The 72,089-nt window shown below is 40.1% G+C and overlaps 2 protein-coding genes across 7 annotated transcripts; both read right to left on the bottom strand.

Moving 5' to 3' along the window:
- Nucleotides 1-22,189: 22,189 nt before the first annotated feature.
- gapvd1 (GTPase activating protein and VPS9 domains 1) lies at nucleotides 22,190-57,693 on the bottom strand. Of its 6 annotated transcripts, none has more exons than XM_032578463.1 (29): nucleotides 57,537-57,693; nucleotides 48,956-49,174; nucleotides 48,256-48,523; nucleotides 47,607-48,179; nucleotides 47,434-47,517; nucleotides 46,812-46,946; nucleotides 45,722-45,914; nucleotides 45,129-45,209; nucleotides 43,054-43,211; nucleotides 42,599-42,728; nucleotides 42,248-42,373; nucleotides 41,970-42,143; nucleotides 38,351-38,488; nucleotides 36,583-36,717; nucleotides 35,769-35,888; nucleotides 34,881-34,958; nucleotides 33,841-34,187; nucleotides 32,987-33,074; nucleotides 32,223-32,255; nucleotides 30,749-30,820; nucleotides 30,488-30,616; nucleotides 30,277-30,403; nucleotides 30,073-30,185; nucleotides 28,441-28,600; nucleotides 27,101-27,288; nucleotides 26,567-26,780; nucleotides 26,385-26,457; nucleotides 25,344-25,541; nucleotides 22,190-25,049 (listed from the first exon to the last, which is right to left on the bottom strand). In XM_032578463.1, exons 2-29 carry the CDS (start codon nucleotides 49,138-49,140, stop codon nucleotides 24,909-24,911), a joined length of 4,461 nt encoding a protein of 1,486 aa, XP_032434354.1. In that variant the 5' UTR covers nucleotides 49,141-49,174; nucleotides 57,537-57,693; the 3' UTR covers nucleotides 22,190-24,908. The 6 variants fall into 6 exon arrangements, with proteins under 6 accessions (XP_032434354.1, XP_032434355.1, XP_032434356.1 ...); XM_032578464.1 differs by having other exon boundaries at nucleotides 43,054-43,208; XM_032578465.1 differs by lacking the exon at nucleotides 32,223-32,255.
- Nucleotides 57,694-59,536: 1,843 nt separating this feature from the next.
- unm_hu7912 (un-named hu7912) lies at nucleotides 59,537-68,207 on the bottom strand. The gene is made up of 2 exons (XM_032578943.1): nucleotides 67,971-68,207; nucleotides 59,537-64,056 (listed from the first exon to the last, which is right to left on the bottom strand). The coding sequence occupies exon 2, from the start codon at nucleotides 64,002-64,004 to the stop codon at nucleotides 60,804-60,806; it is 3,201 nt and encodes a 1,066-aa protein (XP_032434834.1). The 5' UTR covers nucleotides 64,005-64,056; nucleotides 67,971-68,207; the 3' UTR covers nucleotides 59,537-60,803.
- Nucleotides 68,208-72,089: the final 3,882 nt, after the last annotated feature.

The raw sequence follows: 72,089 nt of genomic DNA, 5'->3' as shown, positions 1-72,089 counted from the left end.
GTTTATTATTTATGATTAGTAAAGTGACGATGACAAATAGAACGTAAAGCGCATCGTGTTCCTTGATGAGCTTGCTATGAAACAACAAAGATCATGTGGGACAAAAAAAAAAAAAAAAAGTCAGTGAGTGTGTGTGTGTAAATGTTTCCTGGGCCTGTTCCAAGCTGCTATTTGTTCCAAATGCAACAATGACTTGTATAAGAAATTCACCCTTCACAGCTCACGCCTCTGAATCATACACCTGTTTGGTTTCAGTGTGCCAGTCTTCCTCGCTCGCTCTCTGCTCAGCCATGTGAACACAGCGCAGGTTGTCCACAGTACTGCCCTCAGGCCCCGCAATGTGTTCATAGCCCCGGCTTGGCTGGCTGGCTGGCTAGGTAACATGCGCGCATGGAAAGAAGGTGGGGGGAATTAAATAAATAAAAGTATGGCCTTTCTCTGGGTGAGTAAGCAAGGACAGAGGAAGAATTTTGAGGAGGCAGACACGGTGCCCTTTTATTTTCTGTAGCTTTGAGCCCTTGCTCCTTCTTGTTAAAGGAATAGTTCAGAATTTTGGAAGTAAGGTTCTGTTAAAAGGTTACATGCTGTTATAAAGGGGTATTATCTGACTAATACCCCTGCCATGCTGTGCATCTGCTTTTCATTTCAATTGCCTAGGAAAGTACTGGCAAACATAATAAAAATTCTGCTGCTACTGCTACAACCTTTACATGACTATTGCTCATATATGGCAGCAATGACCGATGCAAAAATAATATGACCTAATCTCATACAGCGCCATGAAGCTTCACTCAATTTGAGATGATTGAAACTGAAAGCAAAACTGGCTTGATCTCAACTTTAATTGCGTCCACTAATTATGTAACATATAGTATAGTACTACATATAGTAGTGTGAATTAGAAGATCTGTTGACTCTTGAGTATAAGAAAAGAAAGTTAATAACTTCATGGTAAAAGTAGCAAAGCCAGTACTGACACTGTGATCTTAAATGTACACAGAACATTAAAATTGACTCATTGCATCAAAGGAGTGACTCAACTTGATGTTTCCCAAAATGTCCTTCATTTTATTATCCTTAGACGCATGCAATGTTTTCTTTCTAATATGCCATCATTTTACTTTTATATCGTGAGAATAAAAAGTGGAATTGGTCAAAATCAGAAACAGCAGGTTAGACCTCCAAGAAAAATGGAAATGGAGGTGTAGCACCAGAAATGATATTTTTGAATTAAATCTGTACAGAAAAACGATCATATTTAGCGTTTTTTAGTCAGAGAAACTGCATGTTTTGTCTTCTTAACAATAACTTTAGACTGGAGTTGATTTAAGGCACTCAAAGCTTCCTTTGGCCTTGTCCCCATCAGACTAGAAGTTAGCTTTACTCTCTGGGACTGGCTAATCTGAATTTGTACTGAATGAAGTCGGCTTACTGCAGAGATTAACTGCTTATAACCTTTTGAGATAGCTTCATTTTTAAAATCTTGAACTATACGCCTAACGCAAAGCCTAATAATAGTATGTTGTTGTTTTTTTTTGTTTGTTTTTTTTTTTTTTAAATAAATCTACATGAGCCACATCTCAGCTCTGTTTGTACTCTGCTGCATTCTGGTAATGAAAAGCTGTACGAGTCGTTCATGTTGAACCTACAGGGTACTGCCTGGAGAGTCTTGTGTGTAGAAGGCTAGTTTCTGTTCTCTGTCTGGTGTCTGATCTTGGGCTAACTACTGCATTCATCAAAGGCCGAGTCAGACACACAGAGACAATAGCTAATGAGTGGGAGCTCCCAGTTGGGCTGATCGGGGCTTTGGTGCTTCAGACAATGCAACAACATCTGTGCTGCTGAGTGCTGGCGTGTGCTGACAGAGGCATCCCCAGAGAGGAGGCAGAGGGGGTTGTAGATTGCTGTGTGGTGTCTTCACATGTTCTGGACATACAACCCACTCTGCTGCATCCAAGCCCCCTCCCCCGTCCTCTCCCCATCACCCATCTGTACAGGGTCTTGACATAATGACGGGATGGATGCAGTAAAACTATGATGTGTTTCTCATCCAGACACACCTCTTGCACAGAGGCCAAAGCTAATGCTAAAAAAGCATTTGAGATGTCAAGAGTTTTAACTTACCCCTGTGTTACCCACCTCCTTGTGGAAAGTTCTTCTCGGGGGAAGGGTTAGGGATGACTGGGGCTGGATGGATGGCTCCCCCGCAGGGATAGAAGTGAACATAATTCAGGGAAGATTCTGGTCTCCCTCTAATGCACGGAATTAGGTATGCCGAGCGGCAACAGGCCAAGCATGAACAATAAGACTCCTGTTCTGGATCAAGCCCCACACTGCAATGTTTCCGGGAGTATCTTATTGTTAAACAAGCAGGCTGAGATAAAGACGGCAGGTTTCGCGCACGCACTCCCACCAAAGCAGTGACCCATCAGGAGGACTAGGTGTACCTGGTAATTAAAATGCAATTTTTGCTGCTGTGCCCCCTGGAGTGGCGGCGGCAGCAGACTCGTCCAGGAGCCTGGGGGCGAGAGGTGCCACCTGCACTGCCGCGCCACCTGCGCCACCACTGCCTCCCTTCATTAAGCCTGGTATTTACACTAGCGTCTGCCCCCCTCTCCCTCCTCAACACCCCACCCCTCCATCCGCCACCTCAAGCAGCCGTGGTCTTCATGGGCCCTGGTAAGGCAGCGCTTTATTAGAATTAATGTGGCACTTCAGAGGAGAGTGTCAGTGTGGCGCGTACCGGGGTGCCAGGAGAAAGAGTCCCCAGCTCTCCTCTGTCACATTGAATAAAGGCGCGGCGGTCGGCCCGGAGCTGGGATGAGCGTGGACAGCACATGACAGAAGTGTTTTCCAGAGCCAGGGGAGTAAAAGTAAAAGTATTCTTTATTCAATCTGTTTTCATGTTTACAGGATGAGCTATTACATCGCGGACGCCGAACATGGAAGTGGTGAGGAGAACATAAACGGCGCAAGACGAAAAAAACGTGTCAGCCTCTTAACAGGAAAGTGGACGTCTGATGGGGCTCGCCCAAAAGCGCGGGCGGGAAATGAATGCAGAGGTTTACTGCGGGGCCCTGCATGTGTTGCGTTTTGAATGATGTAATTGTCATCTTTATTAGGACAGGACACGTCACATGCGTGGGCGACACCCAGCGTTCTCACTTTGACTGCCGCCGCATGCCTCAGAGGGCAGTTAGGATTACACTTCCTTGAACCGGTGATGCAAGTATCACATTATAAACCCCTAACACATCAACGTGGCAAGCAAAAACAATCTGAAATCAACATGACCTAATAGGTTCTCACTTTAGTCATAGGGCTGAGTGCTACATGTAGCAATTTTTCACTTTGTGACAGGCCAAGAAATAAAGCCAAACTGTGGCATTTAGACACGTTTACTGTAGCACCTAATATCTTCCTGTTGTGCTGCCACATGAAGAGTAGGGGAGATTGTACGCGTGTGTTTCCGTCATTCCCAGGACGGCTCGGCCACTTCTGCCAGGATAAATGGGGAAGGAGGGGTTGCAACACCGATGCTACTTGTAGTCAGGCAGCAGGGGAGGGCATTAAAACCTAGTTTGCATCACTCAGCGCCTCCAATTAAACACGAATAACCAGATACAAGTTCCTGTCTCCGAATATGCTTTATGAGCTCCTGGGCAGCGGGGGAATTCTCCAGAATATACTGTATGTCTCCCCACAGTTTGGCCATCTCGCTGCGTGCCTCAGTTCATTAGTGTTAAAAATGGTAAGCGTTTTACAGCCACGTGTACTTTTTAAGTCTTATTAGCTTCAGAGGATGTTGTTTAAGGGGCAAGTGAGGTTTCCAATTAATGTTGTTGAAGATCAAAACAGAAGTTTATCCATTCCCCCCTTCGCTCCCCCCCCCTGAGAGTTAGATGCAACTTTTTTATGAGACTGCTGCAGGTAATTCTCGCACAGCTATCTGTTAATCCTCAGTACGATATCTTAAAAACCCAAGGAATTAACATTTGATGCATGAATGTAATTCTTAAATGTACAATATATATTTCTAAATACATTTTACAATAATCCTGTGTTGGTACAACATGGTCCAACTAATACCTACAATTTTTAAGAATTGAACATTTCGTAAAGCCGTTAGCCAGAATTTTCATGGAAATTAAACATGCAGTTTGTCACCTACAAAGCAACACGCCAAGGCCAGTTTTTTCTTTTTGTTTTCATATTTTTTTGTAAATCATTACTAAAGCCAGATTACATCTACCCTCCCAAAACAAGCTGTTTCTAGTGCACATGCATCACATAAGGCAACTGAACACAGTTCTCTGGTGTGCTATAGGTATTCTTCTTTTTTACTCTTTATTTGCTACAACCCCAAATTTGTGAAAAACTGGCATATGCACCACATAGTCTGACTGATGCGTTCTCTTAGTGTCTTTCTTTTCTAAGTTTTATTTACTTTTTTATGTTCAAAAATGTGTGTTTTTGCTGTCAAACAGTTTGGACATTAATTAGAGACTGTTAATTTGATTAAAGCACAAAGAACAGGTGTAGATGTTGCCGCTTAGTATGCAAATTAGCTATAGCTGGGTGTAACTTAGACCACTAGGTGGCACTAAAGTGATTCTAATAAAATCCTTTGTGTCTGTTAAATATGCATCAACAGGTATTTGTGTTATATAAGCAACGCCACAGCTTTATGACAACCTACTAGAGGTTAAAATGATTTTTAAATTACAATAATGTTGCTTGCAGATCTACATGCTCCTTCAGCAAAAATAAAAAATGTCTGTAAATTCTGCAAAAGAACAAGGAAATGTCTGTACGCTAAAGGTGGCATGAGCAGGAACACTGTGATAAACACATTTCATGCCTCAAAAACAACAACAAAAAAACCCCTCAAGAGCAGAGCTCCTGGGATGCACACCGGGCCTTTAAAATAACAAGTTACACCGTGCACTTTTTGGCTTTAGACGCAACCACATGAAAATATCAAACACCTTCAGTAAAACATATTGACTAGACCACAGCACAAAAAAAGAGAAACACTGATCATGCCCTGTACGCATCAGGCTTACATGGCAGTGTAAGCCTTTAAAATAAGTTTTTTTTATTTTAAAAACTAACTTTTTAAAATAATGCATACTTCTGCTATTAAGTATATATTGTTCTTTTTTAACTCTAAATCCTTCTTGTAATTACCCAGCTGTGTTTTCATCGTCAGGGTGCATTTATTTTGTAAAAGAAGCCCACACACACTGGGTGGTATATTTAAAATCTTCACTCTAGGTTAAAGATAGAAAAATGATCTGGCAACTTCCTCCCAAATGCTTCCCGTTTTACTTTGAGAGAGACATATGTCCGTGTCATTCCTGCCCAGCCAGTCCTTCTGAGTTCACCCTGAACAGAGGAGGAGACAACAACAAAGACCCCCTTTTTTCTTTTCTTTTTTTGCATCTTCCAGCAGCAGGGAGGTTTCTTGAAGCCGGGCCGTGCTGCACTGCCGGTCCCTTTACAGTGCTGTCACTATTCATTCACGGCCTGCCCTTCCTCCTCGCGCCGCAACCTCAACAGGGGCATCGCTCATGATAGAAAACAATGAGCGTGATTTGTGAACTCTCGCCGTCTTTGTAATTTCATCAGTGTAATGGGATTATATTTCAAATCACCACTCCTTTGTTCATTACACATTTAAACTCCTCTGACAGACAAAAACTTAAATAAAATGTGCATGTCAACCCTGGTTGACTTTGCCTGCGCCCGCACTTGATTAGACAAACAGTGCGCCGGGGCTGTGGAAGGGGAGGGGGGGAAATAATGTGCTCATTTATTCATTTTTCAGACAAGTCACAATAGATTTTTAACGACCAGCGTCTGACCTCCCTTAGGTGCTTCTTGCTTAGGGGGGTTAATAAAGCCTAACGCTGCGGTGCTCAGGAGCCACGGCGAGGAGCGCACCGAGAAGACGTCTGTGATGAAATAAAGACAGGACCAAATCAAGAGTCTCCAAACGCCCGGCTCTGGCTTCAGCAGGAGGGGACGAGGGAGTGGTGGTGGGGTTGAGGCTGCAGAAAAAGAGACTGGTATTCCACTTAGATTCCAATTCCACAGGTCTCTGAGGGACAATTAAACCAAGTGAGGAAGAAGTGCTCTCTTTTCTCAATGCACTGGGGCGTGCATATTAGCCGTTGCAACCATGGCGATACACTCACACACAGAAGGCTCTGCCAAGATTTTAAAGTGGGAGAGCTTGCAGGAGAAGGCGCTCTGGAAAAAAAAACTTCATGTTGACACTTTAGAACACGGAGATCTGGATTGTAATCTTCGGTCAGCCTCTGCAGCATTAAAAGCACAAAGCGGTTTGTCCTTAGGGCTTTAATTCGCCCGTATTCACAAGATTATGTGCAACCCCTTGTTAAAGTATGCATAACCTATGAACTTTCCCACATTTTTTTCACACGGCAAGATATTTTCTTGGAAATTTGTATTTGTCAGACCTACAAAGAATGTTAAACTCTGAAAGCTCCTTATTTCATACATAGAAATCGGATGAATGTGATGTGCGTTAGCGTTTAGTCTCCTTCAAGGTAATACCCCCAAATGAAATCCAGTGCAGTTGATTTCAGAAGTTTCCTCATTTGTAAACAGCGCACGTCTGAGTTGAATGGGATCTCGGTATAAATCCAGCTATTCTGTGAAGGAGTCGGAGGTTTGTTAGAGAATATTAATAAACAAACATTTTTATGGAGACCCAGAAGCACAGCGGACAAGTTGGAGAGAAAGAAGTGGAGAGATTTAAAGCAGGATTAAATTATAATATACTATCTCAAAGAGCACTATTCAGTCAATTATGACAAAACCAAGACAAGACATGACTGACAACATAAGCTGACTGCGCTGGGCAAGGGGAGCAGAGAAGCAGCCAAGAGTCACCTAGTAACTCAGGAGGAGCTGCAGAGAGTCACAGCTCAGGTGGGGAAAATGTCTTGACAGGATGGTGATTAGTTGGGCACTCCACAAAGTTGGCCTTTATCAAGAAAGAAGCAAGAAGAACGCCGTTTGAAGAAAGCTACACGAGCTCCTGCTTCAGCTTTAGCACCGGGTATGTACGGGTAAAAGCAAACGTGCGGAAGAAGATGCTCTGGTTGATAAAACCAAAACCTAGCATTTGGCAAAGTGCTATATGTGGTTCAAAAAACTGCCACTGCACAACATCATGAACACACTTTCGTCAGTTTGACATGGCATTGGCAGCATGATGCTGTGGGGATGCTGTTCTTCAGCTTTGACAGGGAAGCTGCTCAGACTTGATGAGGACATGCGGAGTTATTAGAGGGCAAGATTAGAAAAACAAACCTGTCAGCACACAGCAGGACAATGGCCCTAAAAACACTGGAAGAGCCAGAGTGGGACAGTTTCGATCAAAAGGCCTAGTCAAAGTTTGAGAATGTGTGGCATGAAAAAAAGTCAGCAGCTGTCAGTTAAACAAAAGGAGGCAGTATTGACTCAAGAGGGCTTTATGTTATACATTTTATTTGCCAAATAAAATGTAAAAAAAACATGTATTCTTTCACTTCACAGCTCAGCAAAAAAAAAAAGGGATGTTTGTGCCTATAAAGCAAGAAAAACGCAAAGGGTGTGAAAACTTTTGCAAGGCACTGCTCAATATTTAGATGTGGTGTTCCTGGTGAAGGCGTCAAACATTAGGGACTGAGCAGTACAGCAAAACCGAGGGAGCATGTGCAGATGTGCTGCCATTAGACATCCATCTTGTTTTCACGCTTTGCTCAGAGCTCTATTTGTCTGAATCTATGTCATTTTAGCTCACTCAGGTCAACAGCAATTCAACCTCCTCCTTCGTCTGAGCCACTTCAGAACCATAATGTGATGCATGCGGGTTAGGAACCTGCTAAACACAGTCCCTGTCACTGCTCAGACATTGCTGGATATAAATGATACACGAGGCCTGCGCTCGCCTGCGCCATTCCGAGTCGCCCTGTTTCCACCTGTCTGTGATCACAGCCTCGTTTTAGATAGAATCTTGTTTTTGTTGTTTTCTTTTTTTTTTTTTTTGGCTGGTTGCAATCGCACCTTTAGTAATACCATTACAATAATAAATCCGCAAGAAAAAAGTAACAAAAGGATTCATTCAGGAAAGTCAATAATTTATACTTTTCCTAGGCTCAGCCTCTCTCTTTCTCTCTGTTTCTCTCTTTTAGTTGGCGCAGCTCGCTACCGGGCGCCTCATGGGAACGAAGAAAATTACATCCTACCTGATAATTAGCAAAGTTCAGAGCAAACTAAAAATCTGCCCCACTCTCTTAGCTCCCTACCACTGGCAGCGTCCTCTTAGCAACTAATTAAGTCCGCCTCTGAGGTTTTCAGACAGAAACGGTGCTGGATGCTGCAGCAGCAGAATTAAAAAACAAAAGGGAGGAAGGCTGAGAATGAAGAGCGCGAGTTCACTCTTCATTATGTTTTCCCCGTTTCATCTTTTCACACTGACGAATAAAATATGACAATTGTATTCCTGGAGGGAGTATTATTATTTCACACATGGATGCCTTCTTCAAATAGAAATAACAGCGTTGGCCGCCATTATGCATGGTAGCAAAGAGCGAGGCGCCCTCTGTCCATAATGTTCTTTAATTATTATAATGTCATCATCCATATCCGGCAATGTTGCGCAGACAAGAAAAAAAAAAAAAACGGGAAAGAAAAGAACAGCGGGGCACACCGGGTATTAAATGCAAATCACTAATCTTCTCACAGTTGAGGGAAATCACACTACAAAGACAGCATTATTAGTGATTCTATCATCACAGCTTTACATCGGAACTGAGACTTTTCAAATGAGACGTCTGTGGGTATGTGGCGAGGTTTCACACTTCTTTTCAACATTACACTTAAAAATATATATATTTCTGCACTATCAAAAATACTTAAAAGTCTCACATTGTTGGCTCGGGATATTTTAAAGAGAGGCTTGGTTAAGATGTTTTCAACCGTCGATACCTTACCTTAGCTAACTCTTTTGGCATCTTCGCTTAGTATAAATCCAGATTAATTGGCCTTGGAGGCTGGAGGTAATGGCCAATTTAAAAGATGCTGAGACTAAAGCAGACTTAAAATAACTCAAAAACATCACAGCTGTTCATGGCTCTGTGTCTTTTTGTATCTAATTTAGGAACACTTAAACCGTCATTAAGCGATTATTTACACGCCAGCCGATGATCAGTGTTGCCAATTACCCAGTCAGGAAGGTAGCCGCTGGTTCTAGTCAAAGTTAAAACTGGAGGAATGGACAGTCTTTGTCCAATTCTTGTCTTTTAGTCTCACATTTCTATTCCCAGTCCTCCATCTGGGCATCAGCAAAAGTGATCTGTGTGATCTGAGTTTGTAGTATTTATTATTGACATTTTTAACTTTACATCTGGTTTGATTTTTGATCTTAAGGCAAAGTAAGGTAATTTTATTTATATAGCACATTTTCAGCAACACTGCATATCTAAGTGCTTTATCTTATGTAGCAAAAAAGATAAACAATGATTATTTACATAAGAACTAGAATTAAAGTGTTACCAGCCACATAGTGACAATGAAACTTGTAAAAGTGCACAAAGCAACAGAATAAAGGTTTAAGTGAATGGTATTAAACCTTTCTGTGCTTTTTTCTGCGGGGCAATTACTCTGTAAATGCCCTCAATACGTTTCAGATGGGAATGTTATTATTGGCGCACCACCTCCAACCTACATTTCCTGTGAAAATACTCCTCCACTTCTGTGCAAAACTGAGAGTTTGTGTCATTAGATCGGTGTCACACATACAACCTCTATTTGTGAGAATTGCCCCTTAGGTGTTTTACAGCTCAAGATGGAAGGTAATTCTTTATTGTCTTGAATTGACAATAATTGTTAGCACCACACCAAATACCATTGCTTTTCAGGCTAGCAGCTAGAAAACCCCCAACTTGGTTGTGATGTTATTCGCAGCGTTACACCAAGAGCGCTATCTAAACAGAACCTCGCTCGAAATATCCAGAACTGTCCCGTTTAAGAGCAGCTTTAGCATAACGACCACACAGAAAAAGTGCTAATCAATGAGATTCGAGGGAAACAAAGATTGAATCTAACCGTAATCTGTCATAAGAAAGCTTCGGCTAAGCCCTGCCCAGCCCTCATTAGAGACGCCGCCGGTACCGGGCCACTGATGACTCACGGTGCAAATGGAGTCGGCTTTTAAAAGGCAGCCCAACAGCCTCCTTGATAGGGCTCTGGGTTGCACTGAGACTGTTTGTGATGTGCAATCCATGAGAGACAGAGCAGGCAGGCAAGCAGTCATTATTTTCTCCACAATTACCTGAAGTCCTTGATAACGAGCGAAAAAGAAAAAAAAAAAAAAAAAAGCCATATAATTAGAAAAACACCAGCAACACCATTATTGTCAGGAGAACACAACAGTATAATGAAGCAATTATAAATGAGCAGCTTTGTGCTTGTCATTAATTTCTGCTTTTAAGGATGTGGAGATGAAGCGCGGTTAAACGTCAGAATGAGCAGGAAGGATGTTTAGGTGGGTTAAACTAAAATGAAGCAATCTGGTGGGTGTGTGAAGGCGTGTGCGTGTGTGTGTGTGGGTGTGTGTGAGAGAGAGAGAGCACAGACTGGTCAGGTCTACAGAACTGCCAGTGATGAGTTCACACAGTCTGAGCTCAGGCAGAATGTCCTCTGGGGGACACTTTAAACACGTTATAATAACCTCCTTTATGTCTGCGAGTCTGACGCTTTAAGGTGGAAACGTGTGTTTATGCACAGATGAGGATGTGCAGGTTCCACTGTGGCTACACACAGCTCAATATCAACATGCTGTGCTCATGTTGGATTTTTTTTTTTTTTTGTCTGGATTAAGTGTAAGATGCTCAGCCGCAAAATGAAAAGTAATGAGGAAAACATGCACTCTTGGTCAGAAACTTGCCCTTTTCACACATCATCACAAAGATTGATCTAGCGTTCATTTGATTTTCGGTCTCACTCGAGAGCTACTACATTTGAAATTCACGCATATTTTTACTTTTCCTCTGATGCGGCCTTGCAATTAGCCAACATGTTGCATTTCATTTAAAAAAATAAAATAAAATTCAGCCCGAAATCTAAGTGGATTAGACACGTGTCATTCCCTCAACGAGCCGTTTCTTCCCTCTTTGATTCCTTTACATTTTGAGATGAGCAGAGATGAGTCGAAATGCCGCTTTTCCTCCTGACTTCTCAGGACTGCATCCAGATCAGCTTTTTGCCACCCAGAAGGCATCAAAAACCAAAAAAAACAAAACAAATGAGACCGAGTGAAGTCATCCCACAATCTCCTCTGATAGTAAAACTCCAAAGCGTTTTCCTCCTCAGCTCGAAATGCCAGCTTATTAACACATAGCACGGCACACTTCATCATATTGTCTTGAGGAGGCAATTGTATGGAAGGGGCAATTAGGACGGAGAAGCTGTGAGGTTGCCATTATTTTAGAATTTAATGACCACGCAATACGGTGCTAGATGTAGAAATGAGGGCTACAATGCTACAATTATGCATAATCTGGCAGATCTTAGCAGCACCCCCCACACTCCTTTTCGTTGTGCCGTGAATAAATTTACATGGAAAATGCACCTCTGCCTAATTTATTCAGAAAAATTAGAATATACATTACAAATATTTCCATGGACGACATGAGCAACATGCAGTTAGGAATCTAATGACTTATTTTTTTGCATCCTTGCTTGTGGATTAGGTCAGGCAGAGCACACCCGCCCCTCAGGGTTTTTGAGAGAACAGGTAAATAATTAAGCACAGACATAGTGGGGGGAAATAAGTATTGGACACATCACATTTTTTGTGGGTTTTTTCTCCATTAAAATATCTCTAATGGGGCTATTTCCATGAAATTCACAGCAGATGTCAATAATAAAGGTTATTTGTACTTACAAATAAATCAAAATAAATTTCTCCATATATTAAGCTATGTGCAATTGTGTTTATCTACAGAATAGGCACATAGCGCAGGAAGAAAACAAGTTGCAAAAAGACACAAAAAAACCAAGAAATTAACATTTAGAGAGCAATCCAGCTCCCGATCAGTGAAAATTAGTATCAGCTCTTTTAGTCCTAATTGACGGACTACATAAAGGTTTCTCATTACCAAAATATAATACAAGAAGCAACTTGTGATGGGTGGAAACAAAAAAGAGCTTTGCAACTTTTTTTTTTTGCAAAACATACCAGTGACAGACGATCACAAATGTATGTTTCCTCCCGAATGCTCCAATTAACAGGTACAGTCGTTTCAAAGAAAACAACTGTTGTCGTTCAACAAGTGCCTCGGCCTCTATGGAAGCTCACTACTCCACTGCTGGAGAAAATGCATGTTAAAGATTATTCAGAGTTTGCTGCAGAACATTTATACACATCAGTGGAAGAATCAAGTCTGGTCAGATGAAACCAAAACTGAACTCTTTACACTTTTTGGTGGTGAAATCACCTCAAATACACCAACTGTGAAGTTTGAAGGTGAGTATGTCATGGTGTGGGACTGTGTCAGCGTTTGAGACTGGGGTACTTGATACAATGTCAAGTAACATCAATAGAGAAAGGTACCAGAATTGTCTTGATATGCATCTGAAGATTAAACAAAAAGTGGATTTTCTTTCTTTTAACGAGTGCAGCGATCCTGAACACACAGCAAACAAAACTCTGAACTGTTCTCAGAGATAAAGCTGCTAGAAAAAACCCAAACAATCACCAAACATGAATCCACCTGAAAAGTATGGAAAGAAATTAAGATTGGAGTTTCTGAAGGAGCATTCGAAAAGCAGTTTGTGTGGATAATTAAACCTACGTAAGTGGCTAGTTTCTCCATTCAGAATACATGTTGGAGCTGGCATTACCAAAAGTGATTTTAAGTGTTGATTAACTTTCATTAAAAATGTTAAAGAGCTATTTTTTTGGACCGTAGCTCTTTATTACAGGTAGTGTATTGAACAAATTTCTCTGTACATGTGAATTACTTGGGTTGTTACCAACATGTGGGGTGAATTTAGTGTCAACAGCCTCATTAGAAAGGTAGAAAACCAATGATGTGTTCAATACTTATTTTAACTGCTTCAGAATGTTTTTTTTTTACATATTTATATTCAACCATCTTTTCTTTCCCTATCTAAATCCTGTTCAATGGGGAACAAAAAAAGCTTTCTACCCCATAACTCTAGGGACACTGAGGGGGGAATGAGAGCTCTATGTTGGTGTGTGTGTGTGTGTGTCACTATGTGCGCTTATAGACTGTAAAAACCTAAGTGTGTGTGTGCCACTTAGCAATGGCAAGATGCATGACGCTGGACACAACCCAAAAGCAGGGATTATTGACATAGATGCTCCACCATTAATAAGCCCGCTGCATCCTTTGTGTTCGGGGTCGCCAATGCTGCAGTTAACTATAACTTGTCAAGGCTGCTCCAGCCGCACAATGCGCACCTCATGCATCTCCTGTCAGCAGGCATAATTCCTGCATGCCGGTGCACCGCTGATTTCTGCATAAGTGATGCGAGCCTTCGAGTAGAGTTAGGAGCACGAGTCTTTTGCCATTGAGAGATGTTCATCATTCTTGATCTAGCTCTGTCAAGACCTGGTGTTTTAGTGCCTCTCACGATTAGGCAGAATTGACAGGCCAAGAAGGCGAGTGAATAGCAAAAATGCAAGGAACCAAGGGGGTGTGGTGTAGGCTGGAGGGTGAAGTGGAGTGTGGCCGCCATTTAATCTGCAATTTATCAGTTTAGGCTGCACCATGTAACATCAGGGAGATTACATTCCAGAGAGAAGGAGCTCTATCTCTCCATCCCCTCCTCCTCCTCCTCCTCCTCTTTCTCTTCCTCCCCTCCTCTTTGGCTATCTCCTCTCCCATGCCTCCTAATGTTGTCTGACGGCAGAATGCAGAGCACAAAGGGAGGACTGTCTTTATCGTCACCATTATTGTTTCTGAGTCCCCTAATTAATATATAGCATTGTGGGCCACTCCTTGAGTACGCAATGAGGTGCCAGTGAAATAAAGATGGCACAGAGGAGTCTCGCTGCAGTTAGACGAGCCGCATTTTTTTATGGATGTCATAAAGAAAAGTTGGGCCATCTTGAACAAGCGCGGGAAAAAAAAGAAAGAAAAAAAAACCACACATCCTCCGCCAGTGAAGCACATGACCTCTGACAACACCAATCACTTTGGGCCAATAAACGCTTAATTGCCATTTTTCCATTGGAGTGCTTTATCGATGCCATCTCAGAAGTGATTAATATGAACTGTTAACTAGCTGTTGCATTTAGCATTGAGTACAAGTGAGCCGGCGTGGAGGACGTCGATAATTTCTTTGATTTTTCTAACAATGAACTCCGACAGAATTGATAAAAAAATAAACTGTCTGTATAGATTCTGTTTATTATTTAGCAAATCTTTGAGATTCTGCTGCATTCCGGATGCAATCGCATATATTTATGCAAACACTGATGCAGCTCAATAAATTAGGAGAGAGGTGTTAGTTTTAGAAATTCAATTTCAAACTCACATGCTTAGGAGAACCCTGAATTCAGCTCATCAGAAAATCAGAATATGTTCTTAGACGTTTAAAATTAAATATTTAACACAATAATGTTGATCTGCTAACAAATATGTCCATGCACTGTAGAGATATGTAAACTTGACCATACCTCTTTTTTTGTAAAAATAACAATCAGTGCAGCATGGCACTCTTCCAAAATTTAGATTGCTCTTTTCAGTCATCTGAAAATAGGACTATGGCTCACTGAGTCTTTTTCTCTTTAGTTCGGGTAAGACGTCTTTGTTTCAGAAATGACTTGACACCAGGAGTGTGTCTGTTGTGTGTCCTGGATATGTCAGTAGATGTGGAAGTTCTGACCCCGGTCCCAGTCCACATCTTGTGTCTCTCCACCAAAGTCTCAAGTGTGTTTTGCCCCACAAAATACTATTAAGGCAGCAATTATCTTTGTCACACGGGTACCTTTTTGTAGCCTCAGCTTTTCCTTCCACTAAACCTTCCAGACATATGTTTATATGTGAACAGCCAGCTTCTTCATTTAGTAATGTTGTGTTGTGACCGTAGCAAAATATATTTCTATTAAAAATCCTGTTGTTTGTTTTTATCGTACTATGCAATATTCAAATTTTTAATACAAAAAAATACTTGAAATAAGCCACAATGTCATTCAGGGTTGTTTTTTTTTACTTAATAACTGAAATACATTTAATAAGATGACATCCCACCACCACCTCACACACATCCTCTTTGTGATATTTAAAAAAAGAAATGTATTTGAACAGGATCACTACCCCTTTTATTAAACACTGTTGGGATGACACCAGAAGGATCGTGCAGCACTCCGGTTTTTTATCTCTCGGTCTGGAAGGGCAGAAACAGAAATATGAAGACGTGGCTTACAGGAAGGAAGCCTGTGGCAGCCTGATATTAAAATGGTTCAGGAGTCAAGTAGAACAAGTCAAGCAGCTGGAGGGCAAATAAAAAAGAAGGGAGAAGAAGGAGGAGAGAGAACAGGTCGTTCTTAAAAGCTAATGGACTGTCAATGGTCAAATTATATTATAGAAAATAATGTAAAATATGTTTGCTTTATAGTAGGAGTTTGCTGTCAGACTTAAATGATCAGTATTTAACTTAAGCCACTCATGTGGAGTAACAAAAACGTCTTAGCAAAACTCTCACGCTACAGGTTGCTAATATATTTTCTGCCTTGAATGTCACATTAATACCTAGAAGATAAACTAAACATAAAGTTATACATTCAAGCACCAACCATTCTGAAATTTGTTCTGCTTGCAAAACACACCGACATATTTTTTATGAGTACATTCAAGAAGTGCTGGTGGATATAAGCAGTAAAAAAAAAGTCGTAAGCTACAACTTAACGTGGAAAAATAAGAAAAATGTGGTATTTTTTTTATCATGAAACTAACAATAAAACACGACTGGACTTATACTAGAAAGGTAATTGAAAACAAATTCTTAGAGGTCAAAATCGACCATAAACTCAACTGGAAGTCTCACATTTATCACGCAGAAGCCCGTGGCACTCAGATTCCAATTTGGTGAGAAACTGAATTTTGTCTTTTCATAAGCTTTAAGCCATGATCATCAAAGCTAACAGAATAAAATGCTTGAAATGTTCCACACTGTTTGTAGTTTAAAAATAATATGCTCTTCAGCAAGAACATAGTTTTGAAAAGGGCCAGGCAGATATGCGACTATGATTCCCTTCTATATTCTATATTGCTTGTTAATCTAAACCTATTCAGCATTTGCACTGAGGTCTGCAATTTTAGGATCTTGGTAATGTCTGAACAATTCAAATTATGTAGAACATTAGGATTTACCACCTAACATAAAGGTTATTCTGTGCTTAAGTGAGGCCTTCTAGTTTTAGAGGCTCAGGGGGGATTTTAAAGTGGCAAATGAGAGGAAAGCTTTTGTATCTTTATTTCTGGGATCAAACTCTGAAATGGTTTTAGACAAGAATCTGAAACTATGCCCAAGCATTCAGCAGCTTAAATCACAGCACATGGAAGTGGTGTTCATGAAGTACAAGTTAGAGACAGCGTAGTGGCAGGCATGGGTGTTTGCAGCAAACTGTGAATTTAATTATTTTGGCAAAACTAATTTTTCTGTCCCTTGTCTGGTTCTTTTTATAATGATTATCTTCTCTTCTCTTCTATTCTATTATATTATGCAGACAAGGCTGTTGTGTGTGTCATGAGACAGTGACTCAAATATCTCTATTTAAATGTTGTCTTTAAAGGTAATTTTGCTTTCTGTAACTTGTAAAATATATTTACATTATTTAAATGTCTATGCTCAAGACCAACAAACCTTACCTAACTGATTCCCGATTTGCATCACAGTATCTAAAGTTGGAAGATACCCAAGCTGGTGCAGCAGATTCCCTCATGATCATTCCTTGCTAAGCCCATCTTCATCCAAGGGATGATTTTCTAGATGTACCCAGAAGGACCAATCTGCACTGCCTGTCTGCAGCGACCGAGAACTTGATCCACTCTGAAAGGGGGATTGAACTCTCACAAGATAAAGACATGACATCTTCAGCTTACTTGATGTCAATGATAGGACAGCTCACTTGCAGATCGGGCATGTCGCCAGCCAGCCAGCCCTCCCTGGGTCCCGAACGCTGTCTCTCGACGGAGGCCTGTGACACAGATGACATCCGGGGGAAGCCCTATCACCTGTTGCTTAAGGACAGAATAATCAAAACGGGTCATAGAGGGATGCCGGCCTTACAGCGTCCAGGGCCATGCAATGCCCGTGCATGTATGTGTCAGTGTGTTTTCTAGAATATGTCAGGGTAACGGCCCTGAAATCCACCCTATAGTGACAGAGACGATCAGCGTCAGCAGCACATCTTCAGCCTGGATCGCGCTCGCAGCGAGGACCAATGCCAGGCAGAAACACCACTGCAATCTGCAGACAGGAAGGAAAAACTCTGGCAGCCAACAACATTTCTGACACCTATTTTTGAAAATATGCAAATTAGTGTAACAGTATAGGCATGTTTGAAAGCAGTAACACCAAAAGACATTACGATGTAAACAAATAACACCTTTATCGATTTACATGCATCTCGATAAAGTGCATGCATTATTGCTGTTGGGATACTTTTTCCCTTCTCTTTTCTTTTCTTTTTTTTCTCCTTCTCCTGATCAACACTTGACACGCAAACATAACAATATTGCCTAATTGCAACCTTGACAGAACGCACAGGCACAATCAGAGAGGCCAGCAAACGGTGGAATTTATGAAAACGCACAAAAGGGGCTCATGTTAGTCGTAGGGTACACCTGCGCTTGTCAAGGTACTCAAGAACGCGGGGTAATTGGCTGTTGATTGCTGCCATTAACATGTGATGGCTAAGTGCATCTAATTCCTGTTCCATTTCCACGGTTCAGTTTAATGTCACCACCCACTCTTTCCCCTCGGAGGTGATTAGCCGGGACTGTGAAAATTGTTCTTTTTGTAATGATATAAGCAAAATAAGAGAAAGGCAAATGCAGTGGTGTAATTGACACTTCTGCCTAATTAAGAATCATTTATGGAGAACAGAAATGGAAAATGCAAAGGGTATACATTCGTTCCTTTGTACGCCTGTTCTGGAAATGCAACACACAGTAATAGTGCTTCGGTGGAGCTAACACTCAATGTGTGCATTTGTTTTCCTTTCTATTGACTCGAGACAGCAACCTTATGATGCCTTTTTCTAACGAGGCACAAATCCCCTTTTTCAAAGGCTTTGTCTCTATAGTTTTAAGCTGAAATTATTAGGGTGAGTGAGAGTGGGGCTCTCTTTTACTATTTGCATCTCTTTCAATATCAGCACCTCTGGGCACAGAGACTTGCTATCCCTTTGAGTTTTAATCTTCTCGTCTGCCTGCATCCTCGCGGCTGTTTCATTTAAGTTTTAATATGTGTATTTGACATTTTGTTCATTTAGGCACACCCCCTTCCCCCCCTTTTCCCCTCTTCATCCCGTTCCCCCACATTTAATTTAATTGACGCCTTGTGTTGTTTTGTCCTGAGCGAAGGCCCAGCCACTGTAGCAGCTGGATGTGTACAGTCGCGCTCAATAACACACAGCCATGTGTGGCAGGCTGGCAGCGCGCGAGGGGTGAAGAGAGGGCGCGTGCGTGGCGTGTCTTCTAAAGGTGCTTGGCACGTAGCAAAAAAAATGGCACGTGGACCTTCGCATCATAGCGTAAGAATCATCATTAGCTTCACATACATAAGTATTGAAGAAGAAAAAAACAATCTTACCACTATTACTACAACAACAACAATACCTAATAATAATAATAATAATAATAATAATAATAATAATAATAATAATAATAATAATAATAATAATAAAAAAAGAACAAAGCATGTTTTTACCAGATAGTTGGTCCCTAATGGTTTTAAATGTCAGTCGTCGAGCTCCATGGACTTCTTTGTCTGAGCAGCAGTACGGCGTCATCAGGAATGGTGTGTCTGCCATCTGCAGGCCACCGAGGGTAAGACACGCCTGGATCGTACAGATTTCTCAATAAGTTATATTATCATTCAATGTTTGTTTGTTTTTTCCTTCAGTAATGAAAATCAAAATGTGAATCTCATAAAATACATACAGAGTACACAAAGATAAAATAATTTCTGTCTGTGTTAGAACGCTTTATGAGAAACTCAGAGCGTTTCTCAGAAAATAGGAATATTACAAAAGCCCAATAAAAATATGAAATGTAATATTGTGGGGAATCTGGTTGCCTAATAGTTATACAGAAAACTCCCTCCACAAGGCGGGGGTAAGCCACAAAAGTGTTGTATCAAAACACATTAATGGAAAGTTGAGTGGAAGGTAAAAGAACAGAAAATGTGGACAAGCAACAGAAATAGCTCTTGTCTTGAGAGTCTGGGCGAGTCTGACCTCATAGACCTTCATACTTCATATGTGTTACCTGGGCTGAGGAGAAAAAGGACTGGTCTGTACTGACATAGTCCAAGGTCCTTCTTTCAGATTAAAGTAAATTTGGCATTTCATTTGGAAATCAGAGTCCAGTGAGTGCGTTCAGGTATGTCTGAGATGTGGTGTGAAGCCATGTCATCCAGTTATTCGTCCACTATGTTATGAAGCTTAAAGTTATCTATCAATCTGTGTCTAATGATCCAATTTGTGTTTTACTTTTTGAGCTGAATGATTGAAATAATACGTGTATCATATCTCAATTTACTAAGGTATACAGTAGAAAACCCCTGATGTTGTTTTTTTGTGTGTAGAAATTGTCTCCATTCTTTTTGTACAGTTGCTACAAGTTTTAAAATGCAGTCCACTAGATTTAGAAATCTATCAAAGACAGGTAACAGTACTCAACAAGGGGATATCTCTTATGGTTGTATAATGATCTGTGCATTTTTTTTTTATTTCTAAGGCTTACACGTAGCAAAATACTCAACAGTGCCTACATTTCTTTTATTTTTGTTGTTGCACAATAAGTGTTGCTAAATAAGAGGCTCCCATTTGGGCACTCTTTACAAAACATACCCGTTTAGCTCTGAACAGTTAGTGGTCACTTCATCTTGTCTTTTGCAGAGGAAATCTGGGTGAACTCGTTGCCTTCCCACGAGGCGCGGAGAGATGAAATGGTTTATGGACACCATGAGATCATTGTCTGCCGGTAAGGTGGGAGGCCGTTGTTCCCCCTACAGCCAGGAAGCGCCACACCAACATGTGAAGTCATGCATGAACCCCGCTGGACTGATCATCTGTTATCCCACAGCCATCTGGGTGAGTCCTCAGGCCTGCTTATGTCTTCAAGCAACAGAATGACTTCAATATAAAACAAAGATGAGACCAAAAAAAATAATATATCATTTAAAAAATTACATCTTCAAAAAGAAATTCCTGTGATCCATCTGTCATCACATGTTGAAATTAACTTTCAGCCCAACTCATCATCTCCATTGCCACATATCTTATTCCTCATCTCGTCACATTTTGACCACAAACTTCAATGCGTTTTATTGATATTTTGAGTAAAATGTAAAAAAAAAAAAAAAAAAAAAAGTCTGGAGTCCATTTATGTTCAGTAAATGCATAAAGAAAAAGCTTTTTTTCTCTGAATAAAAGCTTCAGAGAATCACCTCTGTTATGTCTCTACCAGCTTTTACATCTAGAGATTAAACCTTATCCTTCCTGAAAATTAGCTCACAGTATTGAGTCTCAATCTATCCTGCCCTTCAACTCTGACCAGCTTCCTGTTTGTACTGAAAAAAACAACAAAAAAACATCCCCATAGCATAATGCTGCCACCATGTTTACCCATGAGAGTGTTGTTCAGTGCTAAGTTGTGCAACCACACACCTTTTGAGCCTAAAACAGTTACACACTGGTTGTGTCCAAGACCTCTAAAGGCCTTCTGTTGACTTTAATCTCACCACACTTCCATAAAAGCATAAATTTGTGGCTGGAACAGCTGACAATTGTCCTGCCAATAGGATCTCCCATCTGAGCTGTGGATGTCTGCAGCTCATCCAGAGCATAATGCACCTCTCCGTGTCATCTCTAAGTTTGGAGTCGAGCCATGCCTTTCGTTTATGGACGACAGATTTAACAGTGCTCTGTCCAAAGCTTAATCTTGTTTAAGAATTTAATCCCGTTTTAAATCTGTCCACAACTTTCCGCTGTGTCTCTTGTTCTTCATGATGCTGCTGTACTGTGCTGTACCGAACATCTGTACTGTGAAAGCCTTACCGCCTTTCATCACACAGGTGGACTTTGTTTACCAATTAAGTAAGTTCAGAAGGCAATTGGCTGCACTGGATTTTATTTAGCTGTACCAGATTAAAGGGGCTTGATTACAAATGGAACTTCGGCCTTTTCAGAGGCTTTGTGAAAAACTTTGAAATGATGGAAAACCAGATTTTCGATTTGCAATTATGCACTGCCTTGTGTTGGTATATATCCCATAAAAGTCATCACAAAAATGCGCTGAACTAAACATGTGATCGAGCTACGAATACATTTGCAAGAAACTAGTATATCCTTATTCATATTTATATAAATGAATAAATTTAAAAAGCCTGCTCATCAGTTGAAATTTAAAACAAACCTCTGTGCAGCTCAGATCTGCTGAGCATCAAAAGTCTAAAAGATCCAATCTTGCCACTGGCTTATGCTGCTAATTAACTTTACTCACCAATATTTGAATTTAAATGAACAATTAAGAGATATCGTCAGGGGACACAAAGCACCCCACGAACAAGTTTATGATGGTGAAAAGAAGGGTATTAGTCGGTGAAGGAAGGAGGGCTTTTAGACGGGGGGGATATCTCCAATTACAATCCACTGAAACTCCACTCAGCAGTAATGAAATGTTTGCAGAGACGTTGCTATTTGTGGATAATGCACCTCTGTTGTTCCCTCTAACAATTATATTCTGTGCATTGTTTGTATAACCTTTTGCAGCTATTGTGCAAATAACTAGATACAGCTCTGACTATCCAAGGAGCTTCAAAGTGATCAAGCATTATTGTTCATTTATAATGGGTGTTTTTATTTTTTTTTTGTAGCTGTTGAGGAAAAAAAAAAGTTGAAAAAGGGGAGGAAAATGTCTGCATCTTTTATTTATTTTTTAAAGAATTACATAATGCATTAATCACAGTAAAGACAAACTGGCCTTTCCCGCATGTCAGAGTTGCGCAAGCTTAAAATAAACTTACTAATCGGATGCAAAATTTAAAACTCTCAGTGGTTCAGGGAGCGGAGGAGGAGAGCTCTGACACAAACTCTTTAGACCGTTTGGTTGCTTACAATGAAGACTTCAATTTCATTTGCAGAAAGTTTTTTTTTTTTTTTTGCACAATAATTTGTTTTCTCCATGAGTACTGTTGCCGCAATTGGCTGTCTGAGGACACGCTGACACACAAGGCCGGGTCCGAGTAATTTGATCCGATCTGTGGAGTATGTATTCCCCAATTAAAGTGACATCACATAAAGCTAAGTAGTATAGATGCAACCTGCAACTTGATTTTCCAGTGCGTGGTTTTCTCATCGGATTCATTACTCTGACTGCGAGGAAGTGCACCGCGCGCACACAGAGAACCCGCTTGTGTGCTGTTGAGGACGTGTGTTAAGAAAAGAGGGGGGGGGAAAAGAAAAAAACAACAAAAAAAACAGAAAGTTAGGTTGTGAAGTTGCCCATTACTTGTTCATCAGCTTGAAACAGAAATCAATGAGATGTTGTAACATTGCTATTCATTTTAATCACATTAGTTGCGTTCAAGGTTAAAGGCAAAAAATTAAAATAAAATGCACTGCTCCCTGTCGAATCTTCCAAGAAAACAAGTTTTGTGCAAAATATACAGTTTTTCTGATATGCATGTATCACAAAAAGAAAGCTTTGCATCCTTCTGCAGGTTCAGCTGCAGGTCTGTGGCACTAATCCTATTCTACGGTTTATGACGACTGAGGATGCGCAGACCGTCCGATGACTTCATGCAAGAGGAGGCACAGGGTCAACAGGTCGCACAAGCCTCTCACACCTACACCAATCACTTTAGAGTCAACTCAAAAGTCAGTAACAAGTCAATAGTGTTGATTGTTTTCTTGTTTTTGGATCTTTATCATATTGTGTACTGTGCTGGCAGGTCATTAACTGTGAAAAGAAATGGATCGTTGAAAACTATAATACATGTGTCACAACCGTGCAGAAAAATGAAGCAGGATTTAAAGGGGAAGGGGGAAAAAAAGTCATTTTTGGATAGTTAATGGCATGCTTAAACCAAAACGAGGAAAAAAAAAAACAATGATACTGAGCCATCACAATGCACCGTAACTGGGGAAGACAAAAAAAAAAAGAAAAGAAAGAAACAAGCGCACATAAATACAAGTCCCTTTTGTAGAACTCATAAGGAGGTAGACGGCCAAAATGGTTTCCACATGGAATCGTGGGAATCTCAGGTATAACATTACAAAACTTACTACAATGCCATCAACAAAAAAGGCTGCTTTGATAAAGAGAGACGATGGCACAACAGATATCACAGTAGTTCAATTAAATATTCAACTTCTCTTCTATATTCATCATCTTCTTTTTTTTTTAAACCAGTGTAAAGGTGATCCAGCACTTTTTTGTCAATTAATGCAGGACAATTAATCTGATTTTAGGCTCATTGGGTACAACTCTGAGGTAGGTTGGGATTTTTAAAATTATTATTTTGTTTTGTTCCCGCTCAGGTGCTTTAAAAAAAAACAAAAAAAAACACTACACGTCTGAGCCGTGACGGTGAGAAGTGTGGCGATGCCCGTGTTCCAGCAGAGGGACATAAAGGGATCTTCAGTGGCCCAATGGAGTGTGCATGTGGATGGGGGACAGTGCCTATTTTGGATTAACAAACAAATGAAAAACCTGTACAGAGCACCCCACATCAAAGGCACTATTTCAGTATATCCATAAATGCCACTGTTGCTCTGTGCATGAGTTAACCCTGTACATCTTAATCGCCCTGCTAAGGTGCCTTCCTGTCTCAAGCATTTCAAAAACGAGTTTATTATAACCTCAGACATGATATGCATTGTTATTTTTTTTTCTTAAAGTTAGACAAAGCATTAAATAGAGCAACACGTATAAATACCTTGAAGTTGTTACACATATGTAGGCCCCGTCTGTTCAAATTAGTTAAATTTTGGGAAAAGATTGAAGTAAACAATTCCTGAAATAAGCTGCCCGACTGTTGAAAACTTTATGAGAGTATGGTTAAATGTGTACTGATCTCACTGTATCCCATCAGCAGCTATAACTGTGAAATCCCCACCCTCCCTGCAACAAAATGCTATTAATAAACATTACAATGACATTAATTTGCAGGCCCATCCCTCAGACCTGGGTGAAAAACAAAAGAACAGCGATCGTCACCTAGGAAATCTGGTCCCTTTAGATAAGATTATATTTTTACATTGATTTAATCTCATATTATCAATTGTGAATACATAAAATTCCTAACAGATACCCACCCACCAAAAAAAAAAAAAAAAACTAAAAACTAAAAGAATACAAGGAAAATTTTTTTTAATCAGATTCAGCACTTTTGTTGCCAAATTTTGCGCCCCCGCCGTGGCTAAAATCTGGATTTCTCCACATACGTACAGTAATATATATTTTGTTATCTATCAACGTCTCTGGCTATGTACAAGCTATACAAATTCGGAGCAGGGATGAGAGCCAGGATTTCTGAAGCTGTGCAGAGGGAGCAGTTGGTTGGGAAGTCTCCCAGTCTCCCGGCTCCTTCCCCCGCAGTCTGCCCGTACAGGTGGCTGTTCTGCTTCACTTGCGATCGTCGATGGTCTTAATGAATTCCACCGCAGCGGTGAACTGCATCCACCAATAGCACTCCTCCCCACTCAGCCGGCTGGCGTAGAAATTATTGATGTACTGAACGGTGGACAGCAGGCAGGGAGGGTTTGCCTGGAGGGGGAGGAAACGAGGGGATGGGCCCACATTAAGAGCACGGAAGAGGCTCGAGCAACAGCGTGCGGATTATAATCAGAAATGTGTCAACAAAATATAATAACATACACATGCGGGTTTCTAACAGTGTGTTGCAATCGCAGTCAAAACAGAGAGAGAATTTTTCCCATATGATCATTCTTAATATTCACTGACAAGAAAATCGGCCAGTAAATCTGGACTGGAAGTTTAAGAGATAACTGCTAACTCAGCCCAATGTCAGACGGAACAAGTGGAGGAGGAAAAACTTACTCTTATGAGGACAAAGACGAGGACTGGGACGAAGTCGTCTGCTCCTGGCACCGAGTCCTCGTTGGCTAGACTCAGCAGATTCATGATGGTGGAGCACATACGCAGTATGCACTGGACTTTGTCTCGTGGGGTCTTGTATGCGTTGATAGTCCTGATCTCAGCCTGAGCTGAAGGCCAGGGAGCCTCTTTAAGGTAAACCTACAGCCAGGACAGGTTAATGTAACACTGGACTCTGTCGACAGGTGCAGCTCAATAAATTAGAATATCATTGAAGAGAGAATATTTCTTTTTGCAACTGATTTTATAAAGTAAAACTATGTACTATGATTATGTAGGTGCATTACACACTGAGTGACACAGTCAAGTAATTTGGATGGCTTGGTGATAATGAAAACTCAAGTAATCAAATATTAGACTTTAAATATATATTTTTTAATCATCATTGCCAAATATATTTCCAAATATGTTTTCCTTCCACCCAACTTTAGAAGAATACATTTAGATAACACAATATGTAGCTGTACTCCACATTGTAGCTGTATTCCACACCTCCTCATGTCTTGAATGGGATTCCTTTCAAGAATGGAGTTTCTCTGTTTCTCGTGCATTTAACCTGCTACACTTTTTCCTTCTACTCAACGTTCTGTTAAATTATTCTGTGAAAAGCCAGCTTCCTTAGCAATGACCTCCTTACACAGGAGGTCAGTGACTGCATGCTGAAGAGCTGTCAGTTCAGCAGTATTCTTTATGACGATGTAGGTCATAATACAAATGGAAATATAAATTATTTTACTGCTGGTGTTGTGTAATATGATTTTTCTAGAAAAGTTTTTGGTTTTAATTAGCAGTTCAAATAATGTTCAAAATTGCCAGAATCAAAGATGACAAATATATCACTCCGCACGTAATGATTCTTTAGATATTTCAAAATGAATGACTAAATAAATTTACTTCTCAATTATATTTTAATTTCTTGAACAGCAGCAGTAGCTCCTGTTCTTTATGAATGCATCAGGGGAAAGAAAGTCATCAAGATAATACCTCTGGGATCTGCAGAGCTTTGTGATTTGCCGTCACAACTTTTGAAAGCCGCTGGATGTGTTCATGGAACAGCCTGCGTGCAACAAAAACACCACCATTTGAGACCAGCATGGCACATGTGGAGTTCACATATTACACATATCAGAAGATTACTTGGCACAGCAGATGCAACAGCCACTCACTGGTCTCTGAGAATATCTCCATCCTGATTGGGGTAGAAGGCCAGTTTGAAGATGCGGTTCATAACGCTGCGCTCGATAGCCATCTGGGCATCCTGCAGCTGGTCCTCGCTTGCATACTGCCAAATGGCATCACGGGCCATGGCACCGTACAAGTAGCGCAGAAAATCCTCCACTGCTGCAGTCTTGTCATCAGCTGCTGTGCACCCCTGGAAAGCTTGAGGCAAGCACAGGAACAATAACGAATGCTCGTGTGCCAAAACTTGCCTTGAAATGATGTGAAGAGTTACAGGAAATCGCTTGAAAATAAACACCAGTAAAGTAGGACTTTAGATTTAAAACATTTAATCAGTACAATTTGGTTTAGTGTTGTGACTGACAAGTAATATAGAGAAAAAGCATTGTAAATCATGTATAACATGTCAAAAAGTGTTAGAAATATCCTAGTAAGATTGTCAGAATCTCTCCTCTGAAGGCTGGCAAGTCAATATGCTCAACCTGGGTTTAGCTGCGTAGAAGATGGTAAAAAAAAAATACCTTTAATGAACTCGAGCATCTTTGTCTCCATATGTTCGAGGAGGAGGCGAACGCAGACGGTGGTGAAGTAGCGGTTTGCCACCTCCTTGTCTCTCAGCACCCTCTGCAGGAGCCTCTCCAAGTGGGCCTGAGATGTCTGCAGACCCTGGCGGCACCGGGTCAGGTAGGCTATGTACGGAGCCCGCTTCCTGAAGAGAACACAAAAATTACCGCTTATTAGAATGTCCTACAAGCTGGCTCTTCAAATAAACCCCACAGAAATATACAGTTTTTCTAAAGTATTCATACCTCTGACTATAATACGATTTTGTCACATAGCTTTAAACATTAATGTACTCCATTGGGATATTGTGAGATCTACAGACACAAAACAGTGCATAATTGTGAAAATGGAAGGAAAATATACGTGAAGTTCAGTTATCTGATTAATGTGCTATTCATTAATATTCAGTCCGTATCTCATTACTTTGTAGAACTACAAATTATTCCTCTGTGCTAGAAGCTCAAACTCAGTCAGATTGGAACACAAAGTTTCAAGTTTTGACAGATTCTTGGCTGTATTTATAGTGCTTCTAAAAATGACTACATCAACCAAATGTGGCTTCTTAAGGGGAGAAAAAAAATCCCCTCAAAGTTAATGTGAAGAATAATTTCTACAAACTGACAAACCAAAAGTGATTGCAGTGATATTTACCCCCATTAAATTGACTGACCTAATTTAATAGAGGTCCAGTCAATTGGCGCCAGTAGTCTCACTACTAGTGGAATGAACATTACCTGAGGGAAGTGAATGTGTCTCAAGTCATTGTAGTAAAACAACTGCTGTGTGTCTGGAAGGTCCTTTCACTGGTTAAGTTGAGTTCCTGGCTACCATTACAGCTTGAACGGCTTAGTAAGGAAGAATGAAGTAAAAGTCCAGCGTTCAGATGTGTAAACCTGACTGAGACCTATCCACACCGACTCTGTGCTGACATTGCAGTCAAAGCTGCACCTACTAAAAACTAGCTAAAAGGGGGTGAATATTTATGTCATCACATGTTTTATGGTAAATATTTGTAGCAGTAATTTAAGTGTGTCCAGCACAAAGGGGGCCGAATGCATCATTCGCCACACTTCTCTCAGTTGTGTTTGGTAAAAATGTGAAAAACACGCATTACTTCCATTCTTATTGCCCAATTATGCATCACTATGTGTTGCTTGATCTCACAAAATCCTGATAAAGCACACCACATTTTGTAGTAGCATGACAAAGTTCAAGGGACTGCACAAAAACCAACAAAATATTAATTACAGACCGACGTGAGTTGAATGGCCCGATCTCCAAAGGAGTTCTGAGTTACCTGTAATCTTCCGCGATGGCGGCAAGCAGCTTCCTGCAGGTGCGTGCATCAAAACGGCTGACGCAGCGTGTGGTCTCCTGAATCTGGGCCATCTGGTTCTTATCCTGAAGGTTGATGGCCTCCGCCAGCTGGACCTTCAGGAAGCAGACGATCTCATTGTCTGAGAGAAACGGGACAATAGAGAAAGGATTGATAAAACAACCTGCTAAGAAAGGATCAGCATTCTTCCACCTTCAGGAGACATTAAGTTTATTTAAACTAAACCAAGTCACCCAGCAACACCTGTGTCCTTAAACAGGCAGATGGTGGTCATTCTACAGATGTGAAGTCGTTGGTTCATTGAAAGGAAACCTAATACCGCATGTAGTAAAAATTTGTAGATTCAAACAACAAATATAAAGACCTGGGTAACCATTTGCCATTTTGTCCAAATTTAACTTCATAGTATCTGCTGAAGAACGAACTGAAAGGTTCCTTTTTGCAAAGCTTCATGCTTCTGCAAGCACCAGAGACATTATGTGTCGACACATGCAATATGGTTTAATACACAGCAGAAAAATTTTCTTTAAAGCTTGTCCCAAGCTTTTACAGTAAGGTCAGAGTCTGGAGGTTGTGCAAACTTGCTATTTTGCTAAAGGACACTTTGAGCAACAGGGATGTTTGCCAAAATTTTAGGCTTACACTTAGTTTCTAACGGGCATTAGGGACAAAGATATACATGCTTTTAGGAAGTTGTAAAACTTATTCTGCAGTGTTGGGCTCAAACTAGTTGCAGTCCATCATCATTAAACAGCTCAATCACCATTTTTGGAAGAAATACATGCCAAATAATAGTGCACTCCTTCCCTGTTCTAGAGCAGAAAATTATTGGCTGCTCAGCCAATGCTGCAAAAGGAAAACCAAAATCAAAAAGTGTCGATGAAAACAGAAAATTAATGTAAACATAACAATTAGTTTGTGGCCAATCGAAGAAGGTCTATGGTTACTTGTGAGTACCGTCACAATAAGATGAGGCTTATGTGAATCCAAACTATTGGGAAGCAGCTACTGTAAAGTCTGGTGTTGGTTTAGGTGTCATAACAGGATCAGTTTGAAAACATCAAAATAACTGAAATGACCACTCAAGAGTAAGTCAAACACCAACAAGTGAGCAGCACCTTGGGTCCAGTCCAAGAGGACATACATTAAAGAGCTGTCAGACCAATCTATAAACCTTAACCCAGTAGAAAACTTGTAGTGTGAATCAAACTTGCCTAAAAATGAGCAGGAATGGTAAAATGGAATACAATCCCCCTGGGCTGGAATACATCTATACATGTGCAGCTTTTACAAGCAGCTGTTAAACAGTCAAATATCAATTCAGTGACTCACAGAAAAGCCACATTTTCAATTTTTTTTCAGTTCATGCAGTTTATATTGAAGTCTGCAAACAACCATATATGCATTTGTGCAAACTCTGAACATGTTTTGCTTTGGAACAGAATGTGTATTGTTGCCAGTGCATTTCTATCTACAGAAACATCAAGATCAAATTTGTATTTTAAAATGATTTCTAATCAATATGTGCTTTTATTATCCATTTGTGACATATAATGAGGTGTGAATCGCTACATTGGACTAAAGCACTCCCACCTTCAGGATCCATGTGATCAGGCAGTCCGTTACGCGTTGTTGTTGGCGCCATGATGGGGAGAGCTACAGAGTCTGCAGAGCACAAAGCCAACCTCAGCTTCTTCTTTGCATCGCTGCAGGAAAGGTCCAATCAAACGTCAGAAAAGGCGAATTGAGTTGTAAAGGTCGTTTTTTTTTTTTAAAGCACCATTTTGAATGTCTCACCTGAAAGAGAATTTGGAATCGTGCTGCTGTGCCGTCTGGCTGGCTGAGTCTGGCAGATCATCTGCAGAAATGTTTTGCAGACCATCTTCTCTGGGAGGGTCATTCACATTGTCCTCCACACACAGCTCTGAAAATATACACCATTAAAGTCAATTACTGTATCTAAAAGCATCATGTGCCTTGAACACATGTGTCGGTTTTCTCTGCTGACCTCCTGATCCATCATAAGAGGCTCCTCCGGTGGCTCCATCACTCGGGCTGGTCCTCTTGATGTTCCTGTACTTGTCCAGGATGTCCTCTGCTGCCTGGGCTTGAGTGTTCTGTCTTGGCACTGGGTCATCTGACAAACCGCACAGCAACAATCGAGCAGCATGAAAACAAAACCCGTCATGGAGGAAGAGTTTCAGACATACAAGGATTTTTTTTTAAAAAACTTAAAAAAAAAAAATAAAAAAAAGAACCCAGTACTGACCTTGTGGGACACGATCCTGTGCAGCATCTTCCTTCTCATGTTTGTCCTTCTTCCTGAACGCCGTCATTGGCGCTGTGGAGGAGAGACGTGTGAAGAGTGACAACACTGTTACCTTCCCACAGGCTGATTAGTCATCACCAGTTCATGGCCACTTCGGTAAAAGTTTGTTATTTCATGGGATGTTTTGAGATGAAAATTATCACCGAGTTCCACTCAGAGATTAACATACACCCATAACCAGAAAGAGTGATCAATTTACTGATTCATTTTAACTGTTCTTTTAGGCAAAATTCAACCAACATAAATAGGTATGAACAATGTATTGGAACTAACATTGGTATAAGCATATATGTTATTTTTTAACATATTGGTATTGGTCTGATAAATAAAACTGGGCTGATTTTAACAACTGATATTTATTTCTATCTTGTTATTTGTTTCTCCAGAGGGAGGGAGAATGTTGACAATGTGGTATTTGTTTGATCTTGTGACATGATAGTGATGCAGTGCAGGATTTTGTGGATTTTAACTGAGCTGCAGTGAAGTCAGGCCGTTTTTTTCTATGGTGAAACATAAATAATATCAGTAAATATCATTTTTTGGCCATAACAGCAATATTAATACTAGGTAGCGATAGTGGCCCAAGTTTTTTAAATAATTGCATTCTCTTTGAAATGAAGAGCATTGAGCTAAAATTATGTCAAGACTTTGTTAATAGCTATAAAAAAGTGGTCACTCTTAGACAGGAAAAGGGACATTTATCCAAATATTAATCTAGATTTATGTATGTAAAATGTCAACTCTTCCTTGTTGAAGTGTAAAACTGCCCTGAACATGCAGGCATCCAGCCTCTCTTTACGGCATGCCTGAAATGCAGAGATAGGATATGTGGGGGGGAAAAAAACAACTTTTTTTTTTCATGCTTTCTGAAAAAGGAACATTACAAATAAATAGCTAAAACTATCCCATCATTCCAGTGGTGAGCATATGTAAACTCTGAGCAAAACTGTAGCAACTGCATTTTTTTTTTTTTTTTTATAAAAATGTGACCAAAATAAAATATAAAGCCAAAAAATATATGGGCATCTAGAATTAGACCTTTGGCATGTAGCAGAATTACACAAAGGTCCACCATGATTCATAAACTGTGAATAAAAAGCAAAAACTCCTACTGATGTCCCTCCTATTAAAAGTGGTGCCAAATGGACAAGCAAGAGTTACAAAGGCCTCCTCTGAGGCAACAAAAAGAAAACATGCCTTTAACCGTACGATGAATGACACTAGCATAAAAACAGAAGTGGGGGTGGATAAAACCGGATGCACGGAAGAGGAGCGTGACTGCGTGAACTTAGCCTACACCACGTCACATCACAGCTCTACAGCTCTAAGGTGACATCTACGAAGCAGCGTGGCGCGCAGCCGTCGGCTTCAGCGCTAACAGCTAGCACGATGACGACAGCATGGAAGCGTTTACCTGGGACGTCACTCTCAGCCGTCCAATACAGCACTGCGAGGAACACAACAGACAAGGTTGGCCTTTGCGGGGACTACAGATTGAGCCTCACCATGTAGGGCATATGACACAAAAACCCCAAACGCTGTGGTGGTTTGGAGACAGGCTTGCTTGAGGCTTCACAATTCCTTTTTCTATAATTAAATAATATGATTCTAAAGAGTATTAAGCAGGATTTTTTTGCAGACAGAAGTTTGAGAAATGGTTATAGACTAGAACAGCAGCAAGAGATGTATCATCTATCGGTGCTGACAACAGAGAGGGTCTATCTAATGACCATTAGCTGCTGGCTGACAGCACTGCTGGGAGGGCTACAACCACACCATTCTACACAGTTAAAGCTCCTCTGGAGACTGATCAGCTTTGAAAAGTCTATATAAATCTGCAGCTGAGAGACCTGTGAGGAAAACAACCGGACGTGTCTCAGCGGTAACTTCAAACAACATGAAACATTATTTTCCAAATGGAATTCCATCAGCAATAGAGCAGAGATCACACATAATCATTCTCTTCCCCATGTTATAAATTGGTTTTGCTTTGCTCTTTAAAGTGTGATTTTTCCTGTCTGTAGTTATTTGGAGAATCTTTTTACCAACCTCCCACTCCCCCCCAAAAAAATAACAAACAAGTGAAAGTCGTAAAAATACTTTTAAAATGACTACATTTAATTTTTAATTTTAGCAAAAACAAAAAAATGAATGAAGACAATGCATCCATTTCCTTACCTTTGGGAATGGCTGACACAAAACGTTTCTTCCACCAGGGTCTGTTGCGATCAGATTTCTCATCGTCGCTGTCTTTTCTGTCTTCCACCTGTGGACAGACGTTTAGACGTTAAAATGAAGAAAGCGTGTATTTAAAGGGCTACATGTGTGATATGCGACACCTTCTCCTTTATACATGTGGGCAATAACTCCTATTGCCCAAAAAAAGCTAAGGTTTTAAAATAGCTTCTTTAGTGTTTCAGCTTAATAGAAAGTCACTTCTTTCAGAGGAAGATGTTTTTGTATCTACTTTCACCCAGACCTATTCCATAAAATCCCATTAAAATAAATAAAAGCAAACATTTTGCTTTGCTTTTAACAAAAAGAACCACATTTACAGGTTCAACTTAAATATTTTGAATATGTGAAAGTGTTTTATTTTTTTTTTGTCAATGATTTCAAAAAGCAAAACTCATAAAATTATTGCACATAAAGTGAAATAATCCAAGGCTTTATTTCATGTAATTTTGACAATGAAAAGACATCTATGAAGATGCTGATTTTATTTTCCAACAGGACTTGGCTTGACTTAAAGAGTTTAACAAGAACATGAATAAATATTCTTTTTGTAATTCAACTGATTGGAATCAGCCCAGCAGCTCAGTTGCACTGTCAGTGTAATTATTATATTGAATTAACCAATTTAATATTGGGTGTACTATTTTAGGTATTGTGTATTTTGAACATTTGAAGACAACAAGTGTCAATATCTAAAAAAAAGACAAATGTCTGCTTTATGAGCATTAAAACACAGATTATGACAGTCGCTAATCGATAGTGTAAATAAAACAGAACTTGACCGTAGATCTCGTTACCTCTCCTTTCAGGGAGTCCTTGCTCGGCGAAGAGGAAGGTCCGGCGGCAAAAGCTCCGGGAGGGTCACGCTCTTCAACCGCCACCCGCCTGTTAAGGCCGGGGTCGCTTGTGGGCCGGCGGCCCGGGCACACGATGTCAGAACTGCGACTGCGGACCAGTCTGTCGGGGAAGGAATGGCGCTGCTTTGATTGCTCGAGCTCAGCCTGGGCCAAGCACTGAGCTGTGCAAATGGAGTGCCGTATGTCCGGGCCCATGGCACTGGCCTCAGGGATGGGAGGGTCAGGGGGAGGATGAGTGGGCCTGGCGTAGTGCACCTTCGGCCGAACTATTGTCCCTGTGGAGGAGCCTAAAACAATAAGGAAGAAAAGGAGTGAGGAAATCCATAAAGCTATAGCAATCTAGTAGCAACATGTAGCAGTGTTCAGTAAATTATCTCTATTTTCAAAGTAATTGACCAGTTTTCTAAAACTTTCTACAGATGTGGACTAAAAAAGTCCAAACATATTTATGAAATGGTACTTCTTCTCTGTATCAAACCATTTTCTGTTTCTAAAGAGACCACTTGAAACCTAATCAGCAGAAAAAAACTCTGTGTGTGGGGGGGAGAGAGCTAAAGAGAGATGTTGGTGGGAGATGAGCCCTAGGTGGAGGTAGGCCACCTGTTCCAAGGGTAGACTCTCTCCTGAAAAGCTTCCAATGGCAGCCTCGTGCCATAAGCACAGTGGGACAAGGGGACAGTGCCAAAGAGCCTGGGGTGAGGTCTCTCAACCTGTCATCCCCTCACCTTGCCTTAGAGTCACAGACAGTATCGTTCCTCTCAAACATTTTCCTGCTCCACAAAATAAAATGCAAAAAAGAAAAAAACTGACAGAAGCTAAAGCTGAACATTTTATAACACTAAATTAGCTGAAAGAATGGGCATTTCCCTTTGTGTTCTTATAAGTCATAATGAATAATTTTAGTTTTACATGACTCAAGCATGACCCATGCTCATGTCTAGCTCTGAAGGCCCACAAAACATTGTGAAATTGAAAATTACCTTCACCAGAGGAGAGTGGATCAAACATGGCGAGCAAAGAATCGACCTGTGAAGGCGGGGATGTCAGATGGTGGGCTCCTGCAGACGCATGAAAACAACGAAGCAATTAACAAGTGTTCCTAAAGATGAATGAATTTAAACTGTAGTGATGATGCACAGGGTTAGCCATGAGGTTAGGGGTAACGTAGTGGTCAAACTGGATGGGAGAAAAAGAATTTGCGTAAAAATTCAAATTAGATACCCAATCAATTTATTTATACTATATAAATTTTAGCCAATTATGTTATAAAGCCTGAATGAACAGCAGATTTACCTCCATAGAAAATTCAGTCGAAAAACCAACTTTCTAACTATCCAACTGTTCATGATAGTGGGCAGATTTTAGTTATCTTTGGTCAGTAAGAACCTCCACAATGAAGAGTGTTACTGTTATTGTGACTCGTTAGTGCTTAGAATCAGAACCTGATTAGGGTTAGGGGTCGCCAATCATCAATCATCAGTAATAGCTGATCAAGCTGAAAATCTATTTACTGCAGCCACTTACTCTTTTTCTCCATGCATCTCTTATTAGATTAAAAAAAAACAAAAAAAAAAACAAACACATTTTTCTGACTCAAGACCAGAACTCCAAACACTTATACATATGTAAATATTTGCATTCCTGATTACCATACACTTTCATTTTGAATAGAATGCAATAATAGAAATATCAGAACAATGTAATACAATATAAGAATAAGCTCTGAAAAAATGAACATAGGGAGAAAAGCAGTCATTTAGTTGTGTGGAAAATATGGAAGTGGTAGCAGTTTTGGTAAAAAGGATCCAGTTAATGTGGATTAGACCATGTAAACAGCAGAGGAAAAAACAAAAATTTAAATCTCCTACCATGACCCGACTCCTCGCCATCCGGACTGGTCACGGAGTCCTTTCCGCCAAAATCTGAGCTACACTCTGACCGCAGGTCCTCGATCTTGTTTGGGATGTCTTCTGAGGTCGCACTGATACCTGCAGTGAACATGTACAAAGTGAACAGTTCTTTTGAGGTTAAAAGCAAATTCAATATCACCTCTGCAGATAGATGTTTTAACTTGGCACCAGTCAAAAAAAAAAAGAAAAGTGCATGTGCAACGGTTTTTAAAACAAAAGAGGATATTTTTGTCTTTAGACTTTGCTGTATTGTCTCTCTCAGGTGGGAACCCGTGGGAACTTTAAATTGGTAGCGTAAGCTCCCATGGGTTAAGGGAAAGACACGGGTAAGAATGATCATCAGAAGTGGACTATCCATCGGCAGGATCCTGTGGGACTTTCCTCCCGTGAGCTGAGCCAGGAATGTCACCGCTGGCTTCTTAATCTAGAATACTACTTCATGTACTTCCAAACTGCACGTTCCACCTGAGCCCACGGACGAAGCGACCAGCATTAACCCCTGTGTCACTCAGAAAAAGTCACACACCAATGCAACTATGCAGGTTAGCTACCCTCCCAGCAACATGACCGCTCTAAAACAAAGAGCCTGGGAAAGAGAGGTCTTCTGTTTCTACCCAAACACACCAAAACATTAATATTAATATCGATTAATATCTTTCCAAAGGACAAAAACAAAAAAGCACTACAGAGTCAAACACTGAAAGAGGACTCAAAGTTTTTAGGACACAGAAACAAACAAAGCAGCCTTTTTTTGTTTTTATCACATATTTACCTGAGACAACACTGAGGCCTGGTGTGCTGGGTCTTGAGCTGACTTCTCTGACCTCGGTGTCATCAGAGGTGCTGCCAACGCCAGAGCAGCTCTCCAGCTCCTGCAGACGCTCCTCCTGCTTCAGGTCTGGGGCTTCTGCAGACAAACCAAGAACAAAACTGTTTCATAAAAAGATTTCATTTTTACATTTTTCTCATGGCTAGTATTCCAAAAAAAAAAAAAGCTTTAAAAAATGATGCCCTACTGCTGGGCAATAAATTGATTTTATTGATTAATCAAATTTTTGGTTTGGAAGATTTAATTTTTGGGAAATCAGAAATTGTTCTCATTAAAACAACTTTTTTCTCAACTTTAAAATGTTCTAATAAAATTGCATCTTTATTCTGCTAATATTACAACTATTGTCATTATTAAACAAAAATGTTCACAGCCTGGTCCTAAAGCTCTGTCATACAATTCACAGAGGGGATGATTAAAATAAAATAAAGTCAAACATTTATCTTTAAGCCACATCACCCAGCCCTGTTATGCTCCTTCCCTCAGTGACTGAGCACTGGCAGTGAGCTGGCTGATAGAAAACTCTTGAACTTTTCCCTCGCTTGCAATAAAGACAAATTCAACTCTTTAGAAATAACTCACAAAAACCCTTAGAAAGAACAAAACAACAACAAAAATCAGTATTTTCACACAAACAACATAAATACTCAGATCCCACTGTAACTTATACATGGGCATTTTTAAAATCTTCCACTCACTTTGTTATGATTATCAGGGAAGCAAACATGCACATATGAAAAACATAACACAGCCTACATCATTATTAGCCTTATAAGTGCCAATCTAAACAATAAAGCAACCGCATCCAATTTTTTTTTGCTACCCTGTGGTGCTGTTGGGGACGACCCAGAGGCTTTATTCTAGCAGCAGTGCTCGTTTGCATGCTCGTTAGTAATAATGCGTTGCTGAAGTGCTCTTTAGAGTGTAGTTTTCTGCTGCCTAGCCATGAAACAAGCACTGTGCTCGAACTGAGCACGATTTCGCACCATTATCGAGCAGAACAGGGGCAACAAATGGAACAAAAAAAAAAAGCAATCAAGACACTCATGCATGTCATTTTTGTTGCAGTGCACATATTGAAATACTGCACTGCTTTAATTAACACAGGCCCAAGCTTTTCAAAGAAACACTTAAGACTGTTAACAAAGCTCTCTATTGATTTCCACAAAGCACTCGTTTTCAAAAATGGGAAGTCAGACACGGCATCTCTAATTGATATAAGATAAGAACTTTAATGTGGTTCATAAGGATGCGAGAAAGCGGCTATGAGTGCTGATGTTGCAGAAGGAAATTCACAAACTTGGTCTCAAAGCAGCAGCTTGGCAAATCTGTCCAGATAAAGAACTGACAGTCTATAGGCTGACTGTAAACTGAGGACAGCTGCTGTCCTTGTGCTTCCTTCCCCGCTGCTGTCACAGGTGCAATCGCACCTGGTGGTCCCTCTAAGGAAACCCTTAGCTGCCTTTTACTGGCACAAGTAGAGCTGCCCTGAAAGACAGGCAAGTGTACAGAAATACGATGACAGATGTGCGCATACGTTCCTAGTGTGGAATGCGATGGAAAACACACCTGGTATTCCCCCCACTGTACTGAAGAAACATAAATGTGCACACATAAACACGTGTGTTCAAATGCACATCTGAGGCTGTCATTTAGTTGCAGAACAATACACGACACTGGAGCCAGTCCAGAATCAACCTTTCGTTCCCACCTGAGTCACTTGGAAGGACCTCCACGCTCCAGGCCTCGCTGGTGGTCTCTGACATGGTGGAGCCGTAGGGGTCCAGCAGAACCGAGCTGGAGCCGGGAAGGCACAGCAGGCTGCCGAGCATGTTCTCCGCTGCTGCTCCTGAGAGCACGAGACAAAGGGTTAACGTCCTGAATCGGCACAGAGCAGCTACACTGTCTTCGGGGAAAAGAAAAACGCTGACCCAGCAGCAACTTGCAACAGTGGTCTGACTTACAGACATGTTTACTTTATCAAAAGGCAACTACAGATGTGAATAGAAAAAGACTGTAAATATGTAGATTGTTGCAGTAAATCTTGAACTCAAAAATTCAATATTTAACTTCGGTAAACATATTCAGTGGCGGTTTTTTGCAGAAAGTTAAAGTCCCATTACAGTTCAACACAATCCACATTTATATTTATGATGATAGACCAGTAAAGTCTACCAAATAGCAAGTAGATATGTAGATTGCGTCTAATGGTTGTTATGGAGAATTGCTGACCAAAAGACACCACTCTTTGCAGAAGTTCTCCATCAGTGAGCATTGGAGCCATTTGTTAACCTATGTGGCATCCTGCTCATTGTGTGTGGGACATTACATATGGATCCTCTTTATCCAGCCTGTAGCTAATGACAGTGGCGCTTTTTGTCAGGTCATATTTGTACAGGAGCCAGAATGACATGGATTATGTAGTAAACATAAGGTAAAAAACACTCTGATTACCTGTATCACTACAGAAACGTACAAAAGAAAATCAAAAATAAATAAATTGTATCAGTTGACAACAAACATTAACCAATGGCTACGATGAATGTCATCCAGACAACTGCCGATAAATTTTAACCAACCCATAATCAACATAAGCTAGCTAGAGTTACCCTTGCAGGGTATATTAGCAGGTAGTTAGCTGTAGCCGCAACAGCCTCGAGTCACAGAACTAAGTGAAAATATCTGCACACGACTCAAAGTTTTGCATAATTTTGAAGTCCTGTGAGAACTACACAGAACATATAAGATTAAATACTTCTGCACAACAAAATTTAGGATCTGTGCATGAGGTATTTAAGGCCAACTTTAAAAAAAAAAAATTTTAAGACATTTAAGGCCTTGATTTTAAATACATTAACTTGAAGCTATTTTAAACTGAACAGCACAATGGTTTGTGATAAGCAAAAACATGACCCATCAAAGGACTGACAGAGTTGCACATAGATACACTAAGGTGTCCATTTGCTTTACTGGGACACACAAGTGGATGCACCACTGTGCCAAGGGTCAGAGGTTAATAGGAACATCTCATCCCATACTGGCCTCCGGGGCCACGACTTAGAGCTGCTGATTAAGTGCGGCATAATTCACAACCAAATTACTGCTTTGTTCATCGTCCTAGAAAGTCCCTCTATCTCCATTTGGGAAGCCGTGACTTAACAAGGCGGAAAAATGCAGCAGAGGAAGGGAGGGGGGAGCTGGGCAAGCAGGTGTGAGTGGGAGTTGGTGTCCACGGCTCATGACCAAAAAGTCAACCTGTGGTAGGTGCACTCCCTGGTTAGTGAAGCTTCCACATCACAGCACATGCATAAACACTGTGAGCGCGCACACATGCCAGCACCCAGACAACAGTGGGTGCTGCTTTTTGGCAGGGGCAGGCCTCTCACTGACAGTGGGAGCGCTCCATCCCGCTGTCCATGTTTACAGTCTTCAAGGTAGGGGCGCAGAGTACTTGTCTTTCAGGTGGATGATTAAATGAGTGGCACAACAAGAAGTGAAACAATTAGAATTTCTGCCTCATTATCATGGTAATCTTATCAGAGGGATAATGAGGTATTAATGGATATTTAATGTGCATCTCATAACCCAATCCCTTGGAGAAAACACATAAGGAAATCGCTGTAAATTCACTTAATGATGGAAAAGTCCCCCAACGCCATATTCCGAAGAATGAAAAATGGTGGATGCAAATGAGAAGGAACCAAGGTCAATAAGACTGCGGGGAATGAGTGAATGTCAGCGAAGAGAGAGGAGGAGAAATAAGCAGGGGAAAGAGCACTGACAAAAAAACAACAACAAAAAAACAGCAGCAAGAAAAAGAAACAATGAGGGTCTCAGTGACACAAACGCTCATAGATCCTTTCTGGTTGGGCTGTAAATAAACTTTTCAAGCTCATAACCTCACTGTTCCCATAACAATTTTAGCCTTGTTTAAAGAATGCTCTATCCATTACATCCTTGGAAATAATCACTTTAAATCACATAGCTGTATCATTTCTTTAGAAACAGCAACTAGCTACTCTTTTTTATCTCAAATTCGAATAATACTAAAGAAAGAATGTTATTTTATTGATTGAATTCAAAATATAAAGCTTATGTCATATAGTTCAGCAGATACTACACTATTTATGATCATTTGAATGATGATTAGAACTTCAAGTAAAAAAAATAGTTTCTTTGATAATTAGAAGATTATACGAGACCAATAAAAAATGTATGGTTTTTTCAATCATCACTGCTGACCTGACAGTTGTCAAACTAACAGTAGTTGACACCCAAAAGCAGGGTAAACTACAAAAACTCATTGCTTGCATGTTCACAGAGTGCTGTATACAAGAATCTTGATGAAAGGTTTAGTGGAAGGACAAATGTGGTGGGAAAAAAGTGACTATATAAGCCTTGAGAAGATTGTCTTCGTACTTGAGAAGCAAAATAAGCAAATGCACTGTCCCAAAAAAGCTCAAAGTATAATTTTTCAAGTAAAAGTAGCATTTTATTTTGAAAGGAAAAAAAGTGGAGGAGCACAGAATCCAAGTGAGATACAGTGTGAAGTTTCCACACTCAGTGATTAATTTGGGAGACAAGTTCAAAGTCAGGGCAGCACACCAGTTCATGCTTACGTCAGCTGACAACCTTTATTGAGATGCTGATTTCATTTTCCAACAGGGCTTGGCACCTGCCAGAACTGGGAAAAGTGTCAATACCTGGTGCAATGATCATAGTAAACCAAAGTATCATCAAGAGGAAGATGAGACACATGGCAGCCAACAATGCAGACAAGCTTGAAGGCCGCTATAGAAGCAGTCTGGGTTTTCTTAAGATCCCAGCAGAGCCTAAGGTTCTTTGATGCTATGCCACTCATTCATGCTGACGGAGGCCTGATCAAAAACTGAGTGCACATATGGTACATAGACATACGTTTCCATAAACCAGAAAAAGTCTCATTGCATATTAAATTTTTTACAGAAAAAAACAAAACAAAACAAAATTTTTTTTTTTGGTTTTCTGTAAGCATTAACTGGCAGAAACAAATGCTTGAAATGGATCACTTTGTGATGAATTTCAATAAAAACCAAGTTTCTCTTTTTGAAATGAACCAACTACAGCTGTATGTGTTCTACATTTCGCAGCAGGGGGCTAAGACATGAAAATGTGCTTTTGGATGCTGTTTCGCCCAAATACCACAAGGTGATGACATTTCTCTCCATTTCCCTAAATACAGACGGTCTCTGTGTTCAGCAAACAAATGACTTGTGTACGTTCATTAATTACCTCTTGATGCACAGAGTGAAAGTTTACACACAAATGAAGAGCACAAAGAGATTCTGCACCTGCTATTTCCTGCAGTCGATCTTCATCCATATTTGGGTCAAAGTCGCTGCCAAGGACGTCAGTGCTCCAGGTTTCACTGACCGTCTCGGAGATGTCCCGGTCATCCGTCAGACCCATCATGTCTCTGATCTCGAACTTGCGCAATTTGTCATCCAGGTTGTCCTGTGTGGTAGCTGAAGGAGACAAACAAATTCAGAGTGAGCTGGTCCATTTTGTGGATAATTGTGCATGTATCATGCTAAATATTTTAGCAACATTCAGAGGTGCGAGCACACACCCTGTTCGTGCTCCAAGAGCTGCAGCGCTTCTACGCCGTTGCTCCCCGAAGGTCCGGCTCCCAACTCGGAAACAGACTCTCCCTCCAGGTCCAGTGAGGACACAGAGTTGGAACGATTGGATGGTCCTTAGATTGGTAAATAGATCAATAAATAAATGCCAATGAGTCAACAGAAGCGTAATGTTGTGACCTTATTTATCAAACTGGAATACTGGATCTATTTGTTTTTTTATTCATCTATGCATGAAAAGATGACAAATATTTTATTTCCTTTTTGTAAAAATACACAAAAAAGTCAACCAATTGTGTTTCAGCATGCTTTAACTGTTTGACCTCAGGCTGCAGACTGACCCTCTGAGATTCCTTCCAAGTTGTCGCTGCACAGCGAGAAGCGCAGGGTTTTGTCTGGTTTACCATGCAGCTTAGTATCGTCAGCCGGGCCGTCCCCCTGGGGCCCATCAGCCATCTGCAAGTTCAAAACCTGCAGAGCAGAGGAGGGATAAACAGACAGCTCATAGAAACTAGATCTGTGATCCTGATTTGACATGAGCCATTCTGGTTAGGGGGTAGAGGTTACCAAATTCAACGACAGCAGTTCAAATTTCATTTGGAGCAGAGAATTAGTTTTCCACAAAGCACATATTTCCTTTTCCATTTTTTGCCTATCCTTTGTTGGGAATGTAAAATGTATAGTAGAGACGATGAGAGGTCTCACTCCCCTTCAGTGACAGGAAATAATATTGGGCTGAATTTATCACATCATCATCTCCCCCTCCAAATGAGTACATTAATTCAAGTCCCATTACCTCATTCTCTGACATCATCCCAGGGACAGTTTGAGGACCAGTTCCGAATGAAATTACTAGCACCTCCTCTGGCATCAGCTCTTGCAAGGACTCCTGGGAGCTGGCCTCTGCCTCCCCCTCCTGGGCTATGTTGGTACGGCTACGGCTGCGAGCAGCTGCTGGGTTGTAGGTGACAGAGAAAAGAAAACGTATTTTAGAAATGTTAAACTTAAAAAAAAACAAACAAAAAAAAAAACTTAAAAGGCCCCCCCCCCCAAAAAAAAAAGCTAGAGAGAATAAAATTTAAGCTCTGACAATAAATCACAAGTCTAAGACAGAAAACATAAAACCGTAACGACACAAAGACAGCTATTCATATAAACTAATACGATTTTAATTTATATATAAGGTATTAGTCATTAATAAAAGTGAATTACTTTACTGTATTAGGCATGGGTCGGTTACCGGTGACCAAGATTTCAAAAGATCGCGGTGTTCAAACCTCTAAATCGCTCATGACGCTCAGTTGAATGCAGTGCTGCACACTGCTAGTCAGCTGGCTGACACTGGCACCGCTTGTATTACGATTTTGCTGTTACCAAAGCTACAGCTGACAAGCCATGACCTGCATGCTTATTAATCAGCCCACTGCAGGTTGGCTACCCAAGCAGATAGTTTGATTAATTAACAAGCTAATTTGCAACTTGTTTTACTTGCTTTTTAGAGCACAGGAGGAAAGAAAAAAGGTAGAATATTTCACGTAATAATCAAGTTTACTTGTACTCTGATTCTATATCTGCACATTTTAATTATAACTTGTTGTGTGTATACTGTGCAATTTTTACTCAAGGTTAACACACCGTGAGAATGCCACACCGTCCCATGCCTGTTGTGTATGGATTAGAAGCAGCAATTAATTTGTTAGGCTGCTTAAAAGCAGACATATACAAAAGCTCATGCATCGCTTATCATGGGCTCCAAAAATAAAAAATAGAAAAATAAAAGCCAACATGTCTTTTTATGCCTCCCTGTTTTCTAGTACAATTTATTTTTTTCCAATTCCACTGATAACACAAATCCAGATAATTCAAGAGTTTATTTTTTATATACATTTTAATAATAAAAAAAAATTATAGTCTAAAAATGTAATAAAAGTCTAAAGAAATGTGCTTCAGTAATGTTTATTTTAAAAGGGATTCTTAGAAGCGACACTTCTAATATGTAAATATAATTATTTCTAATTGTGTTTTTTCCCCATTTCTGAATAAATTCAAGTAAATTGGAGGTTTTATTTGTTTAAAACATTCAGTGTGAGGTTACTCATATAATATTTATTTTAAAACTTCTTACACATTTGTACTAGTAGTGCCAGTAACTACAATGGTTGCTGTATGATTATTTTCAACCTGAGAAACAGAATAACAGCAATGGGTTATTTTCACTTTTTCACTTGATACCAATGGAATTACATCTGTATTCAAAAATACAGATGTATTCAAAAATACAGATGTATTTTTGAATGCATCTGTATTGCACTTATTGCAACTGGAGGCGCACTGGTGAGACTTTTTCTGTCCAATGCAGATTTCAGATTCCAAATTGAGACTCAGCCTGCTGCTGATTGGCGGTTTCAGTATTTGGCCACAGCTCAGACCAGTTCAAGAGAAAATATGTTTTGTTTTTACACTAAGATAAAATTCAATTTTTTAAAGTTCCACTGTATACTAGTGCTGGTTCGAATATGAATGCTATGTAATCCTACAGAACAGAATAAAATATTTTGTCTCCACTCTACCTGGTAACGAATAGCCAAAATCTGATGAATGGCAAAGCAAAAACAATAATAAAAAAAACAGGTTAAACAAAATTAGTAAGCAAAACAAAAAAAACAAACATTTTCTTTATCATGATCAGTAAAAGCTCTGTGCACACATGGACAACAGCAGTATTACGCAACAGAAAGCACGGTGGTCACTGTGCAGCGTGGAGAACGGACTAAAGCTTAATGTGTGTTATCTGACACGAAGGCTGGGTGAGACGACAACAACAGTGGGTTAGGTGCTCTGAGGCTCCCAGCTAACCGACAGGTTACCCACCAAAAGGGGTTACTAATGGAATGTGAGCAGACAGAGTGGTGGTTGAGGGGTCCCAGGATGTTATAGCGGCTAAATGTTGTCCTGGTCATTCAATGGCAGCACGAGAGGAGAAGAAAAGGACAAAGTAGGGAGTTGGAGACAGAACAAACACAGTATCTCAGAATTCATCATAACATCTGAGTTTGAAAAGAAGCAAACACAAGTGGTTCATTTCTATGCAAGAGTGCTGCTTCACCATCATTTGAGAAAAAAAAATCCTAATGGCAGTGCTCTATGCTTCTTTTTTCTATCCATTACAATTAAAATAGTTCATATATATTTGGTTATTTAATTGGTTGTCATTTCTGTAATTGAACCTTAATACAGGGCATGCTAATCATCCTTGTTACAAGCTGAAAAGTAGCACATTAGCTTCCCATGAAACAGCTTTTCACCACTCAGCTCTGCTTTGTTGTAAGGAGTTTTATGAGATTTAGTGCATATCTTTTAGTACCTTATATCTAAAAATTACATCTACAAACAGGTCAGTAAATAGAGCCTAAAAACCTGAACAGCAAGGAGACACAGATGGAGAATGCAGCACAGGAGGGTACCTATGGGTAATCTGTTCTTCTTGTTGGCAGGGGTTGTAGCTGGGGAAAGCTGAGGGGTGTTGGAAGGAGTAAGCTCCAAACTGTTGCTCTTCACGGTTCGAGAATGGGGAACGTTAGCCAGCAAAGTCTCCAGGGCCATGTGATCCTCTTCTCGAAGGTGGTCACCTGCCATTACGCTCCGAACAAAGTCCACCTATAATACAAGACATTTCTCTCAGAATCAAATGAATTCAATAAGTGTTAGTTGACTTGGACAAGTTTATACTTGACATTTTAAAGTCTAAAAAGTAACTAAGAGTATTTAAGACACACAACACAATTACAAGGTGAATTATGTTGTGATACCAAGTTTAATTTTTTTTTACTTTTACTAATAAAAATCTAAAAAGCATGGTGTGTATTTCTACATAGCCATCCCGAGTCAGAATTGTGTGCAACCACTATTCGCTGAACTTACAGCTGCAAAAGTGTATCAGCTTCACACAAGCAGACATTTTTATCTGCTAAAGTCATACTGAGGACAGTCTAAACCTGATCCAAGAAGAGCAATCTGCAGAAAATTGTGAAATGGTTCTGTTTTTCTTACATGTATTTTTGATTAATATTTAGCTCAAAATTGTTTTAGCAATAACTCTAAAACTAGGGCCCTAAAAACTTTTTTTTTTCTTCCAGAGTTTTTTTTTAGAAATTCTAATTTATCATCTTTTGGACAGTAGAATGAGAAATAAAGTTTGGTAATACTGTGATTCTACATTTCGGTTTTCTTTTTAGTTATAGGAAGGTCCTGACAGTTGACTCCTTAATGTATTCGTTTTGGTGTTCCTCTGAGTAAACTCTCCCTCTTTAAATCGCTGTAAGCCTTAGAGGAACATTGCACACCACACCTTTAAGATTTTTATCTGTAAAAAAAAAAAATTATAAAAACAACCATGAATCATTTCCCTTATACTTGTCAGATATGCACTGTGAGTGTCCATCACATAAAATTCTGATATAACACGTTGATGGTTTCTTTACAAAGCGCTTGTAAGGAAATAACAAAAGTAAAAAACGAACATAATATTTTCTGGACCGCTTAAGCAAAACCTACCAGTGCAAGCAACTGACTATGAGTAATATAGACTGCAGTTCTACTGAGCCCTTCGAGGAGATTCATGGAGGACATGGGCGGGGTCTCAACTGCTCGTCCTCCAATCACCACATCCAGAAAAGCGGCAACACAACTCTGGAAACAGGGACAGAGCAAAGGAGAAGTTTTTCTAAAAGCACATCAAGAAGTGGCTCCTCCACAAAGCACCTTGATACCTGAGTTAAACTAGTGGGCTGCAGCTAACAATTAATAATCAATTATTCTATCAATTAGTTTTGATGATTTATCAGATTAAATAACGGGCACATTTAACAGATTTACAAAAATGTTTCTACCCTAAATGCAAAATATATATATTTTTTTCGTACAGGTTTGGCTTAATTACTGCTCTAAATATGTTGTTTTTTCAACCAATGGTCTTTTTTTGAGTGTGTATACTCCAGTTAATTATTAATTAATAACTAAATTAGTTGAATTGATTCATCGTGATTAATCCGATTAATTGTTTAAGAACTACACAGCATTAGACTGTTAAGTACTGCCCTTCTAATCCAATACTAAGAATAAGACATTAATTTGCCTTTATCAATGGTCAACCAGTGTGCAGAAAGTTTGTAATCACCTTATCAAACTTAGACAAACTGCTTTTCTTCCTGGGGTCTATATCATCATCGGCCATGGCTAGCTGCTGCAAAAGCTGCCCCACCTGTAGAAGAAAAGCAAAACAGCACCAGATAGTTGTTTTGTGGTCTTAATGTGCAAATATGTGCCAATAGAATCCTTCAGGAAACTCACCTGCATGAGATTAAAACGAGCCACTTCATTGATGGGTGCATCCGAGATAATGCCGTACTGTTCTGGGTTGACTATAGCCGGGCAAATGAAACAGGTCAGCAGGAGGTCGGTGCACATGGTGCGCACCTCACCCACCTCGAGTCGCTCCACACACGACAGAGTCTTGTACATCTGGGACACGATCCAGCGCAGGCTGTGAGGGAAGCAGTAGGTGTTCTGCTTCAGGTAACCAATGAACTTGTTCACCAAGGCAACCAGCTTGGCTTCGTTGGTCTCCACAGCTGCCTGAACTCTCTGCTTGTAGTCCTCAGAGCCTTTCTCCCCGAAGCGTTCCTGTTGGGCCGGGGTGAGGCGCTCCGTCACCTTGGCCGGGTCAGTCTCCAGGTGATCCTCATCCTCCACCAGCAGTTGCATTATGGGTTCGTGAAGGGTGGCGGTGAGGAAGAGCTTGGCCGAGTACAGGCCCTCTGAGAAGAGTTTGAAAAGGATGCTGAAGGCACAGGTTCCACGTCGCAGAAGGCGGCGGGGGTTGTCATTCTCCTTCAGCTCAAATTCTACCAGGTATCGCAACACCTGCCAGGAAAAAAATATACAAGTTAAGGCCAATCATCTTAAGGAATGCCTACCAGACTTGTTCTGAACGTCTGACCTGCAACAGGTAGCTCTCATCCTCCTGCATGATACAGTTGCCATAAAGTGAGGTGAAGACGTTATGGATGACGCCCTGGGTGTGCTCCTGGTTAAGTCTTTCTCCTGCCACAAGGCAGGATGCAACAAGTCTGGGGTTTTCCCTCAGCCTGGCCAAGAACTCGCCATAGATCGTCTCCTGGAAACCCAGAGTCTTGTAGCCGTCGATGAACTGCGTATCTTCCAGCATCTTGGCATGTTGGCAGCACTCAGCTGGAGAGGCCTCCACACTATCGGACAAATATTTTTCATAATCAAAATCATTTAAATTAAAAAAAATTAAAACTCTTGCTTCAACAGACAGTTTTTGATTTTCTCACAACAATGGCTCCACACATGGTTAAAAATTAAAACAGAGTTTAAACGGTGAACAATGATCACAGACATATAGTAAAGTTGGTCTTGAAAAGGTTGACATTGGGCTTCCTGATTAGTCCACTCAAAGTCCTGAAATCAGTTCAATTCAAAAATACTTTTTTGATCCCAAAGGGAAATTAAATATAACTCATACTAATTCAAGATTCTTCAAAGAGTTAAATGACCTATGCTTCAGACTCATGGCAGGACTAAGCTCTACCGACTCTCCTGTGAGGGATGGTTTATGTAAAATTGTGGTTTCTAAAGCCTCCCCAGTCAAACAGAAAGCCTCATGGCAGTCTGACCTGGTGAGAATGAGCCGATCGAGGTTGATCCTCTGCTGCTTGGCGATCCAGGCCGCTCGGTACAGCCTCTCGGCCGTCTTTAGCACATCGCTGTTGAGCCTCTGGATCAGCTGCTTCTCCGATGCCACGTACAGCCGCTCCTGCTTTAGGTGGTGGGCCAGAGTGTGGATGTCTGGCTTCACCATCTTCACGGGCTCACGCAGACCGAGAACGAAATGGCTGCAGAACGAATGGAGACAAAAATCTGAAAATGAGACAAAGTCAAAAGCTCCAAAAAAAAATCTTTTAATCAAAACATCTCAGAGATACAAGTGACGGGAAATAAAAATCCTGTTAACCAGGTGCCATAAATAGTTGCATAATGCCTTTTAATGAAGCTTAGAAGAGGTTTTTTGAAGTCTGGGAAAACGGACCACAGTGATATCATCAGGGTTATCGCTGCTTGGGTTTCAGTTCCATTATTCTCCAAAAAAGGAAGTCAGCATTTATGGTTGAATGGATTGCACCATAAACCCTTCCAGTCACTTCATTGGAGAACTCTCAGAGCCATGGCTTAAATTATCTCATGAAAACAAAAAAGATCCCACTTTTTGCTCATCTAATGAGAGCTATCTATTCAATTCAATTAAAGAACAACTTTAATCACCCCAAATGGAAATTAAATGCTTCCGTAACTGCAGGGTTTCACCTAGAAACTTACCAAGGCGCGTGGTTCGGGAGCTAAGGCAGTCATCCAGAGGCCTGTTGTATTATTGTTTTAAGGTTTAAATGGCTCTAGTGGCCTTTATTGGAGAATGGTTTGACAGGAAAGTAGGTCATGAGAGAGGGGGAAGACATGCGGGGGAAGATATTGGGTCACCAGGCCCGATTTCGGGCCACCAGGCCAGAATCGGCTTAGTAGCCGATTTCAGCCACCAGGAATCACCCTGGTGGCCGGAATCGGCCTCCATGGACATGGTCGAGGCCATGATCATGGAGGCCTCGACCAAGGCATCCTTACATGAGCTGGGCTTTTTTTTACGAGTTGTAAATACTGAAGGCTGGGGACAGGAAGAATTTTCTGTAGCAGTCTGGATTACAGCGGATCTGACAAAGCCTCTGATTGAAGATACTCTGTTGTTGTATGGCTGATAAGAGCATTTATGGTATTGATCTTCATCTTATGAAGTATCCCGAATTGCACGACCATCTCCAAAGGTTTCACCGCACTTTTCTTTATCAGCTTGTTTATTTATTTTTATTTTTTTACTGAGGATAGGTTTTTTAGAATCTTCTAAAAAAACAAAATAATGTATGAAGAACTTTTACTCAGCTGGACTTGGAAATGGTTGTGTTTTCTCCTAAGTATTGCGTGAACATTAGTTTGAGTGATGACAGCCCCATCATGCGAGGGAAATCATGATTTGCATTCTGTATTCTTTTCACAAGGGGCCCAATGACAACAAAAGAAAGCTCTAAAGCGCCAGCAGACATCACATGGCCAAAAAAAATGCAAATCACTCTTTCTATTCAACATACCCACGGCCATAATATGCGATCCAAGCTGAGTGCATGAAATCTGAATGATTTCTAAGTGAATCCTTCCCTCAAAAGCCTCTTTATAGTCGGCTGTTTACAGTGAAAACGGAGATTAAAGTGTGGAATTGGGGCTCCGGGCAGAGAATAGGACAGGGACAAGAGAAAACCGCCTGAGAGTGGGAATGACTGCGAGGCACTGTCAACCCAAACAATCTAACAGACAGTCACAGTGTTTTTGTTGATATGCTTGACAAATTAAATTGCTTATGTGTTTTTAAGACAAAAGATAAGCTCTACAGTTAATTACTGTATCAAATCATAAAGAAAAAGGCCGTTGAAATACCAGATGTTAAAATTCTGAAAATGACCCAAATTTGGGAGGACATCAAACAATTCATTAGATTTAGAAATGCAGTTTTTTCTTTTTGGTGCTGGTATCAAAGTTCTCATACTGCATTCTACAGTGAGATAAATGTAGTGACTACTGGGCTGGAAAATCTTTCAAAATTTGACAATGCTAGTCAACCAGCAGATCATTTTGGTGTAAAGGAAGACAAAGCATCACCTTTAGTCTTCCAACATAACCTTAGAACTTAACAGTCGTCTTAGTTGAATCTTTGTTCATTTCCCAACTAATTTCTAAACGCCTAAGTTACTTCTCCAATTGTACTTGATGGAGAACTTCAATAAAAACCAGCAGTCTTACACTGTATCAATATCTGCTTTGCTGTTTCCCCAGTAAGACTTGAAACATCATCAGCAACTTCCAACACACAATGTCATCAACCAAGAATGGACTGCATAAACCTTGGAATGCTATTGAAAACAAAATTGTGATAATTTATTTTATCAATCCAAAAAACTCAAAAAGAAAAGAAAAGAAATTAGATTGTAATTTGGGTCGGTCTGGTGATATAGATAAAAACACACTGTTTTCCTCAGGAATAATCCCACTCATAATTTGTCAACTTGAAGCTCTTAAAAAACTATTCACCATTTAGGGAAACATGGATTTCTAAACATATTCACATCAGTTTGCTTTATTATTACTGTATTGTTATTAGAAATAGTAGCAATATGTTTCATAGGTTCACTTTTTCCACCAACACATTTAGAGTATCTTATATTACGTCATATTTGTTAGGGAAAAATAGCAGTATTTCATCCTGAACACAAAATAAAGCTTAACAAGATATGTTGTTTAAAATGTAGTGTGCTTTGTACGTTGCTCTCTTTTTGTGAACCTAATCTTTGAGCAAATTGGGAGTACAATGACAATTGACCAAAAATACATTGTGCAAACCTAACATTTTCATGAACCGTTAACAAAATTCACAATTGTAGAACATTACTTACCTTCCCGTTTATCTTAAAAGAATGCATTAATTCCACTATTTTGCCACCCTTACAAAAAGCTTCATTGAATGCTCATGGAGTGAATTGCTGTTTAGAAAGCAGCCTCCTAAATTGTTTCCACAACAACATCAGTGAAATAGTTCTGTGTAATCCATTTAGAGAAAGACTATTTTTAATCCAGTAACCAGATTAATGTAACTGGCAACCATATTACCACCAACTGTGGAACTCTTCTCCTCAAAAACCCATCAGGCTCAAGCTTATGACTCACTTTCACATGCACAATCATATTCTTAACACAGAGAATTCTTCACACAGAAGTGAAAAAGGCAGTCAAGATACTAAGTGGCTAGCAGGAAGGAGGACCGCTGTCACTGGGCTGTGCGCCCGTCAGCTCTGTTAAAATCCACAGTTTAGAGATAACTGGTGAGTCAGTCAGGGAGAGCGCTGGGGAACTCTGAAGCAGAAGAGAAACCCAGTAACGCACTATGTGGATAATCCGCAACTCTGAAGTGTCCTGAATGAGGATGCTAATCTTAGTACAGGAGGCGACAGGCACTAAATATTCCTAACATGAATCACGACAGGGCCAGTTGTTCAGCAGAGTCATTTATAATTCTAACAAGGTAGAGAAAAATAACAGGTGAGGCGAAAGCAAGGCGAGGAGACAGGAATTTTGTACGCCAGACCGATCAGGTTTGGAACACTGGCCAGTCCTCCTCGTACATGATCCCACACACATTCAGGCAGCCCAACCAAAAGTACAAAGCGTCTCTGACGGCTATTAAAAGGATTTCACTTTCCACTAAAGGCATTCGTGACTCTGAGCCAACATCCTCTTCACACTTCCTTTTCTGAAAATTTCTTACACTGCTCAGCAAGCAAATAGTACAACTGAAGCCCGTGTAGTTTATCAAAACGGACCCTTTCCTCCTTCTGAGAAATCTTTCCGGAAAACTTTATAAATTCCAGCTTTGAGTGCTTGGACAGATTTTCAGCTGGGTGAAGAGTAAAAAAAATAGACAAACATTTTACCTGGCTTAATTCCTCATTCTCATCTGGAGTACCTTGGTCTCACACACCTGCCTCCCCCCCTCGCCCTGCTTTCTATAACGCTTCAGAGACCACAAATTGAAAGGAAGAGCTGAACATGTGACTTTGTATTTAATAAATCCAGAACTTTATGTTTGACACGATAAATGATTATGCTAAAAACACTGAGGTACTTCAGCTGACGGTTACAGAGTAGCTGTGGAATGTGCTGTCAGCACTCAGACTGCAACTGCATCAACATCTGTGTTATGGTTAGCAACAATGCTTATATGAGGTTAAACAATAGCTAAACATTAACGTCTACTGGACAGGAGGTCAACTGAACTTTAATGAATAATGCGCATCAGTTCTAACACTACATATTACAAAAAGAAAACAAATAATGTAACTTAAAGTATCTTCGAAGAGTTGTGGATGGTGATGCTGTGGGCAGGAAGGATGTCCAGTAGCAGTCAGTGTTGCAACAAATCTGAAATATGATTCAAAAACCAGGCAGAGAGACATGATCCTTTCCTATTATCATCAATGGAAGAAATGGTTTGTACTTCCTTCTTTTCTCTGCTCTGCATCCATGATGCCTCCGTTTCAACGCTTCTGGTATTTTGGGGCATAGTTCAAGTATTATCTGAGCGTTTTAAATGCTAATCAGCATCTCCCAGTTGTTAAAACAATATCTTGCTGCCTCAATTACGCATCATAACTGACGGAAAGTAAAAAAGTAAAGCAATAATCCATCCAGTTGCACAACATCCAAAACCAAAGGGGACAATTGTCCAAACATGCAATGCCTCACACAAAAAAATTCAAAATAATGAACCAAAGTAAACAAAAAGAACAAATTATAACTACCATACAATTGCCACCATGAACGACGCAATTCTAAAACTAATGTAAAGAATTGTGCATCAACATGAATGTACAATGAAGCAATTTAAGGATACATAAGACTACTTTCTGCAAAAATAATTATTGTTCATTCATAATCATGCTACTTTAGTGTTGAAAATATCCTGCAAGCTCCAGCATTTCCTCACTACATAAATCAAACATGTACGACAACCTTTCTAGTACAAAACTCATTTTTCAAAAAACGGGGCTGGGGAGGGGACACATTAAGGAACATGAGACTGTTACATTGGGACAATCGGTTCCAGGACACACAGTCTGCACACTTCAGATCTCAAGTTTTTCTAACAGTGATCAGAACAGCAGGCTCATGTTACATCTTCTTACGGCAAAGAATAATGCATTACCATTAATAAAACAGGCTTTTAGACATCCGGATAGTTTTCTATTCAGTGAAGGCACAATAATAGAGGTGTATTAGTTCACCCACAAATGTAAGATCGCCATTATCCATCATTAAGAATAGTGATTGGTTGGTATTTTTAAAGCTGAACAGCAGCTAAGAGCGCTAAGTGCTACAAGCCACACAGCATCGGTTCTGATCAGCAGAACTGCAGCAATGGGCTTGAAACATGTTAAATTGTACCTGTAATACAGTTATAATGATCAGAGTCATCAATGTGCTTCAGGTGGTACTAAATAGAAGAAAATTAAACAACTAAAGTGTAAGCTTGCTAGATGACTATGAATAAGTGCTTTATACCATGATAGTTTCATCAACAAAATAACAGACTTACAATTTGCCACTGATTAGGGTTGGGTTCTCAACTAAAGCTTTAAATGTTCAGTGTAGCTCAGTGGCTAAAGCTAATCATGGGGCAGAAGAGCGCTGTGACAGAGGTTAAGGTTAATGAAGGGGGTGAAGGGTATATAAATGTGACTTTTTGAGCTAAATATCATGTTAAAATGTTATTCCCTCATCAAAAACACACCTGGTGTGTTGCTTTGATTTCTTTCACACATGTATGAGAAATCCTTTAATCTCCCATGGCAACCACTCATGGGTACCCAAGCATGCTCTCACAAATTGCCGCCTATTTCCACAAAGCTCCTCCTTGGAGCTACAGCTCCCACTGAGCTTCCACAAACCAAAGAATGGTTGTAAACAGCATAATGGAGGAGCACTGTTATAAAGGCGGAGTGCTGAAAAGAGTAGGAGCTTCTTAAAGAGACATAGGCCAATTTAAAGACAAATTGTGAAGCGAAACTTCAGCATTTTTATAACAACTGAGGATAACATAGTTACTTGATTGTGCTAAAATATGGCACTATGTGCCAGAAAAATATGTAATACTGCCCCTTTAAAATATATCCCTCAGTTATTGGTGCACGCCTTGTAAACGGGCTGTTGTTCAACAGGTGCATGTTCTGGGCAGAAGTCCCTTAATTCACAAATAAAGCTCAAACATGGGTTGTTGTTTTGTTTTTTTTACCCCTCCAGGGGGCTCTAGTGGGCTCTAGTGTCCCTTATATGACAGTGGGCTGACAGGAAACAGGGAAGGAGAGGGGGGAAGACATGCGGCAAATGTCGTCGGGTCCGGGAGTCGAACCCGCGACGGCCGCGTCGAGGACTGAAGGCCTCCAAATATGGGTCGCGCTAACCACTACGCCACCACGGCACGCCCAAACATGGGATTTTTAATCAAACAATAGAAAGCAATTATAAAGTAGCCAGCATATTTCAAAGTTAAAGGTGGAGTTTATGACTGATGATGATTTTTTGCTAATTCCACTTACTATTTAGAACTATAATAAACTAGTTCAAACTAGTTCTTTCTAGCCATACAGCCAAGAGCAGCCATTAATTAAGTGGATTTGAAGCGTAGGCGATTTCACACCATCTGTGAGAGAATGTGGTTGCAGTAAAGCTGAGTTTTAGTTAAGATTTGTAAAACAAAAGGATTTTGGCATTTTAATGTATTTTTTAACATCTGCAATAGACATCACAATTGGGGTGGTTATGATTACTAAATGTAAACATCAGTGTCTGTGTAAACCTTGTAATGTAGACCTTAACTCCAATTTACAAAAATCTGCCAACTTTTTAAATCAGCACATTCCATAACAGATTTCTAAAGCTGAAAGATCAACTTTATTTCTCCCACTACATTTTTTCTATCTTCTTCATATCTATTAAAGTCAGTTCTGGATCAGTTCACTCCTTTAACAACTTGACAAAATGTCCAGAGTGTCCTACCTGTGCTTCCAGTTGACGGAGGGAACAACAACCAAAGAACACACTTATTTTATGTGTCAGATAATGATTCCTAATTTATAAGAGGAGCAAAGACGATTCAGCGCAGATTCATAACCTCAAACCGTTCCAAGAACAGGCGTTAAAAAAGGTTTATCATCCGATATACTCTGTGTAAGTTCCTGACCGTTTCAGAGATACATTAATTCTGGATGAGCATGGGCATCACAATCCAAAAACAATGCATAGAAAGATTGTTTAGGAAAGCTGAAACATTCAGTTTAAAATGCCAAACTCAGATCTTCTGGGAATTGTACAATCAATCAAAAATTAATACTATGTACATCTGGAATCAGATAACTATTACAATAGGGTCAATGAAACATTATGGTTCAGCGGAAAGGAACATTAAGGTCTGAGTCAGAATGAATGCAAGCAAAATTCATTAGTAAGTCGGAATATCTGTCATAACTGAACAAACGTGTAATGAGGGAGTGTAATCACATGGGCCTTATTCATCCAAGTCACATTTGTCACTAATTATGAAAACTGACAATTTATGAGTAATGTGATTAAATCAGCAGAACAGTTGAAGTAAAAGCTTGTTGACTAAGCTTCACATGAAGTTGGTGAGAATTTAAAAATGAGTAATCTCTTAACGTTTACATTAAACACAAAGTACTAAAGTACAGACAATTTAGGAGATGCAGTGTAGTTTCTAGAACGTCAATTATTAACTTTGCTATGACGTTTCCATTATTTTTCAGCAAGTAATGAGTGGAAAACATTCTCGTTTTAATGGAAAACACAACAGAAAAACAATTGTCCCATTAGTCACCCTACTTATTGTTGTCATTACAGTATCTTAGGGAAAAATGAGGACATGATTATGTTCGTCTCCTCCTTAATCTCCAGTTGCTACAAACAGCTGCCAGTAATATTTGGTGTTTAAACATTTTATCGTGTCAAATGACAGCATGCTGTTCAACTACCACCCCAGGCCTAACTCGTTTCAGCGTCCCATCATCTATTGTGCAGCTTGGTATTTTAGCTCGGACATTCCTCTCACGGGCTGGAGGGGGACACATTTTGTCAAACTGGCAAATGTTTTAAGGCATAAAACTCAAAGTCCTACTGTTAAAAGATGAAGAAGAAAACCTGGTAAGTAAGGCAGTCAATAAATTCCGATAGCTTTTATGAACGTCAAGTGAGGTTTTTATATAGCCAGCTAAGGTGGCTTGTGCAGGGCTCTTTCTCTATGTAAAGTACCATTGAATAACCAGTTTGACGGATAAACACAACGGGGGAAAAGGAAGGCAGTAAAAGAAACCAAAGGGCAACAAACGGACGAGTAAACGACAAAGTGTGTGTTTGCACTGATTTGGAGGAGGGGCGCAGAAAGCAGCCTGGTGAGCAGGCTAACATTAACGTTAGCAATTCTAGCAACGAAAGCTAAGGATAAGCTAGCAGACTTAGCTTAGCTTTCGACTATGAGGTCCACAGAGACCAGACGTTGTTCAAAATACTTGGCGTGACGACGGTCGTGCTACTTACCAAATGTAACTGGCCTCTGCAGGTTATTCCCGGAGTCTCTAAACACGGCTGGTCATTAGACTTGTCAGGTCAGAAGAACAGTTTGTTGGCGGTTAGCGGTTTAACACAGGCTGCGGCTAAACAGGACTGTCATTCGCTGTCATCACGAGGAGACATGCGCAGACGGGGGGTTGTTGCTGTTAAAGGGAGCTTCCCACTTTAAAATAAACAGGTATGTACTGTGCATCTTACAATGTGAGCAGACATGCACACTATTCACCAGTGCTTTGGGAAATTATCCATATGTTTAAAATTACCCACGGTACATTAAAAAAAATATATGTATATTTTTATTATTATTCCAACGGGAAAATAAATGTTGTTGTTGTTGTGTGTACTCATCATCCAAGTATCTTCAGAGAGTTGTGAATGGTGTTGCTCTGGGCAGGAGGGCTCTCCAGTAGCAGTCCATCTACCAACAACTCTTAGGCCTCTTACTGAAAACTGTTGATGCATGATAGTCTCGTGACTGTCATGACATGGTAACAGCTCAACATTCAGGGACAGAGACGATATTTCACAGTAGCATGACCTGGATAACACTACCATATGTTGTTAGCATGCACTGCTAATCCACCTCATTTGCCTTTGCCACTTTCTGCTATGTTGTCCTGCTATGCACCCATGAAGCCTCCGTTTCAACTTCTTTAGGATTTGGGGGTCATAGTTCAGATATTACTTGAGTTTTGGGGATGCCAATCAGCCGTTCCCAGTTGTGGGGGGGGGGAAAAGGTTACGCAGCATAACAACAGTCAGTAAGTAAAAAAGAAAGAGCACAAAACCTTTCAGCTTCATAGCATCCAAAGCCAAAGGGAGTAATTGTCCAAAAAGCAATGCTTCAACCAAAAAAAGATGAACAAAAGATGAGTCCGCAAAAAGAACACATCAAAACTAATGTAGCAGAGCTATTCTAACATGATGTCAGTACAAACTGCACAAGTCTAAAATGTTTTTGTGATCTTCCCTTTTTTCACAAAAATAATTTCTATCTGCAGAACTACTTCTCTGGCACCATTCTCAAACCAAATTTACTTCTATACTTTTCCGTATTTTTTTATCTCATGATAGTATTGTAGTGTGGATTTATCTTGTCATGTCCCTTTCTTAATTTCACATCAGTTAGGCAGTATGTTTGTTTTCTATAAAGAAGAGTCTGAATCACTTTTATTGGTAAATCAGACAGGAGCGAATAACGAGTGCTGCTGACTACTTTATTGCCTCTGAAATCAATCATAACATTGATCTGGGAATAAGACTGACATAACCATGTTGAGTTTCCATTTTGAAAAACCAGTGGGACTTGCCCTCTGTTGTAATTTGTAACAAACTAACTAGTATTAACATAAGAAACTAATACCTGCATTTTTTTTCAATTTATTTATTCAAACATTAAAGGAACTCAAAGTTCACTAGTAGAGGTTGCTCAATATGGCGTTTCGGGCCTCCATATGTTCAAGCAGGTTATCGAAAATATTAGTGGAAGTAGTAAGTGTTTTCCTCCACTTGGTTGTGCTCTAACAACAGAAATGCCACAGAGCCCTTGAATAAGCAACACTATACAACACACACTAAGAACTGATGCTCACTCACATTTTGTGCAAAAACATTGTTTAAACAAGTCACTATGCTGATAACTGGAACTAAATCATTCAGAAAAAAATTATTAAAAATAAGATTTGGAGCACAGCTACTTAGCTAACATGTTAACAATCCCCAACCTTACTTTATCTGCCTAATAATGCTATACTAACATGTATCTCACATTCAATTGAAAGACTTAAAGGACTAACAACATTGGATTCAGTATGTATAAAATATTTAATTTAAGTTTCTTTAAAAATATTTGTTCAAGTTTGACGTTTGTTCAGGCAGCTGAAATCTCGGTTGAGCATTTAAAGTGGTGTTGTTGCTAAATGGAACTGCATTAAGTCTAAACTAAGTTAAAATATTTCACACTTGGCCACTTGTTAAAATCCATTTATTATATATTTATACAGAGGTTAGAAACATCACAAAATAGAAACTTGAAGAGAGCTCTTGCACAAAGATATATAATCCAGTAAAAGAGCAACCTTAGCTTAGTGAACAAGGGCAATTAAAGCAGGCTAAGTTCAGTGCTGGAGCTTTGTTAAGAACTATCATTTTAGGACTCATGTCTTAGTGCAAACAACTCTTAATTTAAAGGAATTATTCATTTTTTTATAGTAAAATAGGATTTTACAAATCAAGGTTGCTCTTTCATTGCATATGGTTAAATTCAGAATGTGTGGTGGTAATAGTTTCAATGAGGTCAAGATGTTCAAATGATCCAATATCCAGTAAATACTGTGTGATATACCTCTTGCATTTTTAAGCAGCAGCTGTTGTCAACATAATAAATTCACTTATAAGCAAAAGCAGTTTAAAATACTTAAATATAAATAACATGCTTTGAGCAAAATAGTTATCTATGTACAGTTCTAGTTAAACAACCTATATCTAAAGCTCTTAATACTTTAGAAATATCTATCCCATACATTGCTCTGTGTCAAATGCATTTGTTTGTTCTTAACTGAAGGCCACTTTCATACTAAGCAATTTTTACAAGAATGACATCAAGCATTAGTATTAAATGAGATAAGCTCCAACTAAAATGCTTAGTCAGACTGGCAAAAAAAATAGATGGTTCGATTGTACTTCTTTGTCTATGAAACATCATTGAATAAAGTGTTGCTAAATAATATCCACATAACCATACCAAGGAAATACTTGAATACAAACAGTTGTAATATTACAACCACTGCAACATGGCATTTCAATTTCTGATATAACATTTGATAGTGAAAATAAAATTACCATTGCAATATGGTATGGGCTGGCTTTACTACAATATGGAGTGAATGGATGTGCACTCCCTGAATAATATGTGCTTGATATATTGTCTTTCTACACTTTAAAACACCTGAATAACTGGGTTTAAGCCTAGTCTACATGCAGGCTATAAGTTCTTCTGAGTGCATCATGATCGAAACAAGTCAACACAGATAAACCTTTAAAAGTGCATTTGTTTTGTCTTTGAATTGGGGGAGAGTTTGGGAACAGACAAAACTAAGAGAGCGTGAGAAAATGAGTAAGTTAAGTCACATATTTATACATATACAGTTGTTCAATTTTCCAAACCACCATATGAATTAACAGTAAATACAATTAGTGCTGCTGACATCATTATTGTTACTATTAAGTGCTATGCTATATAATATCATCTAAAAGATGAGGAGTACCCAACCAGTCAAGTGTTCTTGGCTCAGATGCCGCCATGATCATGCACATGAACTGCTTCCCTGTTCTCTTGTCTATCGGGTAAATTGTTGTGGGAGTGAACCTTTTGTTACTCTCCACAAACTCGCACAGCTGATTATAGATTTTGGGGTACTCATGACGGAGGAAGACTCCCCTGGTCCTGAGTTCACGCTGGATGTTGACGAAGCACACCTCCCTCGCTTTCCTTCCCTCCTCCCCTTCTTTGTCAATGTCGGGTGTGCCTGGAGGTGGTGTGAGAATGAGAGTTTCCATTTCTTCATCCTTCTTGAGCACTTTTTTGTCTGGACTCGAGGAGGCCAAAGACACCTTTGCATATTTTCTAACTGTTGGTGCTGGGACCCTTGGTGAAGGTCTGTTAGGCACTAGTTCACCAACAGCTACTGATACATTCAGAAGGAAACATTCATTGGGGTCATATTCATTGCCTGCCTGCTGCAATTCCTTGCAATATTCTCCTAGGTTGTCCTTAAATCCATCCAGCTCTCTAAGAGACAAATATGTAGGAGATATGAGGAGGCTTTCCAGTCCAACTTGCAAGAAGTTCTCTGCAGTCTCTGGATTTGCAAAACCCAAAAAGAGAACTCCTCTCCCTCTGGAGAGGTAGCCTGCTTTAGCAATGCGTGAGAAGGCCTTGTGGATTTCTGAACTCTCTCTGCAGAACTTAAGGGTATGCCGACACACACTGCTGACACGACCATACAGACATGTCTCTTTATGGATCTCCCAGTCATCTCTACGACAATTTCTTGAGCAGTAAAAGGTATAGCAACTGTGACAGGACTTGAAGTACAAGCAAGCATTGAACATGCTCTCAATCCGATTGCACTTCTTATTAGCACATGCCATAGTGTCATCTTCATCTGTGCTGTGGTCTGGAGAACATTCTTCTGCGCTCCTTTGGAAAGCATCACACCCACTATCAGGATCTTTCAATGTGTCTGGGCTGGATTTAGAGGATGGAAGCTGTCTGCTGAGGCATTCTAAGTTTTCGAGTCCCGGGGATTCTGTGTTTTTGTCGTTGTCTTCAGTGATCAGATGTTTTAACTGGTCTAAAAGATTTTCACTGGACTTTTTGCTCGTTGGGGGTTTGTAGTCAACCACCAAATCAGCTAAGAGTTCATCCAGTTGTTCCAAACTCTGCTGGAGGGAGAAGTTATTATGTTTCCTTTCTTTGGTGTTTTCTGTCTCTGTGTTGGACTGCTTCTTTTCATTAAGTAGCCTCTGAGTTGATGCCTTATCACCATCAGAAGTATCCCAGCTGACAGAATGGACATCACGACGCCTGGCATTTCCTGCACATAGGTCATTGTCTGTTATGGTGATCTCTGGAGTAACAAACCAGTTCGCACTCTTAGAATTTCTCCATGGTTTGTTTGAATTCCTCTCCAAAGAGTTCTCTGATAAAGATAGCGCAGCATAGCGCCTTGGTGAACTCGAAAGGTTAAGTATGACCGGCTTAGCTGTAACATCAGAGGTTGTCCCTTGCCTTGCTTGGTGAAAGAGATTTTCATAGCTACGTCCACGCGGCACAGTTTGCTCTCGTTCATGCCGTGGACAGATGATGTTGTCCCAAGACTTAGAGTGGTTTTTGACATCAGCTCCAAGTCGACTGGCCTCTGTGTAGCTGTTAGTAAACCATGGAGGAATGCTGAGGTCTTGTCTCACTCTTGGTGGTGTGTTCTGTGATGAGTGGCTGGAGAAACCAGAAATACTAGAGCGATACCAGTCATCTGAAAAGGCCTGAGACATTCGAGGGCGTCGATAACCCTCTGTGTTGTATAGCCTTGGTGGAAAGTACTGCTCTTCAGGAGAGAGCGGTTTAGAATAAAATGACCTTGAGCTATTCATATTGTATGGAGTGAACCGACTGTCTTCTCCATAGTAAGCTCTAGAAAGTGGAGTTTGGGAAAAATATGAACCTCTCTCACTTGTGGAGTAAGGTCTGTTATATACAGAGTGAGCTGCCTCTCTGTTGGTAAGGTGGTCGGTATAGTATGACCTCACAGGAAGTGTGTGCACCCATCGAGTCCTTGGATCATACTGACTTGGGGTTGTACTACCAAAACTGGTTAGGCTGGACCGATCATCCTGGAAATACGTCCTAGCGTAGGGATGAAGTGGATACCGGACAGCATCCTCTGTATAGAAAAACTTTGTTGGTATGTTAGGATTAGAATAGGCTCTGTGTTCTTGGCTCAGATATGGTGTTGTTGGTGACGGCATCCGGTGTGTGTCTAGATGCTGGTAAGAGATCGGAGACATGCTGGTGGTATAGAGATATCCTTGTCTAAAATCTCCACTATAGCATTCGCTTGGAGTTGGTGTTGGAGAAGAGGCAATGTGCCGTGGGACATATAAACCAGACCTGCTACTGGCCTGCGAGTACCTTTGCCAAAGATGTTCACCATGTGTGTTGGGAATCTGCCTTGATGTGTGCTCCAGTACAGCAGCATCTGGTTTGATGTCCACACGGCACCTGACATGAGGGCTTACAGCAGGTTTTTCAGTTTTATCCTGCTCAAAACAGTCTGAGACATAGAGGGGCGTGTGGGGCTGTAGTTTAATAGGATGCACCTCATTCAAGAAAGGCTTGCTAGTGGATTCTCGTTGGATTTCAGCAGTCCTCATGAAATCTGAAACAGCCTGAGATCCGTCCCTCCCATTCCTGGCTTGTGGTGGAGATACAGAGATGGGGACAGGGGTGAGGGTAGCCTTTAGTCTAGGGGCACTTTTAGACCTTGACCTCTTTTTGGACTCTGACCACGTAAGATAATTTGTTTTGTCTTCGGTAGCTTGCTGCTGGAACTGCTTGGTATTAAAAAGGTCAGGAGATGAAAATCGAAGATGGCCTGGCTGATCAAGTCCATTCCAGAGATCTTTGTTTAATGGCTGATTTTCAGGCCTGTTGTAGTGTTGCTCCATTGAGGAGAAGGACTGTGGGTCATCCAGGGATTCAATGAAGTCAAAACTACGGCAGTGTCTTTTATTAATTATCTCCGATTTATCGAGCATTTTCAAGTCACATTGCTTTGAGGAATGGAGAGAAACGGAGTGACCAGTAATGTCGCCTAGTGTGATGTCCCGGTACAGATTTGACGCCAGTATCTCAGGGGGATGGGTTCTGGTCATCTTGAAGAAACTTCACGGCTCTCCTGTCAGTTCCATTTAGGATCAAGACCGCCTAAGGAAGAGACAGAGTGACAAAAGAAATGCATTTTTCATCATATTTCTATTTTTCCTAGAAGCCACAAACAGATATGTAATGGAAACCCAGTGCTTTAAGTAAGTATTGCTCAGGGACAACAACTGATACCAACAAAGGTGCCTCTAAGTAAATAGTTAGATACTCTGTTACTTTGTATGGTTGCCATGGCAAGAATCATCCCGCATCACAGTATGTAAACAAAGTAGCAATCATTTTTTTATTTTATCTACAACTACTACTCAGTGGTAGTTGTTATTGTGTCTTGTCTCTATGCTGTAACTGCGAAGTAATTTCCCTGCTGGGATGAATAAAGTACTTCTATTCTATTTACCTCTTAAGGCTTGTGTTAACAGTTAACATAAAAGAGTAATCAAGGGATATACGTTTTTTTTAGACAAGAAACAATTCTAAAATAGGATATAAGTAATCATTCTTTAGTAACTTAGTTAGAGAAAGAAATGGAAAAAAAATATGTATACATGGCAGTACACACAACAAATTGGCATTTATGTGCAATTTGATCCAAAAATAGTTTTTATTGATGCTCCTAAGATGCATTGTTGCCAAAAACAGCAAAATAACTTCAGCTTAGGTTTAATTTATGATAATAAAAAAAAAAGATTTTATTTCATGTGGGTTTTTGGGTTTAACTTATACACTATCCTAATTCCATATTATTGCTTCAATCCAGGATTTTTGAGTTGTAATCAATCCCAATATCACAGTTTAATATCTGTCATTAGAAAAATTTTCAATGCTTTTACTTAAATTCAATGCTATTTTTGTTGTGATGAAAACTGCCAGCCCTACGTTCAGTTAGGATCATTTCATGCATTTCAACATTTAACTTCAGAGCTGGTAAATCTGTTTACAGACTGCTGAGGCTAAGTAGGGGAGCTAGGGTCAAAGGACTTTAAAACTTAACAGTAGTTTAAATATTCTGCTGCTGTCAACTCCTTAGCTTTATTGAGTTGTAGCCACTACATCCAGCCCCTACTTAACAAACGTCTCTGCAACAACTGGTCATTAATTATTCATGACAAGGTGATTAAGAGAATTCACTTAACAGCTGAATGAAATAGTATTTTACTATTTGGCATGATGAACATATAACAGGGACTCATTTTTATGAGGGTTCCAAGGAAAACATGACATTCTGATATTATTTTTTAATACTGCAACGTCAGTATCGATTGGCATTAACATACTTATTTGCCACTCTTTCTTTTCCATCACCCCAATCTCACAGCTGCTCTATCCGAACCTTGGGACTTTGATCATAATTGAGATCTATAAAAGGTGTGAAAATGAAAAAATAGTGAACATTTCTCCAAGCTGCAAAACATATTTTCAGCGACCAGGTTTTTAATTCAACACTTAATAAAATACCGTGATCTACCAAGTGCACTATAGGACACATTGTGATGACGGCTGGTACGTCGTGCAACCCTATTTTTATTTAGCAGCTAAAACTGTTAGGACTGTAAGCGTGGCTAAGTTTAACATCTGCCTTACTGTGTTATTTCTAGATTGTATACAGTCATATATAATAGACTGGAATATGTGTTCTGATGAGGCTAATTTTGTTAGATTAAAAATATCTTTTGAAAATAACAATCTAAGTAGGTATTAAACATACTTTTTCACTTAGCCCACATTAGTGAATTTAAAAACTGTTATTTTTGGACTGATGCAATGTTCTAATGTTAAATTTGAGATGAGAATTGTTATAGTAACAAACTTGAAAACATCAGTCTGTGAGTAATTAAATAGTATACTATGTTTCACTTAGTGAACGGAGTTAATGAAATAAATTAACTTTTGAGTAATATTTTAATTTATCAAATGGGTCTGCATTTGTACAGTGTGTCAAAGTCTTCACGTAGGTTGCCAAATTCTCAACTTTCATGTTCCATGGAGATTGCTAGCTACTTTCCAGTTAGCCTTCCTGTTGTCTGTTTGAGCTCTCATTGTTTGCCACAGTTTTTGCCTCGGTTTTTAATACTTCAACAATTTAAGGTACTTTCCATCATAACAAATACCTGACATCTTTCTCCTTTTCTCAGTGCTAAAATATTTAAGAAGAAAGTGATGCTACAAAGCACAGTGCTTCTCTGCAGCTACAGACTGTCTACTAACAGCAGGCTTCCATGAATTAATATATATAACAATATTTTTTTATTAATTTATGGGATTGTTCTGTGGTTTATTTAACTATGCGCTAAATATAATGTGTTTCTTTGTTTTATATACATCAGTTTTGTGTTTTTACATGAAAAATTATAATTGTAACAAGTTAAGTAAGTTTGACATTCAGATAGTCTTACAGTTTTTTGCTTTTCAAAATTTTACTGTTGTGCTTTATGGGATACTACTGTACTTTGAAATCCACGGATTTCTATTTTATTTTATTTTTTGCAGTGTACAATATTTTTTTAGCTAACAGCTTAAACTTCGAGAATTGGTCAAAATACATCCTGCAGGAATCTGTGGATGGATCGGTGACCTCAGCGGGATGTCTGAACCAAGAATGAATTCAGATATGACATATGTATAAGAAATCGGTCATAAATAATTGATTAGAATATCGCCCCCTGTCTTTACTATGCAAAGACATAAAATGTTTTAAATAGATAATAAATAATCTCTTACTATTTTTTTTTAATTATTATTTTTATTTTTAGGTTTAATAAGAACACTGGGGACAAAACGTTCCAAAAAGGGGCTTTTGTGTATCTAACACAAACATGGACTTTCTAGTTGGCACTCACCCACAAGCCAACCGTGAGTTACCATCTGTTCATCATGATGAGAGGAGTGACCAGCCATCTCCCCCATCATGTCTCTGCAGCTCACCTTAATATCACGTCTGTTTACAACCAACCTCTACGAACAAACCCACATCATTAGTCAAGGTGCACATGTATTATTATGCTCATTTAAATTATACTAATTTGGGAATTTGCTTTTCTACTTTAAGTGTGTAACATCATTTAAATGTACCCACAAATTAGGCTTGACCCAATAGCTATAGAGTAAAACGTGTGCCTAAATCAACTTGAATGCTTTAGGTTGCACTCTTCTAACAACAAAACAACAAAAACCATGTGTAACAGTCCATTGTGGTCTCATCTGGATTGAAATCGTCGACTTCTAAGTCAAAATTTTATTAAAATAAAACTGATTATATATGCGATAAAAATGTGATCGAGATTTGGGAATTAGTTCACAATCACAACCCACTTCAGATACTTTCATAATTCCATAACTTTCATCTTGACTAGGTAAATATGTGCATTCCTTCCTCCATTCATTCCCCTGCCTCAAAGCTCCTTTGCAGCAGGAACACTGCACTTTCTAACAGTTTAAAGCCACATGCCACATACTGTCTCCATGGCTACAGCCCACAGCAAGGAAACCATTCAGCCCCCCTGCAGTTGCACAAATCTGTCTGAAAATAAAACTGACTAATAATTAGCGGGCATCGCCAATAAACTGGTGCTGAGGGCAATCTGTGGCATGCAAGTAACCATAAAGAATGTTACAGAAACATTTTTTTTTTTAAATTAATATCCCAATCTTGTTTATACGCAGATTGGAAAAGAGTAGTCTTTTCTGTCCTTTAGTTGGGTTTTGCAGGCAGTGATAAATCTAATGCAGATCCCACAGGCCCGTGGGGCGCATTCAGCCTTGGGAGGACTTGCTTTAACGCTCTATTACGCCCCTTTAATTTTAGTGCTGCGGCAATGGCGCACAGGGCCGTCCGCATCCTGCCTTGTCCCTGGTCGGACGCGTTTGAGCTCGAAATGAGATCGGTTTCGGAAAAAATGCGGGAAAGCAAAAAAAAAAAAAAGTTTGGACATTTAGGAGAGGTGCCGGAAAGGCCTTACCGTGTCGGCGGTGAGCTGCTGATCGGATGCGGTGGACATGATGGTGAAGAGCGGCAGCCTGTTATTTCTCCGCGAGTTGAAGCCTCAGCCTTATCGCACCTGCTGCGATTCTCCCGTAGCCGAGCACTCGTCCTTCATGATGTTATCTGCATCACCCAGCTCGTCCCTCTCGCTCTCGCTGGTACCTCTGTGTTGGTGCGTGATGGAGGAGGAGGTGTGTCACAGCTTGCGCCTGTGCGCGTGCCTCTGGGGGCGTGGTTGTGCGTGTTTTTAGCGGGCGGGAGGGAGGAAGAGGGGAGAGGGGTTTGTTGTGAGGGGCGCGGAGGGGACGATCTGGGCGTCGGAGCAAAGCAGCAATGCGGTCTCTGCTGAGATTTTATGGGCATTTCCGGGGGTATTATTTTTATTTTACTGTTTTTTGTGTGCATTTTGCAATGGTAGATTCGAGTTGGAACTGTCCACTATGAGAAAATGCGACTCTGGCACCCCTCAGTCCCACAGATTTTTACAGTAAACTAGTTATCTGCAGATTTTCTCACTTGACTGACTATTGCTGATGTCCCTCCCACACTCTTGGGCAAGAGGTAGAGAAAACCTGTCCTGTGCCAAGATTTTTATATATACAGAGAGAGAAAATAAATGCACTCTAAAAACTGCAAGGTGAAAAATAATCCAGATCCAGTCATTTTTCAACTCAGCTCTGGATCAAATATTAATAATGACATCCCACCTACAGCAAACGGGGACATCATTTAACACCTCTGGGTTCCTCTACAAAATAATTTTGGAAAATGAAGAGGAACTATTTCTTAGTTTTTCTTTCAGTATATTCAACATGTTTGCTATGAATGAAGACTTCAAATATCCTACAGCAGCCTACTGTTGTTAAAGCGGCAGGTCTCCTTGCTCACTCATCTCTTCAACTCAGACCAAAGATTTTCTTTGTTACTCAGAGCGCCTCTTCAAAATATTAACTTTTTGTCTTCAATTCACCTAGCTATTTTGCCATTATCCATAGTTTGCTTTTCCTTTATGATGTCTACAGATACTCGAATGATATTCTTTCAAAGCTTTCAAATAATGTCCTTTTCTTACGAGGCCATCTATTTAGTAGAGTGCACCAGTCCCTCCTGCAGCAAAGCAAACCACATGTTGCTGTAAGGTGCTGCTCTCAGGCTTGTAAGCACTCACCTCTTTCCCTCCAAATTTATTGACAGTCATCATGGCTAAGCAATTCAATTAGTGTCACTAGCATGCTACTTGGCTGCCTCTGCTGTAACACACATATAGCAGCAGAAATCCAGTTTGGGAGTTTGAAAGAGCTAACTCTGTAGCTTTTAGAATATAAAATATGCAATAGCAGCAAGAAATAATACAGCTCTTTCACTTACATGTGACAAATTTACTTTACAAAACAGATTTAAAAAATAACTTGAAAAGAAATTAAATGTTATTTCATTTTTAATTGTGAAGCAGTTTTGTTTGTATGACTGATTTATTGGTCAAAGTCTGAATTTTGGCTATGGATTGCACTAGCTAATGCCAGCTATTTAGCAGGTGAAGGGCTATTTTTGACTTATGTGGACAAATATGTAGTCATTAGCACAGTATATTGACATTGATATTATTATCCAGCAACATTTCATTTCATTTCATACTATAGAAGAGGGTCAGTGAAGTTTGATCAGATTCTTTGAATAGGTCAAAATGGCGGTATGGTCAGCCTCCCTTTCTTCTAACCCAATAAACTAGGGCCAAAGATTTGACTCTTTCTTTGGTTTTTCTGTTGCAACAACATGAATCCATCATTTGGGTTTAAGGATTAACATCTATTAAACAGATGTCCCGTTTGCTTTATGTATGCTTTTTTTTTTTTTTTTACTTTAACTGAATAATCAAATGGTAGACCCACTTTTGCTATTCCAATGTGTGTGTATCCAAACTTGCCTAGCCCATGGATACAGGTGCATGTTGGAAGTTGTGAGTTTAATCCAACAACCTGTTTCCTTTTTCTGGCAAATCTTGTCGTTTCTACACCCATCTCCCCCCCCCGTTCAAGATGCTTCTGCTCCGAACTGCAATCTTACGTCAACCTTCTGCATTGTCTGAATTCATGATGGGGACAGCTGGCTGCGAGCCCCAGCTCAAATCATGTGACTCCAGCAGAGAAACTGCTTACTAAGGCTCTCTCTCCCTGCGGATGGAAGCCACTCCAGACAAACTCTGCTGATCACGGCGGTGATTGTAATGACACTCGGTGACAGAGGTCTGTTTTATCACTGGAAAAATGTGTCTCCCGTGTTAAGACGATGACCAGTGTTGTTCTTCTTTTATGTGTGTGTTTGCATGTTTTGATACGGCAAGTCTTCCTGCCCACTGCACGCTGGTTACAAAACAACCCCCGGCTTACTTACCGAGAACCCATCTGTGACACACCACGTGTATGAGATATGATTCACAAAACATTGGATCTCACATTGTGCATGCAGCATCTCTATGCTAGCATGTGCAGCTTACCGGCTCCGGCATGGCAAACTGGCATCAGCGTGTGTCAGCTGTTGATTAGCAGTGTCTGTCAGCTGGCTGCCAGCAGGTGTCTTGGGCATCTCATAGAGAGCGTGGAGAGAAAATCAATGGCTCTCTGTTGATTAGAAACCTTACTGACGGGGATCAATCAGGCTTTCTACGCCTCAAAGCAGCAGCATTGAAGCAGAGCACTGTCTTGACTGCTCAAACAAGCTTTCATGCTTTTTTTTTCAGTAAACACCCTTCAGTTCTCTGGCTGGCTCCCATTAAGTCTATGTTAGATTAAGCAACTCACTGTAGATTTACTTTCTGGTTTCTGAGTTCCCACTGGAGGGAATTACATAAGAGATGTGGGGATGGACATGCAATCAGAAACCCAGGCATGTACAATAGCTATTGTAGACTGGAAAAATTGCTCATAACTCTTGAATTTTAACACAATTTGAAACGTCACAATCACAAACATTTTTTAAAATGTCTTTTACATCTTTTGTTATTTCATATGATAAGTGGAACCTGTTTGTCCTGCATTCAGCTCTACACATCTTCCTTTCACGTCTGACTCTTCCTCTGTGAGAAAAAAGCACATCTCCAACATGATACGGCCACCATCATGTTTCACAGTGGAATAGATGTGTTCAAAGTGATTTGTTGGCATGTGTTAGTTTTCCAACACATAACTTTTAGATGTAAACCACAAATTCAATTTTAGCGTCATTTGACCAGAGCTCCTTCTTCCACATGTTAGCTGGGTTATGACACCAAAGGCACAGTTATTAGATTTTTATTTGCACAATGTATATGCTTTTGTTTTTGCTCCCAGGTCACATTTATGTGTTCCCTTTTGTTGGCTTAAGACACAGAATCATAATAAAATACGCTGCATTTGTGGCTGTAAAATGGTAAATAGTTTGTCAGTTCAAGCAGTGTGAATACCTTTGCAAGACACAAATGTGGGAGTATGTGAAGTCTGTACTTTTATTTTAGACTTCAACAATGTGTCACAGCAAACAAGGAAAAGGCATTACATAGGGATAATAAAGGCAAAGCCAGAGATGTTGTATATGGCCCCTGCACTGCTGAATATTTCAAACAGCCAGAATTAGACCCCTTCTGAGAGCCGAATCTGAACGAATATTGTTGGTTTTCTGGGATCCACCAGCAAGACATCTAGAGTCAGTGAGCTCACACTGAGAAGGAACAGACGTCCAGCAGAGGAGAATCTGAAGACTCACTGGGAGACGCACCCAGAGTTCCACATAAATCCAGTCAAACCCTGATTAAATCTTTGACAAATTAAACCAGTGAATCCTCTGTCCACGTTCCTGGGCCCAGATTGTCGCGGCTGTCCATGCAGGATGCACACCACTCAGAACTTTGATGAGGATTTAGAGGCTGCCATGTCAAGTATTTAGATGCTTTACAGCTCAGCAAGGGCTCTTCAGATTCCACATTGCCATAATTTTCAGTCCCACTGGATCAGACCAGATTAAGCGCAAATGACTGTTTTCACTGTGCTTTAGTCCCGTGCAGCAGTATTTATCTCCCTCGAACCTTCCCACGTTTTCTCACATTACAACTACAAAGTATTTT

This window comes from Xiphophorus hellerii, chromosome 12, assembly GCF_003331165.1.
Source record: "Xiphophorus hellerii strain 12219 chromosome 12, Xiphophorus_hellerii-4.1, whole genome shotgun sequence".
Lineage (NCBI taxonomy): Eukaryota > Metazoa > Chordata > Actinopteri > Cyprinodontiformes > Poeciliidae > Xiphophorus > Xiphophorus hellerii.
This window is presented reverse-complemented; position numbering and strand designations above follow the sequence as displayed.

What these genes read in the sequence shown, in the direction of transcription:
- gapvd1 (XM_032578463.1), bottom strand. Translation starts at nt 49,140, where the DNA reads ATGGTGAAGCCAGACATCCACACTCTGGCCCACCACCTAAAGCAGGAG. An exon ending in GGATGATGTCAGAGAATGAG is followed by an intron (nt 42,729 to 43,053) that starts GTAATGGGACTT and finishes TCTGCTCTGCAG; the next exon opens with GTTTTGAACTTGCAGATGGC. An exon ending in GGCTGAGAGTGACGTCCCAG is followed by an intron (nt 30,821 to 32,222) that starts GTAAACGCTTCC and finishes TCTCCTCCACAG; the next exon opens with CGCCAATGACGGCGTTCAGG.
- unm_hu7912 (XM_032578943.1), bottom strand. Translation starts at nt 64,004, where the DNA reads ATGACCAGAACCCATCCCCCTGAGATACTGGCGTCAAATCTGTACCGG.